Source organism: Lactuca saligna, chromosome 2 (assembly GCF_052625555.1).
Source record: "Lactuca saligna cultivar CGN05327 chromosome 2, ASM5262555v1, whole genome shotgun sequence".
Lineage (NCBI taxonomy): Eukaryota > Viridiplantae > Streptophyta > Magnoliopsida > Asterales > Asteraceae > Lactuca > Lactuca saligna.
In genome coordinates, this window is record NC_136418.1 from 186295052 (window position 1) to 186367140 (window position 72089).

At 35.8% G+C, this 72089-nt stretch overlaps 3 protein-coding genes across 3 annotated transcripts; 1 reads left to right on the top strand and 2 right to left on the bottom strand.

Moving 5' to 3' along the window:
* Positions 1-26895: 26895 nt before the first annotated feature.
* Positions 26896-28709, bottom strand: HCF208 (chaperone (DUF2930)). The gene is made up of 6 exons (XM_078977228.1): positions 28383-28709; positions 28141-28212; positions 27927-28070; positions 27582-27741; positions 27322-27501; positions 26896-27051 (listed from the first exon to the last, which is right to left on the bottom strand). Exons 1-5 carry the CDS (start codon positions 28692-28694, stop codon positions 27323-27325), a joined length of 867 nt encoding a protein of 288 aa, XP_078833354.1. The 5' UTR covers positions 28695-28709; the 3' UTR covers positions 26896-27051; position 27322.
* A 12624-nt stretch (positions 28710-41333) lies between these two features.
* On the top strand, positions 41334-44955 carry LOC145028538 (putative transcriptional regulator SLK2). Its single transcript, XM_078977229.1, has 8 exons — positions 41334-41512; positions 42085-42840; positions 42924-43049; positions 43146-43194; positions 43299-43582; positions 43671-43771; positions 43872-44035; positions 44117-44955. The coding sequence occupies exons 2-8, from the start codon at positions 42085-42087 to the stop codon at positions 44635-44637; spliced, it is 2001 nt and encodes a 666-aa protein (XP_078833355.1). The 5' UTR covers positions 41334-41512; the 3' UTR covers positions 44638-44955.
* Positions 44956-45338: 383 nt separating this feature from the next.
* On the bottom strand, positions 45339-47767 carry LOC145028539 (F-box protein At4g00755-like). Its single transcript, XM_078977230.1, has 6 exons — positions 47639-47767; positions 47023-47181; positions 46503-46916; positions 46245-46423; positions 45976-46094; positions 45339-45884 (listed from the first exon to the last, which is right to left on the bottom strand). Exons 2-6 carry the CDS (start codon positions 47147-47149, stop codon positions 45584-45586), a joined length of 1140 nt encoding a protein of 379 aa, XP_078833356.1. The 5' UTR covers positions 47150-47181; positions 47639-47767; the 3' UTR covers positions 45339-45583.
* Between the last annotated feature and the right edge of the window lie 24322 nt (positions 47768-72089).

Consider the following 72089-nt stretch of genomic DNA (forward strand, 5'->3'; position numbering starts at 1 on the left):
GATTGGAATCTGAGAAGCCGATAGGTTGCTACAATGCTTCTGTTCAGGTATAGCTACAATTGTTTTTATGCTTCCTTGTGCAATTATTGGCCTTTTAACCTAGTGTCAATTTTGAAACCTAGAAACAAATTACTATAGAATATCATTTTAAAGTAATGATAAGCGAAGATTTTGTGATAATGTTTCAACACATGCAGGAACTGACTGTAATTGATGATCTTCTATCTGCTTTAGTTGGAATTGAGGGACCATATATTTCTATCAATAGAGTTAGAGGGAATGATAACTCTATTATCTTCAATGTTGACGGATCTATGGATTTGGCACTCCAGGTTAAGAATCTTCACATATACAATTATACATACATAGATGCACATATGTATGTATCTATAACTTCATGGAACTCTTTTCAATCAATTTGTGGAATCAAGATAACAGTTCAAGTCTGGATTAGTTAACCATGCCTTGGCTGCTGCACTAAGGGCCCTCCTTTTGGTAATATATTTATGTTCAATGTTGCCTATTATATGATGGTTTCTACTGCATATAGTTATAAATAATGATATAGTTTCTTACGTATTTGATATACACAACAATACAACTTTGCAAATTCTAAGTTTTGGAAGCTATAATGAGTGATAAATTTACTAATACAATAACAAGTCAAGTTATTCAATAGGAATCATGGACCATGTAAGATAAATATAACAATATAACACATTTTAGGTTATATATAGTTAGATAAAACCTCTTAATAACATTGTACAATCGGTCCCCTTTACACTTTGTTACTTCTTATTTATGATTATATTGGATTTAAAATTAGTTTTCATGCTTTATCAGGGTGCTGCAAATATAAAAGTGGCAGGAATAAATATGAACAACAAGAGCAGCCGGTCACATAGTGTTTTCACCTGTTGGTTCTCAAAGGTAATTTGGTAGCTTAAACCATTGAGGTAAGGATGATGTGATCCTTTGTTTATTTGTTCTCAGAGGTCAAGTATTGCTATCAACCAATTAAAATTTCGTTCACCAAATGTTAACCTTGGTCTTTGCGTTTTTTGTTCATAGATTACAAACACCAATTTCCTTCAAACAACAGAAGATCTAGAGTTTAAATGGGTGATTGAAGGTGATGGATGTAAACTTGATTCTGGAACTCTCAGTCTACCAACATTAGAGTTTAATTGGGTGATTGAAGGTGATTTTGGTTCTTGAAACGAGACTCAAGATATCATATTTTCACATGGCTAGAAGCTTTGGAGGAAACGAGATTCAAGAAAAAGTAAACACATAGAGAGTTGTTGGCACATAATAAGCTAGATGATGCAATTGTATATAAATGAGTTCATTTTTTTATAACATTTATTCACTTTTGGAATAATTATTTGTATTTGACATATTAGTGAAATGAATTATCTTTGTTATTTATGGTATTTTATTTTGTATTATGAGATTTTTAATGTATTATTTAATTTGAAAATTAGTAAATCTATAAATAATATTTTTTTAAAACATTTAAAATTATGATATGCAAAAATGTCTGTCGTCTTCATTTATGACATGGCCTTTCTTGACAGGGACTTTCTTGATACGTATTGCGTGTCATTAACATGCATGTCGTAAGGTTACGACACACGAATGTGTGTCGTCTTCCTTTATGACATGGCCTTCCTTGATACGCATTGCGTGTCTTAAAGGCGCGTCGTCATTGCGCGTCGTAAATGCGCGTCGTCTATAGACGACGCTCAAAAGCGCGTCGTCTCTCTTTATGACAGGGCCTTCCTTGACGCGCATTTCCGCGTCGTCTAAGCCTTTTATGACGCGCAATGAGCGTCGTAAAAGGCTGTTTTTCTAGTAGTGATAAGTATTAACATTTAATATTATAATAGTATAAGGGTAGAATTTTAATCTTTTAAAAGTCTAGGGCTTTGGATTCAAATGTCTCATTAGTGTGACTTTACAAATTCCAAAACTTGAGTGCAAGTTTTGAAACTTTTCAAGACTTCTCATATCCATAACTTATGGATATTTATGAGTTTTAAAGTTCATGAATGAGACTTTTCATATAACTTGAGGACAAGTTACAAAACTCATATCAAGAACATTCTTAGATCAATTATGATTAATAACAATTATCATACAATTTCCTATTGATCTAAACTAACTCATAGCAAGACAATTCATATTGAATACTACAAATAATTACTTTATTATCTAAACATTTGTCAATTGCCTTTAAATGGATGAAGACTATCATTACCAATTCAGAAAATACAATTTTTATGATTACAAAATAGTTTGTGGTAATGATCTTATCCATTTCTGGCCAAAAACTCAAAATTCTGCACACAGGGGCACCAACTCGTCTAGTGCACGAACTGGACTCGCCGAGTTGATGTTTTACTTAGTGGACTTAGTGAGTCTGTTCATGGACTCGTCGAGTTCATCTGTCAGAGTGCATAAAATCGATTTTCCAGCTTTAATAACAACTGAGCATCACATATAACAGAAAACAAACCTAGCTCTGATACTACTATTGGGTTTTAAGCACTATAACACTCCTATGGTGCACATGCAACGCTAGATTCTTTGGAACGACATTTCTCTAATTATACATGCATTTTTTCAAATTTCCAAAGCATATAACTTAACTAGCATACTATTGAACATAACAACTAGTTAGATGGCTTACCTCTTGTGTAGTTCTTGGCCTTGGAAGCTTTAGCACGTCAAATTTAATTCCTCTAATGTGTCACAAATACCAAATACAAAGGAGGCTTTTAGACAAAAGATTTACTAAGCTTAAAATCGGCTCACAATCTTAGTATGACATGGTTAACCGAATTTTGGCTCAATGGGCTTCTTTATATAGTGTTTCAAACTCTAGGGTTTCATCCATGTAACCCTAATGCACCATGACCTTCCATATCCCTTAGGCTCAATGGATTAAAGCTCCATGGACTATTTACTCCATCCTAATAGATCATTGGCCCATATTATAAGAATGATTGATTCACACTATCAACCCATATATTTAATTAGTCTCTTTTGACCACTAAATTAATTCCAAATTAATCTTGACCAATACTAATTAAATAATATGATTTCTCAATTAATATATTATACTTATAATATATTAATAAATCATCAATAACCATATTCTCTGTAATGCCCGCAGATCTGGGCTAGTCAATTTAGACACGATAAACATCAAAAATGACTTTTTGATGGAAGATTATTTAGAAGGATTAATCTTAACTAAGTTATAGTATATGTTACAAGGATTCTGTACATATAAAGAACACTGAAATCTGAGTTATAACGAAGAAGTTATGACCTATCGAAGTTGCGCCAAAGAACCGGCACGACACAACGCGACGTAAATAGTGAATTTAAGATAGAATGGTATCCAGCCTTAGTAATCTAAACAAAAGTTGAAGATTTCGTTAAACTGAGAGCATGCATAAAAAGAACGCCCAAATCTGACTTCGTATGAGAAAGTTATGATTTTCTGAAGTTTCGACTTAGCAGTATGCAGCCTGAATACTCGATTTGAGATCGAGCGGTTTTTAGCCTAAACAATCTAAACGAGAATCGAAGATCTCGTTAATATTAGTGAAACGATAAAAATATAGGCGAAAATGGACATTGGATGAAGAAGTTATGAATTTATAACGGAGTTTTCCTGTCCCGGCCTACTAAATATAATATATAAGTAATATATTTATAATATATTACAAATAAAGTCAAAATTAGCCAATGGAGTCTAAATGAGAGTTGTAGATCATAATCTCACCTACGTGTTGATATAAAGAACGTCGAAAACGGAGTTTGTATGCGAAAGTTATGAATTTCTGAAGTTCGGGGTGCGAAACCCCAAAACTGTCAGATACCACGACGTGGCAAGTCTTCTGACACCTCCTGGAGTCCCCCAGACGCAACTTGCGATGACGCATGCAGTGACGACCAAGCCCACGGCGTGGAAAAGGTGCCACGACGTGGCAAGGACAAATTTTGCCCTATAAATAGATTTGAAGGGCCAGCCGATTATGGTTGCTCCATCCCTTCTCTCCCACTCCCAATACACCCTCTAAGCCCTATTTTAACCTCCAGAAGCCCGGATAACATCCCGATACCCGAAGCGATTCCCGAAGATCCCGAGAAGAAAAGAGTTTTCGAGCCGAAGCTCTGTCTACGAGAAACCCGGTGTGTGAAGATATCCCGGTTTCACCGAAGAGTTCTACTTGAAGAGTCGTAGTGCTGTCTGAGCATCGTCTACTCAAGTGAGTGTGTGGCCACTTTCTTCTAAAACATAAATATAAAGTATTAGCTATGAAATACGTGCTATGTGTTATGTATTATTTGTCTATTTGAGATGGGCTTCAAATTGATGTTTTTATACGAGTGTTAAATGATTCAAACTATATATGTATTTTATATCTACAAAATATGTTGGGTAGAACACGGGTAGATGAAATAGTGGAAACTATGAGACGTAGTGCCTATTGTATAAACCTTGGTGACTATAGAGTTAGCGTCTATTGTATAAACCTTGGTAACTATAGAGTTAGCGCTTATTGTATAAACCTTGGTGACTATGGCGTTAGAGCCTATTGTATAAACCTTGGTGACTATGGAGTTAGCGCCTGTTAAAGTAAAGCTTGGTGACTATGGAGTTAGCGCCTATTGTATAAACCTTAGTGACTATGGAGTTAGTGCCTGTTAAAGTAAACCTTGGCGACTATGGAGTTAGCGCTTGTTGAGTGAACCTTGGTGACTACGGAGTTAACGCCTGATAACTATGGATTTAGTACCTGATAGATAAACTTTGGCAGCAATGGAATATAATAAATGTATTATTGTGGGTTGAAAACCCTATATGCTCACCAGGCTCTCAAGCCTGACCCACTTAGTTTTCTTTGCATTACAGGTAATGGCACAAGGGTATAAGTTGATGGATTTGACGAGAGATTTTGGATTATAGATCAGTAGTTATAAATAATTGTTGTAAGGTCTATTTTATATTGTTTATGCTTTTGGTATGTATTTGATCATGACATCCCAAGGTTTTATTATTAAATAAAATACATTCTCTATGAGAAATGTTTTGATAAGTCATTATCATATCTTGTTTTGGGAACAAATTCTGCAACCGTTTTCTTTAAATGATTACTCTGATTTATGAAACAAAGCATAAACAAATCGGTCTTTTCTGGCCGTGAAATTAGGGATGTCACATTCTCAAAAGTTCATCCTATCAAATTGCACTGGTGAAGGCAACCCAAAAGGACCATGTTACAATTGGGTCAAGTACATACCATATATACTTATGGGCTTAGATACCAAATCCAATATAGACAACTCCTACATCTCGGGAGGAGCCAACCGATATGGTGCCTTGGCTATCGGAACCGCACCTGGGACTAGGTCAATCATGAACTCAACCTGTCTCTCCGGAGGTATCCCAGGTAAATCCTCCGGGAATACTGTTGGATTAATGTCTAAGTCCATAACTATAATTGGTAAGACTTGACCCGACCCGGCATGGTCCATTTGGGTTGCATACCATCATGCACTTGGATAGACTATAATGAGAGAAATAAGACACTTACGGTTATTAATATATTATAAGTTCTAGTATATTAATAATAAGAATAATGAGATTATTTAATTAGTATTGATCAAGAATTAATCTATGATTAATTGAGTGATCAAAAGAAGACTAATTAAATATATGGGTTGATTGTGTAAATCATCCATACTTGTATAGTGGGCTAATGCTCCATGGATTATCTAGTTGGGCCAAAACCCATATGATGCTCCATGGATGCTCCATGGTGTATTTGAACCCATGGATCCAAGGAAATGGAAAGTCATGACAATTAGAGTTTACCCTAATTGTATAACTATATAAGCATCTTATTCTTGAGGAAAAATCGGCCACTAGTGAGAATAAGAAAGGGCTAGCCGATTTCATGAAGTGTAGAATTCTCTCAAGCTATTCTAAGTGTTTTGATGATTGTGAACCATTTGAGGTGTCACACTTGGGGCACTAGGCACTCAAGCTTCATGAAGACAAGCACCATCAAAAAGGTATGTATTCTATCTTGTTATATTGATAGTTTTGTATGCTAGATTAGGATAATACCTTGGATGTTCATATTTGCATGTATAATAGAGAAAAACATAGATCCAAGGTATTTAGGGTTGCATGTACACTTAGGAGTGTTAGAATGCTCATAACCCAACAGTGGTATCAGAGCCTAGGCTTGTTTTCTTGTTATACTTGCAATAGAAGCTGAAAAATCGAAATTGATGCTGTCAGCCCAGCAGACTCGCCGAGTCCATGAAGGGACTCGATGAGTCCAAGGCAAAATGCATCCAACTCGCCGAGTTGTGTTCATGCATTCGACGAGTTGGACCCCAGACAGCATATTTTCGAGTTTTTTGGCTAGAAATGGACTAGGAACATTACCCTAAGTTGTTTTTGAACTTATAAACTTGTTTTTTAATGTGGTAATGTTCATGCTAATCCATTTTCAAAGATAATTGTCAATAGATTCATGTTTTGTATTAGTTTAAAGGTTAGACTAATTACATGAAAAAGTTTGATTTGAATTATCTTGTTCTTATGAGTTTCTTAGATTAATAGAAAAGTTGAATGAAATAGTTGTTTTCAATCCATTTTAATCTAAGAGTTGAGTATAAAATGTGTTTGTGTAACTTATCCTCAAGTTACATGAAGAGTCACATTAAAGACTCATAAAACTCATAAAGTTGGCAAAGGTTACAAAAATGAAGAGTCTAGTTCTAATTAATTGGAGTTATGACTCCATAATTTGTCCTCAAGTTATGGACGACCAAGAGTCTCTTCATTAAATAAATATAAAAAAAATTAAAAAAAAATAATGTAACCTTAATTAATTTCATAAGTTATAAAATAAAGAAAAAGTTAATTCTTTATTAGTTTAAAGTCTTCCATAATTTGTCCTCAAGTTATGGAACTTGAAGAGTTTTTGGATTAAAACTACTTTAAACACATAAGTTATGGAATTAATTAGTTTTGAATAGTTTCAAAACTTGCCCTCAAGTTTTGGAATTTGTAAAGTTTTCTCTTATGAATACTTTAATTCCAAGTTAGCCCTTAGAATTTTAAAAGTTAAAATTCAACCCTTATACTTTATAATATTAAAAGTTAATAATATATATATGTATAAGAGTAAAGTCAGTCTTACCGCTAGTACGCCTCATTCACGAAGCCGGTCTATAAGGTGGGTATAAGGTTGTTGCCTATAAAATGGCAACTTAATGGGTGTCCACTCTCACCCACCGCTTGCTTGACTGGTGGAGGGTCGTTAGCCGAACGGGTTTGACAAAACTATAATTCTCCCTTCATTAAAAGTATTAATGATAAATACTAAGTAACTAAACTCTTAATAATACCCAATCTTAGTTACTTAGGAAAATGTGAATAAGGTGCTAATCCATGAAATTACACTTTACACTTTGTCTAAGTCGTTAGTGGAGCGTGTGTGGTTAACCAGCACACTAACTTGGACTTAACAAGGTAGGTAAAGGGTGACTTAATGCTTATCATAGTATCGATGGAGCGTGTGTGGTTAACCGGCACATCGATTGAGGGGTAAACACTTAAGGGTACCAAGTAATTTGCATGGTTACTTCACACCTTGTTTTGTGATCCTCGACATCCCAGTCACAAAACCTGAAGGGCACACTCGAGATTGAAACATGCCATTGAACAGTTCAATGAATCTCAAAAGATCTAGGAGTTTCCAAAACCAATTAAAACCTAATAATACATTTCGTTTATCTTGGTGGAAATTGGTGAATCGTCATTCACCTACCTTCAAATTGTTTTATAGCTTGGATTACGGCATACCTCTTCTAAGTTATAAAAATAATTTGTTGGGTCCTAGCCTTAATATTTCATATTGGGTGTCATATTAAGGACTTTAAATCAACTATCTTGAATATCTCCCAAAAACATGTCTGGTTTAGACATTTATGATCTTCCCAAATCTCTTGAAACACGCTTTCCTAAATGAAGACGATGTCCCATGGATATCATACTTCTTTCTCCTCCTCCAATTATTCTCCCTAACCCACAAGTTCTTGAAAAGTTTAAGGTCACTCAAGCCCTATTGGCAAGGCAAGGTCTAGGTGTGATCACATCTTGGAGATGTAGTCACATATTGACAAGCCGGGAGAGTTGGGTGTCAAAGTCTTGAGAAAGATGGTGGTTTAACTACTTTCTAAGTCACATAGTGAGTTCTTTTTGGAACACCTATGAAACAGACTATGACAAGACCCTTAATGATCTTATTTATTTGTTAAGATCAACTTCCTCAAAAACTTGATGGACATTGACAATAGTGACACAGGAAATCCAGAAAAGCATTCTCTTCCCAATGGAAAGGGATCGGCCATAGTCAACTCGGTTGAACAAATGGTAAAGAGAAAAGCTAAGTCTGTGATAGTCCCATGTACCATTATAAAAGGTTCCATATGTTTATATTGCCAAAGAAAGGGTCATTAGTTGCGAAGCTGCCAAATTTACCTAAGGATGTTAAAGTCAATAAGTTTGACTCTACTTCAGGTAAAGTCCACTAATCTAACTCTGTAAAGTTTCTATTCTAAGATTCCTGATACATGATGTGACTGGGTCACATGGTAATGTTTTAAGAATCAAAGAAAAGTAAAGGAACTTAAAGAAAGAATATGCTGAATCTGATCGCATAGATGGATTTCTATCGCGTAGTTTGAAAATCGGATTCTTGAGCTACTTCTTAGGAGTTATGAGATATTGCTAAGGAATAGATAACAACAGGTTTTCATATGGATTGTAAGGATAAGTTTTTCCGCATAGTTTTAAAATAAAAGAAAATTTTTTATTTTAGTTATTTTAAAATATCCTTACAATGGAATTTGAGGAAAAATTGTTGCTTATATGATTCCATTAATAGCAAGAGTGGAAGTATGAAATTGATTCTTTCATTTGTGGTAATGTCTAAATTTATCAAATAAAGGAAACATTCTCATCACCCAAGTCTCAATTGGACCGGGACTTGGAATCATGCAAGTTGTATAGCATGATGAATGAGAACTTTCAAGTATTGGAAAAATTAAGACTAATTACTTGTTCACATGGATGTGTGAGTCAAGTAGTGGACTAAGGGATCGAGTACATAATCATGTGCACTGATTAAGTCCACCACAAAAGATGTAAGGCTATTCGTCATAGTTTACTAAAGCTCAGTAAATATGATTATACCTACAAGCTTAAGTGTAACTCTGAGACATTGGAAAAGGTTTCAATGCATAGCAGAGCGGATAAGAAGAATCAAATTAAGCAGAAGGATAAAAGTTTCTCAAATCTGAAAAGATGGGAGAGTACTTTAGTATCAGTTTTGTGATCATCTTAATGATTAAGAAACCATATCAAAATTAGTTCTCTAAGGAAGTCTTAGTGCATTCTTATGACTAAGAAGAAGGGATCTTGAAATGTTGAAATGGTTAAATCAAGAAGATGAGTCATACTTCGTTCGAATACAAGTCTTAGAGTCATACTCCAAGATTGTAAATTGAGTGACATGTCTTAAAGAAGGTTTAAAAAACACTTATCAAATGTAAGAGTAAAAGTTTTCTACTCTTGTACATTTGAAATTGGTAAGTTGTGATGTTTTGGATAAAACAAAGACCAACTAAGGCCAATTGTGTGAAGTGTTTGTCTTGGTTAGAATCCACACTATCTCTTGGATGTTTGACAAGGGAGTCTTATAGGTCAAGAGGACAGTGGGAGTCTTAAAGTTCTTGAAAGTCTCAAGAACTAATCAAGAATGAAACCTAAAGTTCTTCACTAGCACACGACTTAAGGTTTATAACCTATCGTGTTGACATATTCTGTGCCCATTCCAGTTAAAGTTGGCTTTGCATATGAGTTCTTAGAGTTCTCAATGTGTTGCACAACAACTTGGAAGCAATGGTAGGCCCTTGAGCTACCAGGTGGCAAGAAATTAAGATTGAGTTCAGTCCATATGAGTTTGGATTTGTCATTATCCTTGTCTTGTGACTATGGTTTTGACAATTCACATGGATAAGAACACATACACCATTAAATCTAAGTGTCATAAAGTTTCTCTCCGATTCATGAAAATGATGGTGAGGAAACACTTTCACTAAGTAGATTTTAGTTAGATAGCAATTGTGATATTTGCATTCTCAAAGTCGTTAGTGGAGCGTGTGTGGTTTACCGGCACACTAACCTGGACTTGTGAGAAGTGGCAAAAAGGTCTAACCATTATGATTACGGCATCCCTCTTCATAATTGTTTAGACACACAAGTGTGCTATCTAAGGGAAGGTGTATGATTTTGATAAAGTTCTATCAAAACAATCTAGTATCAGAAATCTGAACTTTGGTAAGAAAGTCAATAAAGTATTGATTTCTAGAAGTCCAGCTGATTTCTGAGTACATGTCAAAGCTAGTGGGAGCATAAGTGTTATGCTAATAATCATCATGTTAGTGGGAGCATGATAATTATGATAAGTATTGCAAGTTAGCAATGTTAATTATAGAAAACAAAAGGTTTCAATTGGGAAAAAGTTGTTTTGCTATAATTAAGGGAGAGGAAATTATACTTCATCTCAAATCTATAAGCTTAGATCGTGAGGTTTTAATCATTTAGTCAAGAATATATATGAATTTCATGTTGGAATGGCTCAACATAAGGAAATTCTGTATATGGATCCATTATTTGCGTTCTAAAATTCAATTATGATTACGGCATCCCTTTTCATAATCTGAATTATGAGAACTTGGCAAATAGAAATGGAAATGTTATAGCAAAAGATTGGTTTAGTCTTTATGTGAGACATCATGAATTGTGTCCCATATGCTTCGGATATAGGATCGATTACATGTGCTATATTTATCCTTTCTAAAAGTTTCCAAATGCCTGGGGCATTAAGAAGGGAAAAGGTTTAGAACTGGATATGACTAAAAGGATTAAACAATTGTCGAGGACAATCTAAGGTTTACCAAAGATTGGTTGCTCAAGGACAGTTGGAAGTATAGTGATAATTCTGGAAGGACCATATTGACATAATCTGTAAGGAGGCAACTCTTGTTCAGAAGTGATAGTCGAAATGGAATCTGGAAATGTTTCAAAGTTAGAATTTTCAATCTGTGTAAGATTAAGGAAACTTAATGCAAGAAGGATGGTTCCAAGGAGTTGATCTCCTTTGGAATGCTCTGTAATGATTGTTGCCAAGTCTTTGTGAATTTGTGCATAATCGTTACAAGAGGATCAATGCATATAAGTTTAGAATCTAACAGATTTCAGTAAATGGTATGAATTTGGAATTCTTGCATTTGCAGTAAGGATTTGGGAGTGTGAAAAGAGAATCATTGAAGATTATGTTCAATTGAGCTAGTTCACAAAGTAAAGATCATAGACAAACATAGTATGCATACTTGGTGTATGGAATGACTAGTGTTTAGAAAAACATAGTGTACATGCTTGGAGCATGGGACAACTATTGTTTTAAATTCAAGAATAATGTTGATAGCTGAAACAGTATACAATGAATAATGTGTAATCATATGGTGATAAATAAAAGGTGTTTTATTTATATTCATAAGTTCTGAGACCATATTGGATTCAATTATTATTGTGTTGCACTTTGCATGTTTTGACTTCCCGAATAAACTAGGTTATTCTTCCGGAATGACTAAGTTATTCAAACCATCCACAGTCGGTCATATGTTGGAAGTAGATATGAATTAAGACTGTCATGGGTTGGCTTGTAGAGGTCTAAGGTGTTGGACAAATGGCTACAACACTCATGAGTGCTCATAAGTTCTGAGTATTGGATTCAACCCGCGCTCATTGGAATCACTTCATGGATTTTATCACGAGTGATCATGAGACGATAATATCTTATATTCTTCAAACCTAGAGATATGAGTTGTTACTATGAGTTGGTTGTACATTGATTGCACGAAACTGCATTTGGTAACTCGGTGCTATAAAACGTGCCTTTGTGTATGATTCAACAAGTAGTAGAACAAGCCATATGAGTCGAAGTTTATCCATTCCTTTTACCTTCGGGATAAAAGCGATATCTGTGGGCCCCTCGATGATTTGATGATGACAAATGGAAGTGCTCGGCCGGGCCAGGACTGATTTGATTTGTTCAATTAGTCAGTTGTCATAAATCAGAAATCAGGAAACAACAAATGGACAGAGAGAATGATTATAATCCATGTCTCAGTCCATATGATATCTAGAATGGAGGAATATATGATCCCTTATCTAATGGATAAGTCATTGACAAGATCAGAGTTCATCTACAAGGTCAGAGTTCGACAGAAGCTTTTGAGAGCTACGATTGCTAGTTGGTTCCTGAAGTCATACGCAATAATAGTTTTAGACTTATCCAAGTGGGAGACTGTTAGATTAATGTCTAAGTCCATAACTATAATTGGTAAGACTTGACCCGACCCGGCATGGTCCATTTGGGTTGCATACCATCATGCACTTGGATAGACTATAATGAGAGAAATAAGACACTTACGGTTATTAATATATTATAAGTTCTAGTATATTAATAATAAGAATAATGAGATTATTTAATTAGTATTGATCAAGAATTAATCTATGATTAATTGAGTGATCAAAAGAAGACTAATTAAATATATGGGTTGATTGTGTAAATCATCCATACTTGTATAGTGGGCTAATGCTCCATGGATTATCTAGTTGGGCCAAAACCCATATGATGCTCCATGGATGCTCCATGGTGTATTTGAACCCATGGATCCAAGGAAATGGAAAGTCATGACAATTAGAGTTTACCCTAATTGTATAACTATATAAGCATCTTATTCTTGAGGAAAAATCGGCCACTAGTGAGAATAAGAAAGGGCTAGCCGATTTCATGAAGTGTAGAATTCTCTCAAGCTATTCTAAGTGTTTTGATGATTGTGAACCATTTGAGGTGTCACACTTGGGGCACTAGGCACTCAAGCTTCATGAAGACAAGCACCATCAAAAAGGTATGTAGTCTATCTTGTTATATTGATAGTTTTGTATGCTAGATTAGGATAATACCTTGGATGTTCATATTTGCATGTATAATAGAGAAAAACATAGATCCAAGGTATTTAGGGTTGCATGTACACTTAGGAGTGTTAGAATGCTCATAACCCAACAAATACGTCCGGTAACTCTCTCACAATCGATACATCATCCACTGTCACCTTACCCTTATCCCGGGTATCCATGATATAGGAGACATAACCTGTGCAACCCTGCTGAAGGTAGCACCTCGCTCTCACTGCTAAACATAGGTTCAGTCCACCCTGCGGCCTCTCGCCCTGAATCACTAACCCTCCCCCACTAGGAGCCTGAACTCTCACTAGTTGTCGCTTGCAGGCGATCACTGCTCCATTGGGGCTTAACCAGTCCATACCAACTATAACCTTATTCCCTCATAGGGGAATAGGGACTAGATCCACATAAAACTGCTCATCAAACAATTGCAGTGTACATCCTCGGTGAACCCTCACGACCCGAACAGTCCTATCATCTGCTATCTCTACATCAAGTAGGTAATCTAGCTCCCCTAGAGCCCCTACGAATCGCTTGCTGAGTGTGAGCGACACAAACGATCGGGTAGCACCCGAATCAAATAGTACCATAGCTGATATACCGTTCACTAAGAATGATCCTATAACAAAACACATAAACATAAGCACTAATTAATATAAATAAAGAGATAAGGGGAAGATACACACCCGTCACCACATCGGGCGTTGCACGTGCCTCCTTTGCTGTCAACTGAAAGGCCCTACTCTTTGCCACAGGTGCCTCTGCCCGACCCTAACGGACGTCTGTAATCCTCAATGTAGCAATAGAGGGTGTTGCCACATGCTCTACTACTGCTAGACTTAGACACTGGGATGGCTTATGTCCCCTCTAATTGCACTGAAAGCAAATCAAATCTGATACTGTGGTGGTGGTGGTAGTAGTTGTACAATCTTTGCTCACATGACCATTTCGGCCGCACTCAAACAGCATGAACTCCCTGCCTTGTACGTCCCCTCGTGCAACTTGCCTCATTTTCCATAACGGCTGCGGCCTTGCTAGCTCCCAGGTCTGTGATCTGACACCTTTGGCTTCTTGCACGCACTCCTTGACTGAACCCCCTATGGTTTCCTCTTCCTCTCCATCTCTAAATCCAACTCTCCCTCTCTCTCTCTCTCTCTCTCTCGCCCTTGCAATCATATCTTCCAGCGTCTTGCAGCTGGATCGCTCACAAAATGGAGGATATCACTCTATAACATCTCATGATTTCGGGCCTTCTTCATCTCCTCGCCCTCCACATACCGCGGAACGAGAATGGCCCTCTCTCTAAACATAACTGTGATCTCCGTCACCGTCTCAGTCGTCTGCTGGAGATCCTGGAACTCCCAAGCAAGCTGCTGCACCTCTATCACATGTGCAAACTCGGCTCTGAACCTATCCAAGAAGTCACTACAGGTCATAGTGTCAAGGGAAACATTACCCACCGCATGCCCAACCTCCTCCTACTAGTCGCGTGCCCTGCCCTTCAGGAGACAGGAAGCAAGTTGGACCTTGTCCCCCTTCGGGACATCTGCTGGTACAGAAAGCGTTAGTGACATCAGCCAACCATCTAGTGCTACCAATGGAGTCCCGAGCCCCATGATAGTCAGGAGCTCCACAAGCTCTGAACTCCCTGAATGTCAGTGTGCTCGACCCCATCATGGTCGCCACCTCGGTGCAAAATGCACTCAGTCTCTCATCTAAAAGATCCAAGATACCCTCCTTGATCGTGACGAAGATCACAGGAGTCTGGTCCAGAATATTGCACGTGATCTCATAGGAGATGAACTCCCTTATCTAGTTATCTAGCTGGCCGACTCCATAGCCCGAACCTGATCCCTCACCAGCGCCTGAACTGCCGATTGGTCTAGTGTGTAGTACCACCATACTAAAAACACATCATAACAAACATCAGAAAACTACTCATATCTCGAGGGATCACATCCCTGGATTCATCTCTGCCTTTCTTGATTCGATTACGGATCCTCTTCTTTTAGTAGTACGGGGCCATACTACCTTCCACATCTATCTGTACATTCCTTAAGAACTGCCTTGACTTCACCAAGTCCCTTCTACTACTACTGCTTCACACGCTAATCTCATCCTAGGCTTGCCTTAGGGTAATCACCATCTCACTCTCCGCCATCAGCTGTATAAGAAGTCCCTACTATCTCCCCTTAACTAGCTCGCGAATACCATTACATATCACTAAGACTAGATAATTCTTCGAATGAGAGATCCTACCCTACAATTGTTGGACTCAAACAAGAGCTGCGAAATAGAGCTAGACCTAACCTTCTAGAATTATTTAGTCCTTGCAATATGTAATTTAGCATATTCGTTTCCTATTTAGTAAAATATAACTAGAACTCATAAAAGCGCAAAGCAAGCAGCATTCGAGCAATGAGTAAACATAATCAAGCATATCCTAATCAGGTCATCATATCACTGACTAATCTGTACTAGCATGCAGATCATAAGCTCATACATAAATAACATGCACATAAGGCATCCTTCATAGATCCTTAGCCCTAATATAGAATGCAGTTCTCATAACATATCATAATATAAACCTGTATGGGTAATTTGGTAGTACTTACTTGAGATCGGTTTATAGCATGCACTGCACCCTTTTCTCTTTTCAAAGTTTTTTCACTTTTCAAAATTATTTTCCTTTTTCAAAGTTCTTTTTATAAAAATGATTTTTCTTTTGAAAATTTTCATACTAAGTCCTCAGTTTCAGTCCAGACACGCCCGAGCGTGCACCTAAATCCCTCAAGCCAAGGCTCTGATACCAACTTGAAACATCCCAAAAATACGGTCCAAAAATTTCGTTTTAATTCTTAAATAAAAACCATAAGTATCATTCATCATATAAAAATCATAAATCGTGTATCTCACAAATGTTATAAACAATTGTCAATATATCAAAATCATATGTCAAAACATCAGAGTAAATCATCCCAGACTAAAAGTGGTGGGGTATACCATGTAGTCATCCCGAGTTCTTCCCCTTGCTAGCAGAAGTACCTGAAACTAAAATTAAAAACTTTAAGCGTGAAGCTTAGTGAGTCTCCACAAACTACCACATACCATACACATAATCACATAATAGCATACATTGGGCCTTGCCCACTACATCGGGCCTTGCCCAACATCGGGCATCACACGGCATCGGACCGAAGTCCGGCATACATATAACATATCAACAAGCATATAAACTAAACACATAACATAAACATATAAACATTCCTCTGGCTTGCCCCGACATCGGACCGAAGCCCGGAACATATAACACATAACATATAAGCTAAACATTCCCCGGGCTTTCCCCGACATCGGACCGAAGCCCGAAACATATAAACTTACACATGAAAGAATCACAAAGACATCAAGCATACAAACATTCATCGGGTTTGCCCCGACATTAGACTGAAGTCCAGAAACATATAATCTACATCGGGCTAACCCCGGCATAGGACCTAAGTCCAACATATGCTAACATACATAAACGGGCCGGCATTGGTGCCTTCGACCCGTTCATACTAGAGAAAAACTCACCTTACAAAGTTGGCTGCTAAATCTCTCGGTAAGGAATATCTATTAGCTGCTTCCACAACTCCCCAGCTAACATCATCACAATAACACTTAATCAATATCCAAAATCTTTCTTAGGGTAAAATAAGTACTTTACCCCTGGTCAAACTCAGCGTTCTGGTCTAAGTCAACATTCTGGGTTGACTCAACTCGCCGAGTAGACCCATCAACTCGTCGAGTTCTATAAATCAGGAATCCTTAAATCACGATCCAACTCATCGAGTCGTCCCCTAACTCGCCGAGTTTCCATGCTACTCGTAGACTTGATAAAGTGAGTCAACCCATCGAGCCCCTCCCCAGACTCCTCGAGTTCTACCTGGTACAAAATCGGGACAAAAACAACTTAACTCGTCGAGTTCCTTTATAGAATCAACGAGTTCCTCTATGGACTCGATGAGTTCCTCTGCCTATTTAGGCCTTCTTAATAGATTAAGCCTTTATTCTTCATATCTAAGCTTCTTATCTCTTATGCACATTGAAAACGTCCTTTTAAGGGTAAAGTTTCCAACTTTACCCGTTAACACCTCTATTTCATAGGTTTAGCTCAAACCCTAACCCTTTAGGACCTAGATCTTGTTCTACAAGCCATCCATACACCCAACTAACGCATACAAACATAAATCTATAACCTAAATACCTCATGAACACGTAAAGCTTCCACCTTTCACTCCATGCATGACCTTTTGGAGCTAAAAAGGCCAACAAGACACCCTATGGCTTGCATGGGGCTTTAATGGTCATAAAGTTTGCACCTTTATGCGATGAAAACCCTCCATGATTCCAGATCTGAAAGTATACTCACTTGGGACGTCCATGTCCAAAGGATCAAAATTCTTGGACCAAAAACTCCATAAAATGGTGATAAAGAGATCTAAGATGCTACTAGGCAAGTTTGAGACTTGCTTACCATAAAATGATAAGGGAGAAATGAAGCCTCTGGATCTACTATCTTCTTCTTGAATCCTCAAGCGTCTCCTTCCTTCACAAGCTTCAAAACACACTAAGTTTCACTCACAAAAGGCTCACAAGATCACAATTGCATTAGGGTTTCTGAATCTAGGGTTTGGGACTTGGAGGCTGGAAATGAGGCCAACAAGTGGGGATTTAAATGCTTAAATATGGTACAAAACCCTGAAATTAGGGTTTCATTCTGGCAGACCTACTCACCGAGTTTATGGCTCTCAACTCGTCGAGTAGATTGCGTAAAACCTGTGTCCCTTTCTAGTATCTACTCAACGAGTTTTGGGGTACCAACTCGTCGACTTGCTTTATAAAAATGAATATTTATGATTTAAATGTGTACCAGGAACTAGGCGTTACACCGAATGCCCACCCATTACTGACAAAAGATCTTTTCAGTGTACTTTCTTCCCTTGTACCAACGAGTATCGATGCAAAGTAGGTTTATAAAATGAATGTATGTATGAAATAAAAGGTATGTAACTCTCTCCTAGAAACTATGTAATCAATCTAAATCATTTGTCGTCTTTAAGCTAACCTATTCATCTCCCAAACACTTACTCTTTCACCGGAGAGGTTTTAGCGGAAACCCGAGACCACTTTGACCCTTGTTTATCGTTGCAGACCATTCCAGAGGCGTGACTATCCTCTACTCGTCGAGACCAGAAAATTCGGGGTGCAACATTACCCTTGAACGATCCCAAATGCCCGAATTTTTTTTTAATTTAAAAGTAAGAAAATACTGTTCTGAACCTTTAAAGGATCTTAAATAAACGAAAAACACGGTACGTCATGGCAAAAATATGCATTTTTATTTAGGGAAAATTTGTGAAATGACCAAAAAAGGGGGTGTTTGAAAAAAAAAATAACCAAGAAAATGGAACTTTCAGAAAATGACCACCATTCCCGCAGTGAGTCTCTATGAAACTCGTTAGCCTATGAAGAAGAGAAAAATCTCTAAGGAAATGACATGGCAAGGGTAAATTTGTAAAAATTGAAATTTCCACCGAAGGTCGTACCATTTCCACAGAGAGTTGTATCATTTCCGCAGAGATCTCATCTACGGAAATGTCGAACGTAATTTAGTGCTTTCAGCTACCAGTTCGCAGAGCATTCAATATTTATGCAGAGACCTTCTCTATGGAACCATTTTTTAGACTAGATTTTCTGTCTTTTTTCCCACGTGTCAAATTCCACAAAACTTAACGACTTCCGCAAAGACCTAGGTGGAAATCATAGTCATATTTTGAAAATTCCATTTTTTAGGTCATTTTTTTTCTCAAACTACCAAATTTTTTTATCATTTTACAAATTTTCTCGTTTATTTATTGTATATTTAAGAAAACCATGAAAAAGTGGTTAAATTCTAACACTAAAATCAAGTCCACCAAAACACGACAAAAGTGAGTACGAATATTTTTGATTTTGTATGATCTTAAAGAACCATACAAACATAATCAAAATACGATCCGATTTTCAAAAGCGATCCTCTAATCTAAAACATGTTTTGATTTTCCATGATCTTAAAGAACTATACAAACATAATCAAATACCAAAATCAGTAAATCACATGTTTTGATATTGCATGATCTTAAAGAACTATACAAACATAATCAAATACCAAAATCACATTTTAATATGGAAAAAAATATATAAACGTGACGAATTTGAATTTTGTCAAGATTGCACTTATTTTGAATTTTCTATTTTTCCTGGCACCGACAGTATTGCGTAGTGGTAGTGGCATATGTTTGAAGGCAGGAGTGATTAACAAACCGACCGACCTTTTCATGTTTTGTATTGTATAAAAGGGACGATGTACCAACACTTCAAACTTAGCGACCACCGAGGAAGGAATACCAAATTTTAATCTATAAATTATTCCTCGAAATTCTGCACATCCACTAATCGCCTCTAATTTTTTATTTTTATATAATTGAATAATATATTATAGTTAAATAAGAATATTGATATTGACAAAATAAACTTTAACAACGATGGTTAAGAATGGTATAAACTACATTACCGGATGTGTATTTTTTTACATTTTTATTTACAAGAAAAAAGAAGATAATTATTATGTTACATTATAATGTTTTTTTTTATAAAACTGTTTACACTTGAACTCAAACGAGTCTCTTTATACAACACATTATAAATCAAAGGTAACTTATTTGGTGAAGTTACTTATATATTTCAAAGGGCAAATACATTCATAGTGTTTATTAATTTAATTTCGATAAAACATACCCATCATGTTAAAAAAAGCAAGACTTCCTGATAACATTTTTTATTTTAAAGAACATATGTTATAGCAACAGTGATGGACTGATGGTTAAAAGGTACCTATTGGATTGTTCAATCGTAGAGATACGTAATTATATGAATAAAATAATACTATTGTTCAGAAGTTGCTTGTTTTTGTCAAAATTGGTGAGAAGTCGTATAAGCAATGGAATTTGTCTTAGAAGTCGAACCAATTAGATGCCTCAATTTTACCTGCCCTTCCTCTTCTCCCAATCCTCTTTCGACCCCACAATTATTATTATTATTATTGTTATTATTATGTATATAAAATTTCCAATAACAATAATTTTCTTTTATTGTATCTAACTTGCAAAGACTTTGCTTTATGAATTCAGGTGTCCTTTTAAAAAAAAAAAAAAAATCTAATTTGATTTGGTTTCTCAACCACAACTTTTGCGATTGTCAGTGTGCCAGAAAAACCATGTTACGATGTTTTGTGGTAATTCAGAACCGATATAATATCTCTAGTTCAAACTATGTTAAAAATCTATATAATATTTCTAATTTCATAATCATAATTTTATTTGATTAACTGGGAATTTTTATATGAATTTCCTTTGTTATTTTGATTGACAGATTGAGACATTTTCACGATTTTTCATTACGTCGAATTACTTAACTTTCTAGTTTCCTAAATTTTAAAAAGACGTTTACATATTACATATTGGTGAAATATTTAACTACCAATAAAATGGATTTTAAACATAAAATATATATAGAGATTCGTCACAATCCAATACATAATAAAATTAAAAAAAAAAATGATTTGTTTTGTTCTGTATTGAATGATTCTAAGAAGAAAACACACACAGACTTACAACTGAAACATCAACTGAGTTGCCTAAAACCAACCAAAACAATACTAATACCACCCATGTGGCATGTTCACTCTCTCTCTCTATTATTAAAAAAAACAAAAATAACACAAACCCGAAACATCTTACATATGAAAATGCAACTGCTGTTGTTGTCCTTAGCTACACTAAATCTTGCAAACCCAAATAGCTGTATGTATCGAACTTACCAAAAACCGCATAATCATATCATTTCAACTTTCGTTTATGCATAGATTTGTACCAATAGAAATCATTAGAAAAATAGGTTTTTTCCCTCTTCTCTTCTCTTTGCATTGTATATATGACCCAGTCAAATCAAGTTTTATCAAGTTCATTAACAATTAAATCCACTCCAACTTTCTTTCTTTCTTTCTTTATCATTATTAAATAATAATAATAAATATACCGATATTCCTTTTGATTTATAGAGAAAAAAAATATTATAATTTAAAACCTCATATATATGTTTATATATTTTGTTTTAAAATGGGAGAGGCAACCAATGGCATTGTGCCACATCTATGATGCATGGAAACGCCCAAAGAGGAGCCGTTCCCGTATCTGAAACGGTTGGGAAACGGAAACGCCGGTGAAACACCGGGAAACGTTTCCGGCAAAGTATCCGCTATTCTAGAAACGTTTCATGTAAGTTTCCTCCACGTTTCCTTTTTTTTTTTTTTTTTTGCATGGGCTTTTAATGTGCTAATGGGTAATGGGCTATAGTCCTATATCGCACGCTAACTTGCTATTACTCTACAGTTAGCCGATTACAATTTACAAGCCTAATTTCTAAAGTCTAAAACGATTGCTTCGCTGCTGCTTGGTGCCTAGTGTGTCGGTGTCTCCTTGGTGATTGGTGAACGACTTTTATTGCCTTGCGCCCTTGCCTCTCTGTGTCGTCGATCAAGAAGACAAGAACAAGAAAATAATTTAGAAATCATTCACACATTCACCACTCACCAATTCAGATTTTATATCCATTATTTTGGAATTTCTTTAATATATATATATATATATATATATGTTTTTTTCGTATTTTTATATTGTCGTATCTGTGCCGTATCCGTATCTTGAATTTTTGAGTTTTGCCGTTTCCCGTTTCCGTTCCGTATCCGTTTCCCGTTGCCGTATCCGTTTCCGTGCAACTTAGTGCCACATGCCACATGCCACAGCCATTTAACTTAGTTATCACTCTTAAATGAAGATATACATATATTGTTATTATTATTATTAAAGTTATTGCATATTTAATGGTTTCCCATAACTTACAAGATTCATGTCTAACGAAGGTGAAGGCCAAGGAACAAAACCTGTCACACGGTTTAAAATAGGGACCAAAACTGCAATAAATGAATCATGTGGAATAAATGTGATATTTTGGAGAAACCAAACCTAATGGAGAAAACATGTAATTTACTTTTATTATTATATATGTAGATGTAGACTAGTTATAATGATATAGAGAGATGAAGCAAATCAAATTTCTAATTGGGCCCATTTCAAACCTGTATACAGTCTGGAAGACTTGCTTCTTGGACCGTTCATTCTTCAAGGAGTCTCCTATCAATTAAATGCTAAACCCTTCCCGATTTGTCCTTTTCACATAACCTACTTCTGCTTATGATTATTTGATTATTTAGGGGTCAACTAATGAACAGTTTAAATGGATAGTAACAGAACTAATTATCAAAAGCTAGTGCAAGTTTACTTGTATACTCTTTTATCTACTATTTCATTCGATCTAAAATAAATATATACAAATACTAGTATATCTTAATATACATTGTTTTTACGTTTTACAGATGATTATCCACTAATCACTTTCAAAATACATATCCAAACATTCCCCAGGTATAAAAAGCCTGTCTTCTCAATCTCTGCAGCACAAGGAATCTTGATGAATCACGGTTCACAATATTCATCAATTTGAATTAACAGGAGTTTGGAGAAAAAAAAGAAAATAGGTAGACAGGTAAATGATTGGTGTCTTGATACATTAAGCCAAGGTTCTTTTGACTTAATAATTAAGTCATTATGTCCAAATTAAGTCAAAAAGTAACAACCATATGCATTAAGTGCTTAACCCATTAACTCAAAAAGAAACAGCCCCTTAGTAGTATTTTATTTTATCTTATTATTTACTTAGCAAGAAGATATGTATGTATGTATGTATTAAGTATTTTATAAACGTATATGTAAAGATTTTGAACCAGGACCTCTATGCTTCAAAGAGGATATATAACTTCTATGCTGAATAAAGAAACCGGGCATTACGCTGGGCGTAATCCCAGTACGCGCCGCGTAGGGGGTCGCATACCCCGTTTCTGGAGCGCAAGAGTATGCCCCGCGTACAGGAGCTGGTACGCCCCGCGTACTGCTTACTGTTGATTTTTGTTAACTATTAGGGTTTTAATCAACATGTGGACTTTTAGGTCAGGGAGGGTTAAAATGGTCTTTTACCCTTCCGTGGAATTTTAGAAAGGAATATAGTATAGCCTTGAGAGCCGTTAATGATTTAGAATGATTATTTGATGTGATTAGGCGAGGCTAGGTCGAGGTTACGGGATTCAGAGATATCAAGCACGTAAGACTTTAGACATCATACGAGGTGTGTCTTCTCACTATACTGTATCTGGAAGGGTACCTATGTGTCACCGGAAGGTCTGGTATGCTATAAGATATATGCACTGTATGCTAAGTTGCCTATTTTGTATGCGTTATGTATGTTATGCTTGATATGGGTCGGAAGGCATTATGTTAGGGGCTGGAAGGCATTATGATGTAGACCAGAAGGTCAGAGAGTTATGGACCAAAAGGTCGACACGGGTAGGACCAGAAGGTTTACCGGGTCGGGACGGAAGTCCCCTGAGACACATGGACAGGAAGGTCATGGCCTGGAAGGGCGTATGTGTGTAAGTGGTATTTTTGGGAACTCACTAAGCATTTATGCTTACAGTTGTTGTGTTATGTGTTTCAGGTACTAGCGAGGACCGTGGGAAGGCGCCGACATGACTCGTACACACACACACACGCATGCATATTAGGATATATTTGATCTTGCGATTTGACACGTTTTGTATTATGACTACGTTACATTGGATTTTTATGGTTTGTTTTGAATGAAATTATGTTTTAAAGAAATGAAAAAAAATTGTTTTGAAAAATTATGTTGTTACAGTCAGACTTAGCGATTGGAGGAATGTTATTACAAAATAACCATCTAGTAGCCTACGAAATCTGGAAACTAAATGACACAGAATGGAGATACCCAGTACACGACAAGGAAATGACAGCAATCATACATTGCCTTCGAGTATGGATATACTATTTGTTTCCATTTCCCAGCTATTAAACTCTCTGCAATGTTCATGTTCTTACCAGCAACAATTGATCAACCAAGATGTATTGGTTCATTCTTCATAACGTCCTTGAGTAACATGAGCAGTGCATGCTTATCTGGGTTATTTTGTAACAGAAAACCCACAACTGGATGATCATCTTGCCAAAGTGATCAATCAAAACCTGCTTCCATGGAGTTTTGAGGCATGACATTGGAGGCCTGGAGTCACACATGTTCAGGTCGACTAAAACCAAATCAACTTTGTAGGGATTTTCATTCGGTCTACTAACGTACAAATCAATTTTTTCATCTTGCAACACCAAAAGATTCAAAATCTATTTTTGTTTGATCATGGGGAGAGGCATCAGGGTGTTTCTTTGCGGAGTTGCATCACTCTTGCAAAGTTCTTTCTCGATCAGTAATCTGGGGTAAACTCCATGAATCACTCTCATGAAATCTTCGACAATAGGTGGGGTTTCTTGTTCAACATGAGCTCACGTTTTTGGAAGTCTTCGACCACATCAATCAGCGAAACACAATATTTAAAGGGTAGACCTAGGCAACGACGTATTGTAACTTCTGCATCTCAACTTGTACAACGGTTTCCACATTGGTTACTACAAATAAAAAACATATTTAGACGAAATACCCCAATATATATATATATATATATATATATATATATATATATATATATATATATATATATATATATATATATATATTAAAGTTCCATTTTTCAACCTTTAACTTTTTAATAGACTGTTTTTTGTCAAAATAATGATCCCAAAATTTTTGGTATATGTTGTAAAAACTTGGTACCTGTAAATAAATGTTATTACATTTCTTCATATTGGTGCAACATATTACTTTAGAGTTCAGATATACAGATGTTTGTCTCCTAGATGAAAGAAGCACAATTTATAAAACCGTTAATCTTCTCAAAACACAATCAAATTATATCTTTCTCATTGTTTAACGTTATATTTCTACAAAAATATTTAACAACTATATATATTTGTAGCTTTGTACTGCATATCTGAATATTTGGTTACATTAAAAGAAACTCATAATTTACATACATACGATCTAAATATACCAATTAAGCATACCCTAGTTCATTTTGAGCATTTTGAGATTTTTGGAGTGATTGTGTGCTTCCTTGGTTGTGAAGAATGGCCTTCAAGGAGTAAGCTTTACTCTCAAGACTTTGGATCAATCATCTCCTCTTTATTGTGCACCATTTGGAGTTAGCACGGGGATTTCTTCAGTCCAACAGCCTGAGCGTTTATCTGGGTTTTTCAACAATTGAGGTGAGTTTCCTAACTAGACCCATAGATCGAAGGCATCAATGTCGGCTCATTGTTTGTTGTGTAGAATTTTGGATGCTTTGTGATGATTATATGGAATACCAGGATCTGGCCCTAGCATTTGTATGAAATACCAGGATCTGACCCCTAACATTTGTATGCAAGACCAAGATTTGGCTCTCAGCACTGAACGAAAAGACCATGGTTTGGCCCATGGCAGGAAACTACTATATGACTATGATTTGGCTCATAGTATTTATCTTTTTTCATGTATGGTATGTGGTACTTGGGGAACCCACTAAGCGTTATGCTTACAGTTTGTATTTATGGTTTCAGGTACTTCTAATTTCAAATGGAAGGACGTGACGTGATGGCACAACATCATCCCCTCATTGATTCCACATTTGAAATAATTTGTACTCTAATAATTTCATATTATGATTTGTATGAGTTCTGAACAATTAATGAATGAGTTGAATGAATTTTACATTACACACGAGATAAACTTCTTTGGCATTAGATAGAGAAACAGTAGGACATGTTTTTGTTTTTAATTTTCTTTTTTTGGTGAATTTTTTACAGTATTCATAATTTAACGAAGTAAATTCACAACTTAATATAAGTCGGGGTTTTAAAAAAATAATTCTATAATTTTTTAAATTTATATAATTCACAAGTTAATTAACAAAATAAAATTCACATTATAATGAATACAATTCACGAACTTAACATATATTACTCACAAGTTAATATAAACTAATTAAAAAAAAAATGCTAAATTGATTTCCTGTCATCGAAATTCACAACTTAAAGGAGTAAATTCACAAAATAATATATACAATTCACACATTAACCGGAGTAGTTCACAATTTAATAGGTTGAACTGGAAAAAAAAATTAATGAATACGTTTTAATATATCAACCGTAGTTCCACTTATTTACGAAAATCCCATTGCACCGGATTTTCTCAAGGTTATTTAGAAAAATAGCAGCACCGATTTTAGCTTTCTACCCGTGCAATGCGGTGGAACATAAATTAGAGGCGACCATGTCATGATTCATTACGATGTTTAGTTGTTTACTGTGGCATATTAAATTAAAGTGAATAATTGTGATCAATTGTAACAAGCCGGTAAATCCGACCGGTGACTAGATGTCATTGACATCGACATTAGATTTGAAAGATACAATGTTTGATTTAAACGTTGGCTTTTATCTAAACAAATTATAACAGTCGTTTATCTCTTAATTCTATTATAAAATTTGTCAATGGAATTTACATTTCATATGTATTGATATTGATTCAAACCCTTCCCATCGTTTTCAGTAATTTAATGCCAAACCCTTCCCATTTTGTCATTTTCACACATACACATACATCCATAACCTACTTCATTACTTGTATACTCTTTTATTTATTATTTCATTCAATCTTAACATAAGTATAATATCCTACTATACACTGTTTTTACAGCTGATTATCCGCTAATCACTTTCAAAACACACATCCAAACACTCCCCAGATACAAAAAAAACTTCTCTTCTTAATCCCTGTAACACAAGGAATCTTGATAAATCAGAGTAGGTTCACAACATTCATCGATTTTAATTAACATGACTTTGGAGGGAAAAAGAAAAAAGGAAAATAGGTAGACAGGTAAATGATTGGTGTCTTGATACATTCAACCAATGTCTTTTTGGCTTAACCTATTAAGTCATTTTGTGATTTTGTCCAAATTAAGTCAAAAGGTAACAACCATATGCATTAAGTGCTTAACCCATTAACTCAAAAAGTAACAGGGGCTATTAAGTAAGTATTACCTCAAAACTTTTTAGCAATGGCTGCTATCCAGGCTCTATCTTTATCATTATATGCATAACTAATGCTCGATGCCAACAACACAAACCCTGTAATCTTGTCTTTAGAGTTGTTCCCTTTAAGCACAGGCAAAACCAATACAGAACGTGTCTCTTCAGGAAGCATGTCCCAGAGCTCAGAATCTGAATTTTTTTTTTTTACCACATTTCATTAATTTTAATTTTTATCAGCTAGAAATCTTTTGAACCATATGATAATTCACCTGATCTTTGAGGAAAATAAAGGGTATCTGTCAGATTAAAGAGGCCGATACGTTGTATTTGTTCCTTAAACCATTCAACAGCTTGTTCTTTTGATAAGCTCATGGTTTTGGGTGTGTTCCAATAGCCACGTACGCATATCACATCTTGGATAGATATAAGCTATATACCAGTTAAACAAACAAAAAAAATAGCATATTCAATAAAAAAAAATTGGACTTAATGCAAGAAACAACATCCTTCCATTTATATGTGTATTGCTGTTTCTTGCATATAACCCTTAAAAGACAAACTAATCCATTGATTAAGATGGTAGAATGCAAGTTTTGGACATGGTGATGACATACCACAGAAATGGTGTTTGTGTTACGTAATAGTGTGTAGGATCCCCAGGCTAAATCCTCCTTCATGGTTTCAGATATATGCGGTGACATTGCAAAGATTTGCTCAGCGCCTTCAGGGATGTTTGCTTGAATCACCGGAGTAGCACCCTGAATTTGTGTTTCTTTCTAAGTATCAGGATGACAACGAAGAACCAGAAGAAAATAATAAAAGTTTCACCTTCAGCAACTGCCCAATGTAGGGAAGCATGACGGAGAATGCTGCCAAAGAAAGACCAAGTATCTCCGTTCTCTGAAAAGCCATAAAAATTAAACAAAATCAATTGGAAAGGTTCAGCGTTTTATAAACGTATATGGAAAGATTTTGAAGCAGGACCTCTATGTTTCAAAGAGGATATATAACTTCTTTCGGATTGCACATAACCTGTTCGTTCAAAATCCTGACTCAAATAAATTACTCACAAGCTGGGCCGGCGTCACGGTGGTTGAATTCGAACCCAGGAAGTGATTCAAAATCAGAAGAGATCCAAATGTATAGCCAATCCATCTGGGTAAATACGATTCATCCAATCCAGGAATTCCTAACGTGAAGCGAAGAACAGATAGATTGAGTTGTTGCTGTTGATTTTGAGAATTGTCGGCGCCAGAGCAGCTTATTTTGGATGATTTCCTTGTGTTGGTGAGAATCTTGAAAGTGTTGAGGCCATTGAATTTGGGTGCGAAATTGGAGCAAATAGTGGAGGGAGTAAGGAACAGGGTACAGCTATGGTTCATTTTGAGGGTTGAGGACTGATGACTGCGTGCGGGTGCGCAAACTGTTGTAGACGATGTACACGGGTCTAGACCCGACCCAAATAGATCCGAAAATCTGGAACCCAAAATTTGATTATTTGTGGAATCGGTCATCGGATCCATAACAAATTGGTTCCGGTTCAGTTACTGTACGGTATCACGTACGGGTGAGCAAAAACCGAACCGACTAAAGAAAAACCGATAAACCGCAATAAACCGCAACCGAAAAACCGAAACCGATGCAAAAACCAATGGTGCGGATTTAATTTTTGCAAAAACCGAAGGTCAACGGTGTGGTGCAGTTTCTATCCTAAAAACCGATCCACCAAAACTGAACCGCACCGTAAGCGTGTATAATAATAAATCAATCAATGTATATTATATATACTATTTAAAATAATTATAAACGATAATATATTTATTATATGTTTATTTTGTGTTTGTATAAGACTATATGAGGTGCAAAAGAAATGTTTTATTGTTAGCCAAACGTACTAATCGATTACATGTAATAAGCTTGTAACAAATTAAGTCAAAATCAACCAACCTTCAATTATTAATTAGTTTTGTGAGAGTTGTCACAAATTGTATTTTAAGCAACTAACAATTTTTGATTATGTAATTTTGTTTTGAGCTGAAAATGAATGTATTAAAAAAAACAGCACAATACAAGCTTATATACACATGGTTTTCAGTTCTTACAGTTTTAAAAAACCGCACCAAAAAACATAAAAATAACTGCACCAAATTCTTAACACGGTTTAAAAACCGAAACCGCACCGATACAAACCGAAACCGCATTTAAAAACCGAAAACCCGAACCATTGCAAAACCGCACCCAACGGTTTTAAGAATGCAAAAACCGCACCATGCGGTTTGCGGTTCGGTTTGGTCTGAAAACCGTACCAAACCGCACCATGTTCACCCTTAGTATCACGTAAACTTATTTATATACCATTTTGAATCAGGTTGGGGATTGGAACCAAGTTGGAGCCGGATATGGATTTTGAAACCGGTTTAGAATTGGAATTTCAGAGTTAGATGCGGATTTCATATCTTGAATTGTTAAGAAATAATTACTGAAATTGTCCATGTTGTTTGCTTAAAATTATACGTCTGGTTCCTAAGTTTTTTGCATCTGGATCGTCCTTACATGTTTATTCAACTACAAATAACACTCGGGATTTTTTTCTTGTGGTAATTTCGAGCAATAATACGCAAGAGGTTTTTTCGAGTCAATTGATTCAAGCCCAGTCAAATTTTCGGTTTCGGGTCTTGGACGTGCTTAGCCCTAAACCCAAAGGATCCATACCTAGCATACCCGATTTGTTGTGGGTAGAAACTTTGACTTACTACTTTGATATCTTGAACTTGTACTAACATATTGGCAAAGCCAAGATATTCGATTTAATTAATATATTGGATTGTCATTGTGTTTTTCGTGAAATCTTATATAGGAACTTGAGGCTTGATGAAAAATGAATAGGCCAAGTCAAACCACATGTGGTTAATGCCTCATTAGCGTTGAAGACTCTCATAAAAGTCGGGTCAATCGAAGATCACAAAAAATCCCAAGCATATCAAAAATATAGTTATCATTGTTATGTATATAAAGACCAGTGGCATAGCTAGTCATTCACAAGGTAGATCCTAGGACCTACCTTTTTTTCTCTTAATACAACAAATATATATAGAAAAAAAATAAAGAACTAACTTATTTTTCTCAAAAGACCTACTTTTTCACATTTTTTCAATTTTATTTACATAAGGAACCACATGTTTTTTGTTCTAGATTCGTCACTGATAAAAACTCGCCGATTGATGCACACATATACACTTCCATAGCTACTTCTCTGATTCTCTCGACAATTGAGCATACTCACACCATTTCTAAGATCATCTAACACTTCTAATTTTATTTCAATTTAATATAAGTTCTAAAGCAAGTGATGTCATTACCTCTCGAGGTTTTATGTCGGAGATCCAAAAGGATTAAGTGTTTTCCTTGTAATTTACTATGTTATTGCATTTACTTTCATTCACTTGTTGCTTCATCAATAACATGTTACCCTGCCATTCACTAAATTGTTAATTTGTTTTATCTATTAAAATTACTATGATATCTTTTGGTATCTTGGTATCCTTTTTAGTATCTTAAAGCATCATTACGTATATTCACTTATCACTCACTTTAACACTATTTTTGTACCAAATAAACTCATTTACATCTCAAAAATACTACACTTTAACTTAATAGCTCTTCGAGCACTATTATTTTCCACCTAGATCTTGGGCACAACCAAGATCTTCGACATATTTCAAAATCTTAAGCACTCCAGTATTTAACATCTTATTTTAAACATTACACCACACTTACTAATTTGGTTACAAAGTTAGTTTGTTAATTTTTTGCCAAAACAATTTGGCGCCATCTGTGGCCCAAGTGGTGGTATCATATTTTTCTATTTAAAGTATCTCAAATTTTTTTTTTTTCAGATTTTAATCACTTACACATTTTTGTATCAAAGATGTCTTCTTTACCAAAACTCACTTCTAAAACTACTCCATCCATCTCACTAGTCAGAACCTACCCACACCTCATGTTGTCACCTCACAAAGAAGGAATGTTGAGATCCCTAGAAGGACCGTTCCAACACCATCATCAGTTTAATATTTGGGAAGTACAACCCAATAAATACCAATTATGGTCTTGAACAATGAGATCATATCTATACTAACCATAATGGAGCAACATATCACTGAGTAAAGCGAAACCAATAAGATGTGACATCCCCATTTTCACGGCCAGAAAAGACCGATTTTGTTTATGCTTTATAAAAATTAGAGTACTTCTTTTCATAAAAATGTTGCGGAATTTGTTCCCAGAAAAATACGATAAATACGTTATCAAAATATTTTCGAAGAAACGTATTTTATTCATTTTAAAACGTTTGGGATATCATTGTCAATACGAATACATAAGCATAAACAGAACTTACATTTATTTACACTAGTGATCTACATCTCTGTAATCTCTCAGTGTAATGTGACTTCATATCAACACCTGTGATATAAATAAACTGAGTGGGTCAAGTTGGGAAACCTGGTGAGTACATAGGGTTTTCAACCCACAATAATATAATTATTATGGTTAAACAATCAAACAATCAACCCAATTACCCATCCCCATTATCTTCTTTAATCTTAAGGATCTACCCTAACAATCAGCTATTCCTCGTTCATTCATTCCTAAGGATCATCCTAAGGAATCGGCACAAAGTTCATCATTGCCACGGTTTACACAACAAACACTAAGTCTGCATAGTCGCCATGGTTTAGGCATCAAGTTTGCATGATCACCAAGGTTTAGGCATCAAGTCTGCATGATCACCAGGGTTTAGGCATCAAGTCTGCATGATCACCAGAGTTTAGGCATCAAGTCTGCATGATCACCAGGGTTTAGAGTACACCGGGTGAACACATCGTTCACAACACCTACAGGTTACGAGCCTGCTAGTGTTCCACTGGACAGTCTAGAATAATCCGTGGTTGTCATCCATACTCTGCTGAATGACAGGGTCATCATTTGGGAAAAAGGCTTCTCACATCGTCCACCTCTCACCCTCACCTCGTGGTCTATAACACCTCTAAACTGATCATTCAACTCATATTCCATCTATTATATCTACCCATGTTTACCCCAACATTATCGTAGATATAAAATACATATATAGTTTAAATCATTTAAAACATGTATAAAATCGTTCATTTAGCATAGACAACAAGTACTCAGATAATATGCACACATAACACGTAATTTATATAAAATACTTCATATTTATGTGTAAGATGAAAGTAACTATGCACTCACTTGAAAAGGTGGTGATTCCGAACTCAGACAACGCTTTACTTCTTGAAAAAAATAATTTCCTTCGACGAAACCAAGTATTACTACCACTAGAGTTTAGTCTATTATTCACCGAGACTAATTAATAGTCTAGCTATTATTACTATTATATAACCGTTAAATAATACTTATACAACCCATAATAATAGCCCAATTACTTATTATATGTTCTTAATAACGTTAATATAATTAAATAAAAGCTATATTAAAAATAGCGTAGGCGTAGCTCACTTACAACGGGTTTTATAGAAAACCAGGCTTTATCATGAGCATGTAACTACATCCCGGAACCAAGGAGAAGAATACTCTGTAGTAGCAGCAGCAGTGGCCGAGCATCAGTCATCAAGTGAATCAGTAGATGCCCGTGCACGTGAGCAGCAATCACTCCATTGCAGCAAGACAAAAGTAGCATATGTCACGACGCGAATCTATTTCTATGCTTCAATCGGATACCAATTGCTTGGATGCGTTTGAAGCCTCGAAATGACTTGCAGAAAAAAAGCTTTCTAGGTTTGTCTTCTGTCTTCGTAACAAATGGTCCATTTATTGATGGGCGAACGACGGGGATTGAACCCGCGCGTGGTGGATTCACAATCCACTGCCTTGATCCACTTGGCTACATCCGCCCCTACCCCCGCACAGGTTTCAGTCTCTATCTACGATCAGATCCTTTCTGAACTCCCCTATGACCGCTATCAAAGAGAAGCTTTTTCCTAGACTATAGTTGCAAGTCTATTGTTCTCTTTCCGAATTAGGTGTTTGTGGAAGAAGGATGGGAATGAATGGGAAGACTGGAGTAGTCTCTTCATTAGCCGGAAGGAATTAGTCCCCACTAGCCTCATTCGAAGAACGAACAAGAAAAGGCTTACTGTTTAGGTAGGATAGATCGATGTGGTCCAATGGCTAAAGCTCTGCCAGCTTCTTGTAGACTTACTTTAGGCTCCGAGTTCTTTTTTTTTATGGTGAAATTATTCTTCGCCACTAGTGTGATGCAAGTCAGCCTATAAGATGAAACCGAAGATACTAAGCCTGGAATCAGTCGCTCTCTATGTAAATTTCTCTTTAGCAAGAAGCCCTGTGAAAGCTATCAGATAATGACTTGATAGAGGTCCCTCGCTGACGCCTTCATTTTTCTTTTTTTCATCTCTTTATGATATGCTATCTTCCTTTAGCCAGACTTCCCGCATTACTGTGATCAAGAGGAAGCGCTAAGGTCTATCCTTTCCTTAAGTTAAGAGTGAAGGACGGATACTGGCTCTTTAGGACTGATAGTAGCTGCTCTTCTGGTAGTATTGGAGCAGCATTCCCGTGCGGAAAAGCTCTTCTTCTCAGAGCCGTTGAGCACTCAGGGGCTTCCGCCTCGTGCTAGGGAGGTTCCCTAGGCTTTCGGGGGGTATCGGGGCTAGAGAGAGGTTCTAGAGAGAGAGAGAGTAAAGAGAAGAAAGAATGAGAAAGGTGTGAAGAAAATGAGGGTGGGAGAGGTTCTATTTATAGGGTGAAAATGGTTGAACTTGGTGCCTCATGTCACCATCTAGTTGCAAGACTTGGGGAGAAAGCAATGACCAAGATTGTGTCACATCACCCATTTTCGCACAGCACACTTCCGACTTCTAAAATCCGTAACTTTTACATACGACCTCCGTTTTTGACGTTCTTTATATCGATGCGTAGGTAAAAATAATATCTACAACTTTCATTTTGACTCCGTCGGCTAACTCTCGACCGATCTTAAATTTAACAGTACGAGGCGTTTAGACTGTTAAATGACCGCGAAGAATTTGTAACTCCTTCATACGGACTCTGTTTTTGTCTGTCTTTTTACTGTTAAGTTCCTATTAATGAGACCCTTAAATCTCATTTAAGTCACGTAAGCCAAAAACCGCTCGAACTAAAATTCGAGTTTCGGGTCGTGCACTGCTAAGTTGAATCTTAGAAAAATCATAACTTCTTCATATGAAGTCAGATTTGGGCGTTCTTTTTATGGATTTTCTCGGTTAACATATTTTACGAATTTTGTTTAGATCACTAAGGCTAAAAAGTCCTCCATCATAAAATCACTATTTACGCTTCCCGGTGTCGTGTCGGTTCCGTCGCAAAACTTCGACGGGTCATAACTTCTTCGTTATATCTCGGATTTCGACACTCTTTATATGTACGGAAACCTTGCAAAATATTCTAAAACTTGGTTAATATTATTTATTCTAAATAATATTTTGTCGAAAAGTCATTTTCGACCCCTATTACCTCTAAATTGACTAGCCCGGATCTACGGACGTTATATAAGATGTTAGTTGAAAGAATGAAGACACTAGTCTCAAGCCTAAGAAGACCTATGTAAACTACGCCAACTCCATCTTTGATGTTACAGCCCAAGATCCTGAATTTTGAGACTGGTGCATGCAACATCCTATTTCCATGTATTTATGGGTTTTAGCTATTTACTTGTAACATTTTTTCTTGAATAAATCGAATTAGGGTTTCAGAGTGTTAAAATGTTGGATTTTGGTGAAAAATGGCTCCTCACAACATGAGGGATGGAGGCTCACGACGTGGGGAGGGCCGCATGAGGATTCTATATGGGACCGAGCTCACGACAGAGTAATAAGAGCTCGCGATGTAAGGATCGTTGCAGCCCAAGCCCATGAAGTTTTAGGGTTTCCCATGTATTTAAGACCCCTTATCTCGGTTTTAGAGTTCATTTCTCAACCTCCACATTCTCCTAACTCAAAAAACCCTAACCCTAATTCACTTTGGTGATTTTGGATCCATTTTAGTGTATTGGTGGCTAGAAGAAGAAAAATAAGAAGAGGTTCTAGAGTGTTGGTTCAGCAAGGAGGCTTCATCATCATCATCTTGTGCACATTTTGGGCCATTATAAGTGTCTAAGATCCAATCTTTATGAGCTCAAATTGCTAGATCTAAATTCTAAGCTCCTTTTTGCATGTTTATGTTGGATTGCATGCTTGGGATCCATAAAGTTGGCAACTTTATGGATCAATGAGTTATTCTATATGATTTAGTCTTATGGATCTGGAGTGTGGTTATAATTTACGAATCTTATTTGAGTTTGGGACAATTTCTTTTCATTTAGACCTAAGGTGGGTTTAGGACATTCTTGGGGCATGTATGTCCATCAAGTAATCATTTTTATAGGCCTTTGGAGTTCTTGTTAGCTTTTGAAAGAAGTAGGATTGAAGACTTAATGGATTAAGGACTTAAAATTAGGTTTTAGCCTCAGATTGTTCTCACGACATGAGATACAAGGTCTCACGACGTGAGAAGCATTTGATCTCATTTCTGGTCATCTGCTTGGGGCTCACGACGTGAGAAAGGCTTCTCACGACATAATAGCAGCCTCGTTGACTTTCCCTTGATTGAGTTGACTATGTTGAGTCATGATGAGTTGGGATCGAATTAATTGAGTTGGGCCCTAGTTTTATGTATGTGGGCCTTTTTTATGCTTAGGCCCATTTGGAACTTTAGGTACCTTTTAGGAGTTTGGGCCTCCTTGGATTAGGCCCAAGATGGGTTTTGGGCCAATTAGGAAGTTGGGCCATAATGGGATTTTGATGCTATTGGTGGGCCTTGGATTTTGGGCCAAGTGAGGAAAGAGTAAAATGGACTTTTACCTTGAGTGTTGTAACGCCCGTAGATCAGCGCTAGTTAATTTAGATACGATAAGCGTCAAAAATGGCTTTTTTATAGAAGATTATTTATAATGAATAATCTTAACTAAGTTGTAGCATATGTTACAAGGATTTCGTACACATAAAGAACGCCGAAATTCGAGTTATAACGAAGAAGTTATGACTTGTCGAAGTTTCGCGACAGAACCGGCATGGCACTGAATGACGTAAAAAGTGAATTTACGTTAGAGCAATATTTAGCCTTAGTGATCTAAATGAATGTCGTAGAATATGTTAAACCGAGAGCGTGCATAAAAAGAACACCCAAATCTGACTTCGTATGAGGAAGTTATCATTTTCCGAAGTTTTGACTTAGCGGTATGCAACCCGAATACTCGAATATGAGATCGAGTGATTTTTAGCTGAAACAATCTAAACGAGAGTCGAAGATCTCTTCGATAGTAGTCCAACGATAAAAAGACAGACGAAAACGGAGTTCAGATGAAGGAGTTATGAATTTCAAACGGAGTTTTCTTGTCCCAGCCTACTAAAAATAATATATAAGTAATATATTTATAATATATTAAAAATAAAGTCAAAATTAGCCAACAGAGTCTAAACAAGAGTTGTAGATCATAATCTCACGTACGCGTCGATATAAAGAACGTCGAAAACGGAGTTCGTATGCGAAAGTTATGAATTTCTGAAGTTCGGGGCGCGAAACCCCAAAACTGTCAGATACCACGACGTGCCAAGAAGTGCCACGATGTGGCAAGTCTTCTGACACCTCCGGGAGTCCCCCAGACGCAACTTGCGATGACGCATGAAGGGACGACCAAGCCCAGGACGTGGAAAAAGGTGTCACGACGTGGCAATGGCAAATTTTGCCCTATAAATAGATTTGAAGGGCCAATCGATTATGGTTGCTCCATCCCTTCTCTCCCACACCCGATACACCCTCTAAGCCCTATTTTAACCCCACCCCACCCCTTGAAGCCCCGATAACATCCCGAGACCCGAAGCGAGTCCCGAAGCCCGAAGATCCTGAGAAGAAAAGAGTTTCCGAGCCGAAGCTCTGTCCGCGAGAAACCCGGTGTGTGAAGATATCCCGGTTTCACCGAAAAGTTCTACTTGAAGAGCCGTAGTGTTGTCCGAGCATCGTCTAATCAAGTGAGTGTGTGGTTACTTTATTCTAAGACATAAATATAAAATATTAGCTATGAAATACGTGCTATGTGTTATGTATTATTTGTGTATTTGAGATGGGCTTGGAATTGATGTTTTTTTACGGGTGTTAAATGATTCAAACTATATATGTATTTTATATCTACAAAATATGTTGGGTAGAACATGGGTAGATGACATAGTGGCAACTATGAGACGTAGTGCCTATTGTATAAACCTTAGTGACTATGGAGTTAGTGCATATTGTATAAACATTGATGACTATGGAGTTAGTGTATATTGTATAAACCTTGGTGACTATGGAGTTAGCGCCTGTTAAAGTAAACCTTGGCGACTATGGAGTTAGCGCATGTTAAAGTAAACCTTGGCGACTATAGAGTTAGCGCTTGTTGAGTGAACATTGGTGACTATGGAGTTAGCGCCTGATAGCTATGGATTTAGTACCTGATAGATAAACTTTGGCAGCAATGGACTTCGTGCCGATTCCTTAGGTAAATCCTTAGGAACGAATGGATAAATGATAGTTAATTCTTAGGGTAAAACCTTAAGAAATAAAGAGGATAATGGGGATGGGTATTTGGGTTGATTGTTTGATAATTGAATATAATAAATGTATTATTGTGGGTTGAAAACCATATATGCTCACCAGGCTCCCAAGCCTGACCCACTCAGTTTTCTTTGTATCACAGGTATCGATACGAAGACATATTTCACGGAGAGATTAAAGGAGATGTAAAATCTTTAGTGTAAATAATGTGAGTTCTGTTTATGCTTATGTGTTTGTATCGGAACATGACATCCCGAGATTTTGTTATATAATGAAAATACATTTCTTTAAAGAAATGCTTTGATAAATTCTTATCATATTTTGTTTTGGGAACAGATTCCGCAACCGTTTTCTTTAAAACATTACTCTGATTTTAAAAACAAATCATAAACAAATCGGTCTTTTCTGGCCGTGAAATTGGGGATGTCACAAGTGTTGAACAATCGGACTTGGATCCTAGCTATGGGTTGTGGACCAATTATTAATAGGGTATTATTTGTTGGTGCTACTGCGAGAGAATTTTCCGGATCGGTGGTCCGATACTTTATCTGAGATATTCGGCAGTTTGAGGTGAGTCTTCCTCACTAGGTTTAGTGGGTCGAAGGTACCAATGTTGACCTAGGGTTTATTATGTTAGGGTGCTAGATGTTTGCGTAACTCTTACATGTGTATGTGTTCGTATGCTTAACGGGCAGGGCCTAAAGGTTATTTTGTATGCTATTACTTGTTATACTTACATGTTTGTATGTTGCGAGTTAGGGTGTGCCCTGTTATACTCTGTGGGCGGGCCCATTATGTAAGTTAGGGCGAGGCTCGTCACACTTATTGGGATGGGGCATGTTGATTAGCAGATGGGCGGACCCCAATGACTGGCGGAGCCCATTATGTGATTGATATGTATGGTATGTGGTATTTTGGGTAATTCAGTAAGCTTTGTGCTTACGGTTTTCATGGTTATGGTTTCAGGTACTTCTGGTTCAAAAGGGAATGACCCAGCTTGATCGCAGCGTATCCACCCATGTTTCTATATTATGTTGATTTTCGGATTGTAGTGTGATAACTATTTTCTTATAATGTACTTTTGAATATTTAGATGACATATATGGAATGTTTTCTTAAGGATACTTAATGTTTTGGTTGAATTAAAATGAAATTTTTACCTCATAATTTTAGGATGTTACAAGTTGGTGTTGGGGCCTTGGTTTGAGGGATTCAGACATACTCTCAGGTATGTTTGAACTAAAACCGAGGAACTGATAATCTTTTGAAAGAAAACAAGCTCCTAAAAAGATTTTGTAAAAGGTTTCCTATCATTCAAAGTACAACGAAACCATTTTACTCTTGTGAAACACAATCTGCCATATTTTTGGCATGTTGTATTCTACATAAGTTTCTACTAGATAAAGACCGCAACATAGATCTTAAACATGAGGTGACGTAGGAGATCTTAAATGGACTATAAGAGCAAGATCGTCGTAACTCAACATAAATAGATAAGGCTAGTAGTAGGATAGAGCAATTAAGGAATTTAATTGCAAATGAAATGTGGGCAAACTATTTGACACATTCAAACAATTAAATTAATATGTGAATTTGGTTTCCTAATAGCACATTCAGTTTTTCAATTTCATATTGTATTGAAGATTGGTTTTTTAAATTATTTTTGTTATTTACCCTTCATATTTTTCATAAGTACCATGTTAAGAGTTTCCAAGAATTTATGTAGTCTAACAATGTATCCTTTTTTATTTATTCTTATGTGCAAAATCATTATGACCAAACAGGAAGCCACTAGTATGAGTAAAAAGGAACACGTTAAGTAGATGGAGAAAATGGATTCTGGATACATTCAAGTGATGATTAAACAACAAGAAATGGGCAATAGGATAAATGGTACTTTCACATCGTATGCATATGCTAAAATGGTTGAGGATTTGAATACAAATCATCAGATGAGTATTAACAAAAACCATTTTAAGAACCGCTTCAAAACCTTAAAAACACATTTTTCTCAATGGTACGATTTGTTTAAAGGAACTTCATTTAGTTGGTTTTCTTGGAATTTGTCTGCTTAACTAATAGAAGCGGAACACGAAGTAGGGGATAAGTTAATAGAGGTAAGTGTTCCTTTTATGTCTAGGTTACCGCACTAAATAGTTTATGTTATCGTTTGCAATATTAATTATGCTTGTGTTGTTAAACAGACGCTGAGGGTGCATTGTTAAAGATAAAAAAAGGTGGCAAACTATGATGAGACACTGATATTATTTGCAAGGGATATGACATATGGTGCACATGTTAAAACAACGAAAGAAATAAATGCTCGGTTAAATATGAATGAAAATGTTCAAATAGAAACAGTTATTGAAGTTGATGAGTTGTTGACTGCCAATGAAGTTCGTTTGGAGAACCAATATAATGACATTGATGATAACATTTGGGAGGTTTCCCCTACTCCCTTTTTACCAAAGCAGTTATCAAGTGCAAAGAAATGTAAGAATAAAAAGAAAAAATTAGAATAAGAAGAAGATGTTAATGTAAAGATCATGGAATTTGTTGATAATGCGACTGCTACTATTAAAGAGGGTAATATAATATTTCATAGAGCTTATCCTCAAGAATATATATGGGAAGTAATTTATACGGAGTTAGAGTTGGTGGGTTCGGAACCCCATAAACTGCTGAGGACTTTAAATTTTTTGATAATAAATCAAGTAAATGCTAGGATACTATTTAGTTGTCTCCTTCAGATACGGATAAATGTATTCAAAGATATGATGAGTGCATGTGATTGAATTAACTAAGGTGATTGTTATTAGATTGATCTTATGTGTTTATTTACTTGAAACTTATTTAATTTGGTAGTTTTGGACGAGCATGTGATTTTTTTTTTTTTTTTGAAATTGTTCGTGTTTTTCGTTTTGTGTGTTGAATACGATTGACAATTATTGGTTTGAGCGTATGTCTTTACTCCTTTCATGATCTTTCATGCTGTTTTGCTTATTGTTCTTGACTTTATTATTATTATTTTTTTAGGGTTTTGGATAAGGGGAGAGAGAGAGAGGAGGAGGGGGGGTTGTTGAGTGGGGATAGGAGTTGTAAACATCTGATATTCCCTTAATCATAACGGAGGATATAATTGTTCTTTTTTTTTTTTTTTTTTTTTTTTTTTTTTTTTTTAATTTAATTTAATTTTCTTTTCCTTTCTGTTCCTAAAATGTATATTTTCTTTTTCTTTCGAACTCGTTAACAGGGAATAATTTATTCCTTTCTCTCGTTGTTCTTTTTTAACAAATATATATAAATAAATAATAAATTTATTTTGATGCTTGAACCCATAGAATGACAGAACAACCGTTGTAACCCGTTTGATTACAAGATGACCTGCTGTAGGCAATCTGGTAGGGTTTACACACTGCCACCCGCCGGTCACTCATGGCGCTCCAATTTCCGCTAGGTATATAAACTGCTGCTGAACCTTGCAACATTTTTCGGTTCCGACTCGACGCGACAATCTTTGTTAATCATTTCAGAGGTTAGCTGTTTTTTTTATTCCTCAGTGATCAATGAGTGTTTCTTTGCTCTCTTTGTATTCGTTAAAATTGTGAACTATTTTAATTATCTGATCAACACTTGAACTGGACAAAAAACGAATCTGTATCTGTTTCGTTTGTTATTATCAATTATCAGTTATCAATTCGATTTTGTTGTTTAAGTTCTCGCTAAGTATCGTGTTCTAGAGAATTTTAATTTTCTCGCATTTTACGCGATTTTACGGATGGAATACAATAATTCTACTTTGATCTTCTTTTATCGATTTTCAATGGAATGCGATGATGAATTTCCTTCCTGTAATTGTAGTTATTTTCGTGTTTCTCTGCTGTAATGCCTTCTTAGGCTGTCATTTTGTGGAGATTCACTGCGTAGGCTTTCGTTGCTCTTACTTCTTAGTTGGCTATACAATAACTTAGGGTTTTTTACTTTTATCCAATTCAAATTAGGGTTTTTTCAGTTTTTATTCTTCCGAGATAAAGAGATGCTCTTATTTTGCTTTTCTATTCTCGATTTGGTATCCATACATGTGTTGACAAGGGTTCTTGATTCCAGATGGTACATTCTTCATCGAGTTCTGGCATCTTCTTTGAAGAAGATGAACAGTCTCAAGGTCTACCGAATTCACATTTGAGCCCCTACAGCTACAGGAACTCAAATTTAGTTCCACAAAGCATGTACTCAAACATGCTTCCCGTTTCTGGTGATGTAAGCATGGGTGCTAGTTCAGGGCTAACCATGGGAGCAAGTTCATTGGTGACAGATGCCAATTCAGGGCTTTCAGGAGGTAGTAGTAACCCATGTATCCAAAGAAGTGCAAGTATCAACAATGAATCTTACATGCGGTTACCTGCATCACCATTATCATTCTCTTCCAATAATGTTACCAATAATGCTTCTACTGCCACCTCATTGCCTAATCCAAGACTCGGACAAGTTCCTTTCACTGAAACTTCAATGTTTCCTGGATCACTTTATTCAGATCATGTGGCGAAGAAACCTCGACTTGATATCAAACATGATGATATCTTACAACAGCAGTATTTAAGACAGCTATTGCAAAAACAAGAGTTGGTTCAGTCACAAAATTCTAATGCACAGTTACAAGCTTTATATTTACAGTCTCTGCCACCTGGACAGCGGGCCCACTTGCTTCAACAGCAGCAACAACAACAACAACAGCAGCAACAACAGCTCCATCTGAGGCAAGCTCTTCAACAACCTGCATCTGCTGTAAACCGATCATATGATGGTGGTGTATGCTCAAGGAGACTGATGCAATACCTTTATCATCAACGCCAACGTCCAGCTGTCAGTTTATTTTTCAAGAACTTAGTCTTTCTGTTTAATTTATGTTTTATACATCTAATTTTCTTCTTCATTATAATTTATAGGACATTTCTTACTGGAGAAAGTTTGTGGGAGAGTACTATTCTCCACGTGCAAAAAAAAGATGGTGTCTTGCTTTGCATAATAACATGGGACATCACCCATCAGGTGTATTTTCCCCTGCAAATCTGGTACGTTTTTTTTTTCAAAGATTTCAAGAACTTAATCTTTCTGTTTAATTTTTGTTTTATACATCCCATCTTTTTGAAACCCTTTTTGTGCTTTAGGATGCATGGCAGTGTGGTATCTGTGGGTCAAAATCTGGAAGAGGATTTGGTATGTAGTTCTTAATCAATGTAGTATTATTATATATTTACAATTTTGCTACTTGAGTTGAATCATGGTTTTTTGTACCTTTGTTTTATTTTTTTTTATAACAGAAGCGACATTTGAAGTACTGGCTAGGCTTAATGAAATAAAATTCAGTAGTGGTGTTATTGATGAGCTTTGGTTTCTTGACTTGCCTCGGGAATGCCGATTCCCCTCTGGAATCATGATGTTGGAATACGGGAAAGCAGTTCAAGAAAGTGTGTATGAGCAAAGCCGTGTTGTTCGTGAGGGGAGGCTTAAAGTCATTTTTACCCCTGACTTAAAGATATTCACTTGGGAATTCTGTTCACGTCGCCATGACGAGCTTCTTCCTCGTCGACTCATTGCTAATCAGGTAAAAACTATATATATATTTTTTGTTTTTTTTTTTTTTTTTTTTTATAGATTAAAAAGTATTCTTTTTTGTTTTTGTGTTTTTGCAGGTGAATCAGTTGTTAGAAGTTGCACAGAAATGGCAATCCACAATTGCCGAAAGTGGATCTGGTGGTGTATTGCAGCAAGATTTGCAGGCTAACAGCAATATGTGAGTATTAACTTGTATTTTCAGATAATAATAATACTATTGTTTTCATTTTATTATAAATGAAATGAAAATTGATGGTTGACTTTTTGGTTGTGGTCAGGATTGTGGCGGCAGGGCGGCAGCTGGCAAGGAGCTTGGAGTTGCCATCTGTAAATGATTTAGGTTTTACGAAAACATATGTGAGGTGTTTACAGACAGCTGAAGTTGTCAACAGCATGATGGACTTGGTGGATATTACCCGTGACACCAAAATTGGCCCTATTGGTATATAACCTTTTATCAAGTCCTTGAGGGTATTTATGTCTTTTGCACATACATCATATACAGACTGTTTGTTTGTTTCAGAGGCGTTGAAAAGCTTCCCACGGATGCAAAAAGTACAGGGCATGGGAATGGGACAGGTGTCAAGCATTCAGGGACTCCAGGCTGACCGGAGGATGAACAGCAATAATTTTCAGATGGGAGGAGGATCAACTCCACCACCCTTGGAGTACCAGAACATGTTAATGAAACAACGTTTGATTAATTCAAACTCCCAACATGAGATTGATGCCTCAACCTGTTTCAACAACTCTATCCACAACCGAATTCATGTTGGCTATCAACAGTTTCCAGGTCTCCAAGCTCAACAGAATGAGCACCACCCACAAGGTGTTGGTGGTGGTGGAGGGTCAAAGCCGTCGGTGTCTGGTCAAAGTGCGGGTGAGGCGAGTAGGAGCAATAGTTTTAAAGCTGGTTCACACAGTGACTCGTGTGCAGATGGTGAGAAAATAGCAGCAGCAGCAGATATGCCTGAGTTTGTGGACAGTATGTTTATTAATACCAATGAATGTGAGGATGGCGGGAGTTATGGCTGGAAGGCATGACACCCTGGAATATATATATATCATTGTACAGTGGCCCCCCCCTTTGCTTTTTTTTTTTTTCATCTATGGAGTTGATGCAATCTGAATCTATGGGTGCAAAGATTTAACAGTGGTTTTTAGGTTTTTGCCAAGTACATTTAGTCACCGGATCTTTACTTTATCATGCAGTAATCATAGTAGGGGAATGGAATAAAACGTTATATGATGGAATGGAAAAGTCATGTTTGTTTGGATTGGGCCATTTCTTATGGAATGTGATTCCCTCTACCTTTCATTTCATTTATTCTTTTGATGAAATGAAGTTATAAATTATTTTTATTTATACAATTTTCAGCAACACCACTTTTTTTTAAAAAGAAAATTATTTTTTACTTTGTTAATTTTAAAATTTTCATGGTATTTAACTGTTTAATGTTTATAATAATTTTTTTGTAGAATAAATAACTTTCTGGCAAATTATTTAACGATCTACTTTTTTTAATTAAAGTTTAATTGACAAAATACCAAATTTTCGACTCATTTCATCGATTCAAACCAACCAAACATCACTATTCATAGAATGCAATTATCTAGTCCGCTACCTTGTTGATTCTGTTACAGTGTATATTCCATTCATTACCTTATCATTTTCCGCGTTTTTATTAAACCAAGATTTATTATCCCAATTTATGGCTTTTTAGACGAAATATACAACAAGATAATTGAAAACCATAACATAAACGGTATATAAGCAATTCATACCAAAAAAACAGCCTTCTACAGTAACTTATAAATCCCTATACAACTAACATGCTTCTTATAAAACGATCCATAAAAAGATGTCACAAATTTAGGCAACAAGTAGGCAATTAACAAAGAAAAAAAAAGAGGACAATTTACTCTTTGATTGCTGCTCCGACATCAGTCGTTTATCCGCTAATCTAATTACCATCTTTTTCCATTTGCATTACTCGATGACCTCATCATCATCATCCTCATCATCATCAACATCGGAATCATCGTTTCCGACCATTATTCCACCACCAAGCAACGTGTTGAAAATCATTTGTTCCCAACCTCTTATGCTTGCAGTGAAGGAACGGAATCGGGAAGGACTATTACTTGCCTCGGCTTCACAATTTTTTATAGGGGAGCAACAATAATCAGCATCTGAATAGTATTTCAGAGTACACTTTCCACTCGGATCCATTATATCCGCATCAAACGCAGGGGACAGAGGCCGTCCCACCACTTGGACATGGGACACACTGCAATGAATGCATCATTGTAAGTAAACAAAATTAAGGGCATTTACGTCTTTTCCTATCACCAAAATTTGCATAATTTAAATACGTTTACCATATGTAGTATTTCTCATCCATTTCTTGTTTTTGAACCCTACCCAATAACTCTATCTGCAAGATCCCTCCGATGCATAGAGCCGGTTCTGGTAGCTTAAACCTTTGCAGCCGGCTCTCCTGTCACATCAACATAAAAACAGGAAATATTTATATTTTTGATAAATTAATATAAGATATGATATAATGAAAATCTTATTAAGAAGAAGGGATAAAATGTAATACCACAATAGATAAATAAGCAACCGACAAAATTATCATACAACTCACCTGTGCCATGGGAAATGATGGAGATGTATATGTCCACACAACATTATCACGAATAAACCTCAGAGCAGCTGTAGACTCATCTTTCATGTCATTTTCAATCTCATAAGCTGGCTTCAAATGCCCCAATCGAAATCTCACAGCTTTTGCAGAATAAATTGGAAAACCAAATTGAAAATATGCTGGTAGACCAACAAAATTTCATCAGTACAAAAAAAAAAAAAAAAAAACTCAAATATTTTGACAAATTACAAGAATAACCTTGAAACGGGTGTATGTGGATCTCAGTTATCACACAAAGATTCGCAACAAGTTTATATACTAATGTTTCAGGAACTGCAGGGTCAACTGCCCCTTCACTTGACCAATATGAAGCCCTTTGATCAACCCTGTCACCTGGTTCTAATGTGTGATGGATGCTTTCTTGAGGATAGTTATCGGTGCTTGATGCAACAATGGCTTCCAATATGCAATCTTTTCTCATAAAAGTGGTTAAACCCCTTGCTAAAAATGCATATACTCTGTGTTCCCTTTCCAAGCGTGACCATTCCATTGAAGTTTCATGCCTGATTTGTAGAGGTTCTATCCTATCATTCACTTCTATAACATGAGCGACACTTGATACTTCAGGAAACATTCTTATGCAAAGCTGCTTAGCAAGGCCATTCATGACAACTGCATCACAAAGATTAGCATGTAAGGATATTTTCTATGTTTCAATCAGTTATAAAATGACACCAATTCTGTGAATCTTATAAGATACAATGAGTGATGAACTCACTAAATCGACGCCAGGAGCTTGAAACTGCACTAGCACGAACAAGGTCTGTTGGGTTCTCTAAACTCGCTAGTATCTTAATGGACATATCTGCTCCAAGCCATTGTAGGAAATCACAGAATTCCTCCATGAACTCCAAATCTAATGTTATCTTCACAAATTCTGCTAAGAAAACTTGATGATGTTATATATATCTAAAGCAGAATTGTGCAGAACTTAAACATACGTAAAGGAAATTGAAGAGATCAAGTATACATGATTGACAATTAAGACACTCATAATCAACTATCGGATCACTGGTAGTTGGTATCTATTAATTCATATTGGATAGCACCGCACAATGCATCAATAGTTATACTTGTAGAGATCTTACGCAATTCTGAAGAACAAATCGGGTATCTATAGCAATTCATAAATGAAATCCAACACGCGTACATGAAGATTGATAAAACATACAATTCGAATCAAGAGAACACGAAGAAAAATTAGGAGAAGGTGAAAATGATAGAATTCGTGGACAACATCCTACCGAACTTTGTGTATTTTTTAGGGAAATACAATTGGAGGGTGTGGAAAAGAGAGGAGGATGAAACCACACCATCCCGACGAGATTACGTACCGGATCGAAGGGCGAAAACCGTCCGAGGAGACGGAGGATGTGGTGGCAACACCAACGGAACCACAGCTTTTGTTGGTGATGATGATGTCGATTGGAGGGGAGTGAAGACAATTTTTTTTTTGGGGAAAATCAATTATTTGGTTGTCATCTAAACTAACACTACCATTTATTCAGAAAAAAATTTCTTTTTTTATTTTTTTTTCTTTTTTTATTTTTTATTTTCTCATATCAATGTATAAAATTAATAAATATAAACATATCATTATCAATGTATATCAGTTTTGATATTTACCAAACATCAAATATAACACCAACTTTAGTATTAGAATACTGTAATATCAAATTTGTTGGGTAAAATGTATTATCAGCCTATATAATATTAAAGTTTTAATATAAACTTTGATGTTATGATAAATTTAAGGATCAATTGACATGTAACGTTTGGAAGCTTCTATCTTTTAACGTTTGGCAAAATATTCCGTTTTGAAAAAAAAAATCTCGTTTGACGTTACAATCTTTTAACGTTTAGTTTAAACAAAATGTTCCAAATCTAAAAGTTATCTCACATACTAGCTACCCGCTAATGTTGTTAGCTAGTTTTGTTGAACAACACTCATATTAATAAGAACTTATTAATAATTGGTTTATTATTTTATAAAAGCTTATATTTAATATTGTTAGTTGTGATGTTATATTATAAATTAAGTTAGAAACACTTGACATGTATTACAATGATAATCTAATAAAATTATATATATATATATATATATATATATATATATATATATATATATATATATATATATATATATAAAACATATTAGTCATATCTTAAATTTTAAAAAGTATAAGATACAAAGTTTTTTATACAAATCAATTATGCATAACAAACCATTAATAATTACCAAATTTTGAAGACTTGAATTAATCAAGGTTATTAAAAAATAAATTTGGAGCAAAATAACAATTTTAAAATATTAAATTAATCAATATAAATTAAGTTACATTTCTTAAACTAGATACAAATAATAATTAATTTAATCAAATGTATAAACAGACAATATAAATATAAGTTGTAAACATAAATATTTTAATTAAAAATGGTAATTTTTCTTATTATATAATAAATAACAAAATATAATAATTATTTTCTCGTAAGAAAAGTATTCGCCAAAAAAATTATTTATCGCCGCTGCTTTACGCGGACACACATCTAATGTGTGTGTGTCTATATATATATATATATATATATATATATATATATATATATATATATATATATATATATATATATATATATATATATATATATATGCTTTAGGTTAGAGAGAGTGGTGGTGTCAACAAAAAAACATAACCTTTAGCGATGACAAAAACGTTGCCATTGATGCCTCGTGTTGTCGCTACTACCTTTAGCGACCACATCATCTCTAATACTCGTAGCTGATACTCGTTTATCGTCGCAAATGATGTGGTCTCTAATATTTGTCGTCGTTAAATGTCTCTGTCATCGCTATTGTCTTCGTCTCTATTGATATTCCGACCACCGGTTCGATTTTTTCCGGCAACTCTTCTCGGAATCAGGAGTCGTCGCAATTAGTCAATGTCGTCCCAAAAGGTGTAGCTGCTAATGCTTTTTTTTTTTTTTTTTTTTTTTTTTTGAAAATAGCAATTTTTTATGATTTTAGTTTATATATATATATATATATATATATATATATATATATATATATATATATATATATATATATATATAAAATAAAATGCAGATTTTATAAAAATATAGAAATAAAGACATACCACATTACATAAACTATCTAATAAATCCAAAATAAACATCAAATATATCATCTATACACTATCTAATAAATCAAAACTAACATCATCCATAACATAAAACAAGAAATACTATTCGTTTTCCCCATCATTGCTTTCTTTGTTGTTGATTTGGTGTTTAAACGAGCAGATAATATCTCAAATTGCTGTCACAAACGTTGGGTTTTGAAGAAAAACGTTCACATCAATATCCTACAATTAAGTCACAAACACATTAAGTCATTAAAAATTTAACAAATTATCAAACTATCAAACCACCAAATGAATTAAGTCGTTAACAATTTAACAAACTATTAAACCACCAAATCAATTAAGTCTTTAACAATTTAACAAACTACCAAACTACCAAATTACAAAAAATTACTATAAATGCATCAAGTTCTTTACAATATAGCAAAACTATCAAATTTTTTAAGAATTTAACAAGTACATGTGTTGTTTGTGGTGCTTGTGAGTGTGATTGTCATTGGGATGAGACACTTGTACCTGTTGCAAAAGGAGGTTTAGGCTCATTGCCTCTCACATGCCCCTTTCGAGCACCTAACACCTTCTCAAATATTTCGATCTAATCAATGGAGTCTGGATCACCACCGAAAAGTCGGCTATGTGCTGAGTTTGTAATGCAACCTTAGCAACTAAGGCATTATGTATTTCACAAAGATTGTCAATATACGTTAAAACTAACACACAAAAAAAAACAACAATCTAATTTTATTATTAAATAATAATAACTTACATATTGGTATTCAACTAAAAGATCAACAAATTCCTTTTTTTTATTCACATACCCATGATGAAATGTTTCAAGTCTATTCAAATTATGTTTAACATTACACAATATGTTATACTTGACTAAAAATTAAAAATATGTTATAACTTAATAAACATTATTGTAACTTACGTTCTTAAAAAAAGCATTACCATAGCTGCACGTCCCTCCATGATTCTTAACTACTTGCTTCTTCTAGCAATCTTTGTTTTTAGCGGATCGTTTTTGATGATTTTCTGTTAAGAAGTGGCCAATAACATTACTCCAATGCTGCGGATCCATACCCCGAGGGGGTTGATCCCTTGCTGCCTCGACATCCCCTTCAAAACCAGTAAAACGAGTTTTTGCAATATGTTTGCGGCCTCTATATCACGCAAATATCCGATTGTTCAGTGACGCCCAATAAACTGAAGCCATGGGATCATTTGAAATCGCTCCAAAATCAAACCATGTCTACAAAAAAAATAGAGAAATTAAAAATAAATCAAAATTAAACATTAAATATAACTTTATGAATAATTTACTGAAAGATACTGGAGCATGCCAACCCTTTCGGCTTCAGAAACTTCTTTCCATATGTTCTTATTGAAAGCGATGCCGCACCACATATAGCTCCTAATACTTCCTCAATCGGCATGTGAGTATTTATGTCCAATATCTTCAGAGGCCATTTGTCGTTAGCTGCAAATAACTTGTATATATATTTGTTTACTGACATGCATCTTCGTTTTAGAGCCACCGCTGCATAAAAAATATTAGTCAAAATAATTTTTTATATACATACAATATGAAATACAATGAATTAGAATAAATCTTAATTACCATCGATCTGGTGATCACTAAAACCTCCATGGAACGGATGTGGCGACTCGTCACCACCCTCACTTCCATGCGCCCATCAGAACAACTATGGGATGGAGCAATGCAATCCAAAAAAATGACATCCTGAAAAATTATAATACAATATATATATATATATATATATATATATATATATATACACACACACACACACACACACACAATATGATATGATTACAACAAATACAAACCTTATTTTACTAGTCAAACGTAAAGATTTTTTAATCATTCTCGCCCGCAGACACTTCAGTTTTTGTTGACACATCATTATCATAATAAGAATCCTCCTCATCATAATCAGTCTCGTAGTCAGACACATTATTGATGATACCTGTTGGCGGACCAACGTCAGTATCATCTTCAACCGATTGGGAATTTTGAAAGTACTAGCTAAAGTCGATTAAACGAGTGAAAATAGAAGAAGCATTACTAAAAACGACATCGGTTGAATCATTGTCGAAATTTTCAATGGGATCATGGTCGACATCGTTCATCGGTAGATCCTAAATTCTTCTATGATTAACATTTTCAACAACCCACCGTTGGTTGTCATTTTCGTCACTTCGAGAAGGTTCTTGGATGTAAAATATTTTCTTTGCTTGCATAGCAAATATGAGTTGATCTTCGCCGCTTAATTCGCGTTGTGGATCGATACTGGTGAAATTATTATCATATTTAACTCCTGCAGTATCGAACCACTTGCAACAAAAAGTACAGTGGAATAATTATGAGGATAATGTAACTCAATAATATCTTCTAGCTGACCATAATATTTATATTTATTCTCTCCCTCAGTTAGAACCTCCGAGTTTTGTGTTAAACATTAGGTGTTACGCATAAGTACCATAAACGTAAGATCATTCACTATGCAAGCGACATAAGTAAAGGCATTTGCATGCGCACCAATTGAAAGAGCGATAATTCTTTGTTAAACTCTGGAGATTTTTGTTTTTGCATATCATAGACCTTGTAAAGGAACCATTTCTTATGCTATATACTTTTTGACTTATTCACAATTATCAAGCACAAACCAATGTAGAAGTTTTCTCTCCTTTAGACTGAGATTTTTCATTTTCTTTGTGCTAGCCGGTTAACACTTAGATTGAAACACCCATAACTTTGTTTCTTCTATGACAACATCCTCGTTTTGTAACGCCCCGATTCTCAGGTATTGATTAAATACGAATTCTTTTGTTTCCAAGGTCTACTCGACGAGTTGGTTGCCCTACTCGTCGAGTAGCAACGGGTTGGTTTGCGAATTTAGTGGCCTACTCGCCAAGTCCAAGAAGGTACTTGACGAGTAGGAGCTGGCAGATGAAACCCTAAATCCCGGGGTTTTGCACCCTATTTAAAGAATCATATGCCCCCTTTGGTCTCTTTACAACCCCTTGAGAGTACATAGAACCCTAATCCGTGTGATGATTCATTCTAGTGTGTTTTAAGCTTGGAAAGAGAATTCTTGGAAAGAAGAGCTTGGAGGGCAAGATGCTAGAAGCAAGGAAAGTGTGGAGAATCAGAAATCTACCTCAGTTAGCATCATTTAAAGGTATCAAGTCGCCACCTTTACCTCATTTCTTTCTAGACCTCTTTTAGGTGATATTTAGGGTTATTTTGGCTTGGTTATGATGATATTGTGGTGTATGAGCTAGATCTGAAGTTGTAACTTCAAATCTGGACCCTTCTTGGGTTTTAGATTCAGAAAGTTTGAGCTTTGGTCATGAATGAAGCCTCCTTTGAGTGTAAAGCCCCTTTGTTAGCTTGGATTTGTCATTTAGAGCCTTTTTAGCCATGCATGCACGTAAAGTTTGCAACTTTACGTGATAAGCAAGCCTAGGGAAGTTGAATATGCAATTTGGGGCCTTGGCATGGCTTAAAAGGTGTCTGCATGGTTAAAGGACTGAAGGGACTCGGCGAGTCATATGAAGATAAGCATAGAACTCGACGAGTTAAATGAACAACTCGGCGAGTCCGAAGAAGATTTTCGTAGACTCGACGAGTTGGATGAACAACTCGATGAGTCGGTTAATGTTTCCCCTAATTGATGAATGTGTGTGAACCTGTCGAGTTCCAAGAAGGAGAACCCGACGAGTGGCCTTAGGGCTTCGATCGCGAACCATAGGAGCTCGACGAGTATCTCGACAAACTCGGCGAGTAGCCGAGGGTACTCGATGAGTAAGGGTTTACATGGACTGTTAACCTTGACTGTTGACTTTGACTTTGACCAGGGGGTTGAATAGTTGACTTATGGGGTTTGAAAGGTTGAGAACTTACGAGTATGGTTCTATTATGATAATAGGTGGTGGAGTTGCGGTCGTGATTTGAGAGTTGGAGTTTAGTTGCCGAGCCGACATTTGCAAGGTGAGTTATCCTCACTATATTAAGGGGTCTAAGGCACCAAGGCCGGCCCACTGGATTTGATATACTAGCAGTTATTGATATGTTGAGTTGAGTTAGTGATGTATGCCAGTTGATATGCTAGTCGGGTGGATCTGTAGGACTACCTGTGATATTGTATGATTATCTATATGTGCATTACTTATGATACATGTTGATATGTTATGTGAGATGGGTTGAAGTGAGACTGCTTCATGTGGTAATCCAAAAAACCCAGGAGCATTCCAGTTACGGGCTAAGGGAGAATCGTACTATGGGCTCGATGGCAAGCCGGATGTGAGCTGTGGTCCGAAAGCAATCCAGACTCACACTATGGGCCCAGAGGGGTATTCTAGTCTGTAAACCTGTGTACCCATTCTATGCTGTTTCGGTTTGCTATGTTATGATGTTGCTGACATGATTATGTGGACCGTATGTGTATCGGTATTTTGGGGGAACTCACTAAGCTTTCGGGCTTACAGTTTCAGTTTATTGTTTTAGGTACTTCAGGAGATCGGGGCAAGGCTAAGGCGTGATCGTACAGCTCCTTACTTTTTATGAATTTGTTTCTGGAATACTCTGATATGATACATTTTGAAAACAAGTTGTAATGTTTAATGGATTTGAAACGTTTTAAAAGTTTAAATTGGCTTGAATTTTTATGAGTGTTACACGTTTCTTTTGAGGTGATTGAAATGAGTCTCGACATCTTCAAGGTATATCGAACAAAATAATAATGCCTCTTCAGGGACATATCCCTCAGCAATAGAACCTTCCCGCCTCGCCTTGTTTTTGACATATTTTCATAGATTTTTCATGTACCTTTCTAAGGTATACATCAATATTATAAATACTAGGCCTCTACAAATATCTTCATCAGGTAAATGCAAAACTAAATGAACCAAAATGTCAAAAACGCAGGAGGATAGATCATTTCTAATTTGCATAATATTTTAATAATGGCTGCTTTCACTTCTTTCATATCCTTCACCGATAGTGTTCTCAAGAAAAGTTGCTTAAAAAACATAAAAAGCTCTACTATTGGTGTATAAATACCTTTGCCCAAAATCCCTTTAACTCCAATGGATATCAAACATTGCATAAGAATGTGATAATCATGAGATTTCAGCGCAATAATGTTAGAATTGTTTTCATTCATTTTCTTACTGATCTTAGATCCAAACCCATCCGACAGTTTCACATCCCTTATAAACTTACAACAGGGCCGTTCCAAACATATTTTGGGCCCAGGGCGAGAGAAAAAAATAGGCCCCTAAAATACATAAATGTCATCAAGTTTTTTATAATAACTCAATAATTGAAAGAAAATTACCTGTGTTATCTTCTAAATATAACCATTTCCATAAAAAAATTTGGGCCCTTTTGAAAGATGGGCCCTGGACGGTCGCCCCTATCGCCCACCCTCTGGGACGGGCCTGACTTACAATAAAGAATACGGTCAGGTTTCATGAACGAATGAGGTAGATGGGGCTTAAGGAACTTGTTGCCACTCTTTTTCAACCATTGAATTTTATGAATGTTAAGTTTTGTCAATTCCGCCGAGTATTTGATATGTTCTTAGACTTATCATTCATCAGAGAAGTACCCAAAAGACTCTTACCCACATTTTTTTTTTCAATATGCATAAGATCAAAGTTGTGCTTAAGTTCCAGAGAAGACCAATACTCAAGTTCAAAGAATATGCTCTTTTTAGACCAATTCAACTCGAAATCCTCACTATCTCTCTTAATACCAGCTCGTTGAGCCGCTACTTTACTTGGTGGACTAAATAATATACAACCCTGTTGTGCTTGTATTTCTTCCTTACTAAACTATCTTGGCGGGTCTCTTGTCTCATGTTTGCCATTATAGTCCAAACTTTTTCTCCTTGGATGGTCAGCATCTAAGAATCGGCGATGACCAACATATACGACTTTATTTGATACTCAGTCTAAGGGAGTGTCTTCATTTCAAGTTGGACAAGCTTTGTACCCTTGTCCGCTCCAACCGGATAAACTACTATGAGTTGGAAAGTCGTTTATTGTCCACACCAACATTGTTTTCATATTGAAGAATGTATTTGTGACTGCATCTTTAGTACGTACACGAAAACTCCATAACTGCTTCAACTCATCCACCAACGGCCTAAGGAACACATCCAAGTCCTTCACGGGTGCTTTGGGGTCGGGAATAAAAAAGGTCAACATGAAGGAGGACTCTTTCATGCATAGCCATGGTGGAAGATTGTAAGTGGTGAGTATGACGGTCCACGTGTATGAGGATTATACATGTTGCCAAACGGATTAAAACCATCAGTAGCAAGCCCTAAGCGTACGTTTCAGGGTTCCCTCAAAAAGTCAAGATACTTCATATCAAATTTTTTCCATGAAGTTCCATCAACGGGATGAATCATAGTACCATCTTTGGATCGTCTGGTATTGTGCCAAATCATATCTTTACATGTGTGTCTAGAACAGTACAAACGTTGTAGTCTGGGGGTCACGAGAAAGTATTGTAACACCTTATGAGCTACCTTCTTACCCTTTGTATTTTCATCAACCCACCGACTCTCATTACAAACTAGACACTTTTGCAACAACTTGTGTTCTTTCCAAAAAAGAAAGTCGTCGTTTTTTCATAAATCTATTGACTTATAACCCAAGCCGATCTTTTTAAGTGTCTTTTTTGCTTCATAATGTGACCCGGGGGGGGGGGGGGGTTGTTTCCTTGAGGAAATGCAGTTTGAAAACCTCAAGAAGCTAATCGAATGAACTATCAGTCCATTTGTTGATCACCTTGATATGCATCAACTTTGCTAAAAAGTCAAGGGATGAAAACTAACACCCATGATATAATTTTAATTGGACTTCCTTTAATAGCTTTTGAAATCCATCATCGACATCACTACCCTCTTATCCAAGTTTCCTTTGTTGCGGTTGCCATCATTTTCAATCACACCCCCAATAACATCGACAATAACATCGATAATTTCGTTACTATGCGTTATATGTTCTACAACCGGATGAACTGTATTTTCGCCGTGATACTTCCATATAATATAATGTGGACTAAAACCATGTTGAAGTATATGGAATATCATTATGGCTAGCAATATAAATTTATTGACATTAGATTTGTTACAAGTGCATCTGATTTGACCTTTATAATTGACGTGCGGTTTTGACCTCTCGAGAAAAGATTCGAGTCCTTGTTGGAACATGGTAGAGTTACGATTTTCAATAGTAGTCCATGTTTTATCAATAGACATGTTGCAACTGAAACATACGTTAGGTTTTAGTATTTACTCTACAAGAACTAAAATTAGGATTGGATATTTATAAGGATAGAGTAATCGCTCAATCAGATGGAATAGAAAACCGGACAACGGAAGAGTATTCACAAGGGTAGACTTCTAAACCCACTTTTTGAATACCTTACCTCATATGAAAATGTTTATTACATAATTGACCGTTTAAGAAAAATTCAACAACATTTCCCATCAACTCCTAAGTATGTATAAAATTATATACCCGACGAGCAAAAAAAAAAAAAAAAAAAATAACAACCGAATCTTTCTTAAACAATCAATCATGTAATACACATTCACATCCTAAATGAAGTATGGTATTCAAAAAGCACTCCCAAAATAGGGACAACCCGAAATTAATTTCTACATCAATTTCGAGCGGATATTTTTAGGATTTTGACGACTTAAACGGAAGAGACTTAAACTAACAAAAACTTACTTTTTTATTAAAGCATTGTATTTTAAATAATCCAGTTATTAAATTATAACTTAGTAGATTTAGCGTCTTAATTTTTTATTATACATTGTATTTTAAACGATAGTATATATTTGTTATTTATATCATTTTTTTCAATATTTTGATTTTAATAGGGATATATACAGTAAAGTTCCGATATTTTCATCAAATTGACACGAAAGTCCCAAACTATTTTTTTTGACACAAAAGCCTTAATATCGGCCTTTATTGACACGATTGACCTTTTATGCCGGTAACTCATTCAATACCCGGTAATCGAGCTGATGTGGCTACTATCGTTTACCTGGAGGGTGATGAGGACATCATTAAATGAATAAGGGTGAATCGAGCAGGAAAAACCTCTCTTTCTACTGCGACGATTTTAGGGTTTTTACAGTGAAGGAGATACGAGTTGGAGCCTTGAAGATGGAAGGTGTGTTGGACTTTGACACAATCGCCGTGGAACTAGATGAAGACCTTCTAAAGAAACAGAGTACGAGATGTAGAGATAATGGAATTGAGTTAAGGAACCTATTCTGGAAGGCTGCCAAATCAACTATAGAGGGGGAATTCAAGAATAACATGGATAAGATTAGACAGATTAGCCCAGGTGCTTATGAACATCTAATGGCAAGGGAGCCAAATACATGGTGTAGGGCTTTCTTTTTTACTGGATTAGCCTGTAAGGCTGTAGAAAATGGCATAGTAGAATGCTTCAATGCAATTATACTTGATGCTAAGAAGAAGCCACTGCTCACCATGCTTGAAGAGATAAGGCTATATATGATGGACAAGTTTTACAACCTCAGGGAGTTAGCTGAAAAATGGGAAGGTGATGTGTGTCCATCTACAATTAAGAAAATAGAGGAATTTGGTGAGGACTTGAAGTAAGTTCTTCTTGTTTTGTATACATTTATGCTAAGTTATTAATAACTTGTATGCTAACTTAGTAATAAATTTTATTTGCAGGTTTTGGAGGGTACACCCTAGTGGACAAAATGAATTTGAAGTTAGAAATGGTTTTGAATCATATGGAGTCAACATAGAGAAAATGAGTTGTGCATGTAGACTTTGGGATGTATCAGGGATACCATGTGTCCATGCCCAAGCATCTATCATGTTAACTCACCAGGATCCAAAGACATTTATCAACAGGTGGTTTTGTAAGGCGATGTATATTTCAAGTTATAGTTCTAACATTATACCTTTCAATGGAAACAATTTACGGGAAGAAGCTCCTTATATTAAGCCCTTACCCCCTGGTGAGGAGGATGCCAGAAAGGCATGTCTCAGAGAGGGGTGACAAGTTCTCCCAAGTGTCCTCAAAGGGCAGAACTGTCCAAAGTCTAAACTGTAAACAAAAGGGGCACAACCAGAAAAGATGTAAAAATCCACATGTTGAACCAGATCCTAAACCCAAAAAGAAAATAGGTAGGCCAATATTGGACCCTAGTCTAATCCAATGGACAAGACGTGGTTGAGAGGGGAGGGAGGAGGGGAAATAGAGGAGGTGGTAGGGTACCCAGAGGTGGGGGAGGGGTACCCATAGGTGGGGGTGGCTTTCATAGCTGGTTTGAAAGAGGCGAAACCTCAAATACAGTACCATCCCAAAAAAGGGTCAATAAGCAATATAACTCTAATGAGATGGTGGATGTAGATGTAGTGAGTGATGGAGATGGACTGGATATGGCAGATATGGACTACATTATACAACAAATTACACAGTTGAGGGAATCATGTTACACTGATGTAGACATTATGACATGCTTTGGAATTACAAAAGCTCATTTACAAGAGTTTGGATATGTGGTAAGGTTTCACTTAGTGTTTATGTATATAATTCAATGTTTTTTTACTAATTTTATTATTATTATTTTATTTTTTTAGGCTGCCAATGTTGAATGTGGACTGGAATGAGATGGAAAAGGTAATGAAGAAGAAGAAGGACATGGACAAGGAGATGGAGTGGAAGGAGGTGGAGAGGGACAATGTAATGAAGAAGAATAAGGATATGGATAAGGAGATGGAATGGAAGGAGGTGGAGATGGACCAGGTAATGAAGAAGAAGAAGGAGATGGAGATGCGAATGAAGAAGAAGGTGGACAAGGAGAAGGAGATGGAGAAGAAGAATATGGAGAAGGAGATGAAGGAGAAGGAGAAGGGGATGAAGTGGAAGGAGTTGAAGATGAAGATGTTCAAGGAAATGAAGAAGGTGGAGAAGGAGTTGATGCTGTTCCAGTTAATGATCCAGTACAACAAGGCATTTTCGGAATAATATGCAACAAAGAACAAGGAGACCCTCATAGAGGATCATTCTTTAGAAGCTAAAAGAGAAGGTGGTTGACCCTCTTGGTATAGGAATGTGTCAAGCTAAGGCATTTATTTTAGATTAAGGATAGGGGTTATATCAATTTGGTGCATATTATCTTTTGGTTAGTATTTTGTAAACATTGTTGCATATCATCTTTTAGTTCATATTTTGTAAAAGGTGGTACTATGTAAACTGTTGCATAGCATCTTTTGGTTCATATTTTGTAAATGGTGGTACATATCCACCTATATTGGATCATATTTTGTAAACAATAACTAGTAGTAAGCAATGGTCGGAATTGGTTAATGTCATATTTTAGTTCAAATTTGGTTGTGCAGGTTAGCCTTGGTTAATGACAGTGTTATTATTCATATTTGGTTCATTGCAGGTTGTACTTTGATTTCACCATAATTTAATACAACATTAGTAAAATGTTGATTACATTGCAAAAGAAACAACATTGTACATATGGACTACATTATCTTAAAATACAAACCAATACATAAACCCAAAATAAACCACATCATTGACTACCCTGGAACAACATCACATGCACTTTGCACTTGAGCTGGAACAACTTCTATTACTGCTTCTTCCATTTGTTCTACAACATCTCCATTCTACCCATTGTGCAATTGTAAGAGCAAGTCCTTGTACTACTGATTAGGGAGTGGAGGATCCACCCAATCAAAGAATTTGCAATCCTTACTCGAATCTTGGATAATCCAAGATTAAAGAAAGAAAAAAACCTAAAAGATGAAGAATTTCAACATTAACAACTAACCCTATAATTTGGGCATCCAATGAATCTTCTTCCAGGATTTTCTGTCATCCATGAAGTCCACCTTCCAACCAAGTCACCATAATCGCAATGTGTCCTTTGAGGGGGATTGAACCTTCTCATAGTCTTACTTCCAACAGATGAAGAAGACGACATTCTCGTCTTTTCCTTTGAAAAATACGAAGCTAGGGTTCATGGGGATTGAAGATCTGGAGCTTAAGTAAGGTCGAAAACTCCACATAAGCCTCTCATTTAATGAATCAGTGGTCAACGTAAACATTTGGTGCCACTTCACCAAGCAAACCGGCTGCACCAGAAAAAAGGTCAGAAGTATCGATAAATACCGGTAATTAGGGCTTTTGTGTCAAAAAAAAATTAGTTTGGGACTTTCGTGTCAACTTGATGAAAATATCGGGACTTTACTGTGTGTGTGTATATATATATATATATATATATATATATATATATATATATATATATATATATATATATATATCCCTTTTCAATTATAAAATCTTATCATAACATACATTATACACACATATACATACAATATACACATATTCTATCATAACATACAATATACACACATACAAATACACTTATACACACACTTTTGCACATATATTTTTTCATACATACAAATACATTTCATATACAAACACATATATTTCATAACAAACACCTACATTTCATATACATACATTTTTTCATATATATATATATATATATATATATATATATATATATATATATATATATATATATATATATATATATATACACACACACACACACCTACATTTCACATAGAAATACACTTATACACACATTTTCACATACACTTTTTCATTCATACACATAGATATACAATTTTTCATACACATTCATACATACACATTTGAATATACATTTTTACATATGTATTCATACATTTCACATACATAGATTTAAAAAAAAAAAAAAAAAAAAAACCTGTCAAATTAACTGTTGCCGGAAAACATAAGCTGTTGCTGGATATTGAAGTCGGTGGTGACGACGGTGGTGTTGTGGTGGTGGAATTCACCGGATATTCAAAGCACCAAAATAATGTAATTAGGGTGAAATATTGGCAAGAAAACAAAAGAAAGAGAAAACGCACGTTGTCGAAGGTTATTGTTGTCGCCGGAAAAAGTCAGAAAACACCGGAAAACGAAGGCCTAAAAGCAATCTCTGGTTAGTGGTGGTTTGTGTTGGTGTACTACACTGGAAAATCGAACCACAAAACGGTAGTGATCATCGTCGTCGGAGTTTTGGGAGAGGGAGGAAAATGCGTAGGAAATGGGGTGTTTGGGACGAAGGGGGATCAAAAGGAGCTTGCATTTAGCGATGACACCAGAGCAATAGTGACGGCATGTTGGAGGAAAAATCACGCGCCTTTCTACCGTGATTATTAAATGTCCAATCCAAAAATAATCGAACGACCAAGATTACATTTACGCGGATCACCATCAATAGCGGAGACATGTCATCGCAATTGGTATCGCCTCTAATACCTCCTATGAGATTAAACCCTAACCGATGAGTCAGTATAACGGCGTACAGTATGGATCAACTTTCGTGTGGTACGAGAGGATTGCCGGTGGAAGGTCATTAGCAACATCGTCTATAGCGATGATGGTAACCTTTAGCAGCGACATTTTCTAATGTCGCCGCTAAAGGTTACCGTCGTCGCTATAGACGATGTCGCTAATTTGCTTATGTCGCCGCTAAAGGTTACCGTCGTCGCTATAGACGATGTCGCTAATTTGCTTATTTCTTGTTATGGGTGTATGCTAAGGCATGGTAAGACATGTCACATAAGCATAACATAATGCTAAGACATGCTAAGGAGTGGTGGTGTGTTATTTGATTTTGAAAAAAAAAAAAACACCATTAAACAGCTAATCATAAAAAAACCATACACATTCTCCTCTCTATCTCTCTCCTCATGCTTGAACCAACGAGCTCATATTGATGCAAACCCTTAGCATGTGCTAAGGGATGGTGTTGGCGCATGCCAAGCATGCTGACGACTCCTCAGAGCCTTAGTGTTATGATTGTAAAAATAGGGATGACATCAAGTCATGTTTCACAAAGAAAAAAAAAAGGTCACAAATAAAAATCTTTTGTGCAATTATAAATAATCTCCACGAACTCTACGTGTATGTCAATTTACATCTCAGGACTTTAATTGTTTGTATAAAAATAAAGCAGGGTTCATGATATAGAAACGGAAAGTAGTACATACATATTGGAAAGGTATTAGAACAAACAAAAGAAGAATGTTTTGTGAACAAGTTAGAAACTTAAAATAATCAAAATCTTGAACTTTGATGATGATAAAATTTGACGGTTTTGACTTTTTGTCAAAGTCAGACATCTAGCATAAAAATGTAACTACTTGGAATATCTTCTATATATGTTAAAAAATTGAGTTTGGACTATAAACAAAAAAAAAATGGATCCACTCAGCTTGATAATAATCATTTAGCCATAACATAACCGCTTTTTGGTAAAAATCTAACTTTAGACGAGAATTTGAAAAATTATATTTATGATTAAGAATCTAATTGAAGTTTGCTATTTGGGAAAAAACAAATATTGTTACATCATAATGATACTTTAAACCACAAACAAGGTGATTAAGAAAGGCATGGAATGAAATTGTGAATTCCATCACTAATAATAAAAAAATGCAATGGGTAAAATGGTTATTAGTGTGTGCTTATGCAAAGGATCTTAAAAACATGGACAAAGTCAAATTTTTTGAAGCTATTAGATGGTAACATTAAGTTTGAAAATACATGTGTTTGGTTAAACATCATATAATACATCATTTAGATATAAAAGACTAAAATATAGCAATTTTAGTTAAGCTTGTGTTTTGCGTGCCACAGCTAGCTGATAAGCTAGCTTATTTTTCGAGTTTTTTTTATGTTGTTGTGTTTGGTAAGTCAAAAAGTAGCTGATAAGCTAGCTTTTTGAAAATCTACTTATACTAGTTTTTTAGGAGTTTTTTTTTTAAATTTCCAAATACACCCCTTAATTAATTATATAAACGCATGCTCTTACATGTCCTTTTATGTAATTTTTTATATTTCAACTGACTTTTCAGCTAGTTTTACCAAACGTCATTTTTTATCAGTTAACTTTTCAGCTATCAGCTAAGATTTTAAGAACTAGTTTTTCAGCTATCAACTACTTTTTCAGCTAACAGTTAACTTTTCAGGTAGTATGTCAAACATACTCTAAGTTGTTGTTATAAATATAAAACTTGAAAATTTTGGAAATGACTTAAAACTTGAATATATTATTATTTGGCATGTAGAAGGAAAGATATTAAAAGGTTTGGATGAATAAAATAGTCATTTTTCTTAAAATTTAAAAATATTAAAACTTGAATGGTTAAAGTAGATAAATATACTAAACATATATTGTTTAATTATATGATATGGAAGTAACCCACATCTTAATAAAATCCGATGCTTGGTTTGTTATGAAAAAAATGAATACGATCGTTGCAAAACTGGAACACAACAATTTACAACTTAACAGTAATAATTTAGATCGTTTAGAAACTAATTGTAATATAAATGATCTACTAAAAGTCAATTAAGTAATACAACTCTGTACATTGTTTCAGTTAAAACTATGAAGTCATTGCATGTAGCACTTTCTTGTTACGAGTTAATAATCATATTTGTTATTTGTTATGATATAATATCAGATACTGTAATATAAAAACATGCTAATTGTTTTTTTTTTATTGTAAAAACGCAGACAAAAAAAAACAATATTGATAATAAAACAATAAATTAATCGTTTTCACATGTTGGTAGTAATGTTTACCATCGTTTTCGATTCTATAATATTCCAGACATCTGCCCTCTTTATTCTAACTTCAATCATGTCCTTTTTTAAATAATGTGTCGCATCACAATTCACTTTTTTCCGAAAATAGTTAACTTTTTATATTTATCCCGTTGTTTATAATTAACACTTGTTCTAGTATATTATGGTATATATATGTTTTCTTCAAATTTATTAATTAAATAGTAGTAAGTTACGTATGAGAAGAATAACCAAATTTTGTATAAAGTCAAATGTTGCATTTTCAGTATGTTAGAGAATCTTATCCGACTTTTAGTGTGAATACAAACAATCTAAATAATGATTATGAACCGTCTCTTGTAAGTTACAATACAACTTTTAGTTTATGTTTCTTCTCTAAATGTTGTGTATTCTCTTGACTTTTAGTGTGAATACTAAACACAATCAGATATCATTACCATTTCTCTAATTTTGGAAAGGCGAAATTCTATTAAAGATTAACAACAGTGTTAGAAAAAGGAACTTTGTTACAAAATGACGATGTCTCATCTACTTTGATATATTTGTTGTATTTTGCTGGTTGTTTTGTTTTATTAGTTGTTCACTATCTAAAAGAAATGGAAGAGCGTCCTCGGAGAAAACATGAAAAGTACGAAGAAATCTGTCGAATAGAACATAAGAGTTTGAACATATACCTTGAAAAGAATGTGAATCGCATGAGGCCCATCTCCAAGAAAATCCGAGTGCTATTCTATAAAATCATTGCAAGGCACTGCGGAAATCAACACATTCAGCCCTAACCGAGTTCATGAATTGTGGTCAACAAACCCAATGAGCCGCAAGGTATGCTGGTCAAGGTTTCATAATTACTTTATCAGAAGCGTTGCGTTTACATGTAACTATCAATACATCTACGAAAAATTGACCACATCCTATGATTGCGACTCATTGGAGTAGTTGTGTGTTTTATATATTTTATTATTAAATTTTAATTTTATATTTGTGTTTATTGTTGTGTAGATACTAAAATTAAGGTTTTTTTTTTTTTTTTTTTTTTTTTTTTTTTTTTTTTTTTTTTTTTTTCCGAAAATAACGACGACCAACCGTTGCAAATATGTCGGTAGATCCCTATAACTACTATGCACATGTAGCTAAACTGTCACAATGGTGTTCGTCGTTAATCAGTCACTATATTATACGTTACTAAAGCATTCGTCACTTTTTATTGTCAATCTGTGACACATCTATCGCAATTTGGATGCTTTAACTTTGGTTTCATAGTTTTTGGAAATTAAAAATTTTTGTGGTTAGATTATACTTCCGTCCCTATTGTAAATCACATATAGATTAGCAGAGTAACGACAAAGTTTGTCGTATGAGAAAGACTATCACTACTAAAAATACGAGCTTCAACGATAGAAGTATCCAGAAATCCGTCGCTATAGACCTTCGGTGACAGAATGAGCCAACAATTGTAACGTCTGTGTTTCTGAGCTTGTCATTAATAGCAATGTATTAGTCTACGTTAACCTTTGTAACCCATTTTGAAATAATAAGAATGTATTATTTGAGTATTATATGTTTTGTGTTTAGTTGTGTGGCTTAAATGAATTAAGAATAACAGAGTTTTTTTGTCTCGGCCTACTAAAAATAATATATAAGTAATATATTTATAATATATTAAAAATAAAGTCAAAATTAGCCAATGGAGTCTAAACGAGAGTTGTAGATCATAATCCCACCTACACGTCAATATAAATAACGTCGAAAACGGAGTTCGTATGCGAAAGTTATGAATTTCTGAAGTTCGGGGCGTGAAACCCAAAACTGTCAGATACCACGACGTGGCAAGTCTTCTGACACCTCCTGGAGTCCCCCAGACGCAACTTGCGATGACGCATGCAGTGACGACCAAGCCCACGATGTGGAAAAAGGTGCCACGATGTGGCAATGACAAATTTTGCCCTATAAATAGATTTGAAGGGCCAACCGTTTAGGGTTGCTATTTTCTCTCATCTCTCTCCCGTTTTACCTCGATTTACATGCAAGAAATATCCCGAAGCCCCGGTATCATCGCGAGTCCCGAAGCCCGAAGATCCCAAGAAGAAAAGAGTTTCTGAGCCGAAGCTCTGCCCGCGAGGAGCCCAGTTTGTGTGAAGATCTTCCAGATCTACCAAAGAATACTACTTCTACAAGTCGTAGTGATGTCCGATCATCTTCTGATCAAGTGCGTGTGTAGTTATTTTCTTCTAACGCATAATTATGAAGTATTTTATACAAAATATGTGTTATGTGTATAATTTGTTGTTATATGTGTGAATGTATATTCACTATCTTCAATCTCATAGATATGATTTATTCTCTATGAAATACGTGTTATGTGTATGTGTCTCATCTGTTGTTTGGAATATGTATTGAATGAGATTGCTATACATGTTTTAACCTATGTATAAATATATATATATATATATATATATATATATATATATATATATATATATCTACTAATATGTTGGGTAGAACATGGGTATATAGTTGATGTGTGATATATACAGATGAGATACCTTGATGTTGTTTTTGATTCAGTCATCTAGCGGAGTTTAGATGACGACCACAAACTTTTTCTAGATAGTCTTGTGGAACGCTAGCAGGCTCGCCACCTGTAGGTGTTAATGAACTTGGGTGTTCATTCGTTGTACTCCATCCCCCTCATGGTTGCCTTATTTGACATATATTGCTGGAAAACCCCCGAATGTATGTGTTGTCGCCCCGATGAAATATTCTAAGACTAGGTCCCTTGTGTTAGTTGTTTTAGGGACGTAAAGTGAGAATAACGGGAATGAGTAATTGGATTATTGTTGGTTGGTGGAATTAAATATAATTATTTACTGTGGGTTGAAAACCCTATATGCTCACCAGGCTCCCAAGCCTGACCCACTCAGTTTATTTGTATTACAGGAAGTGGCGCAAGGGCATAAGATGAATGAATCATCAAGTTGTTTTGTTTACAAGTTTGTATATATATATATATATATATATATATATATATATATATATATATATATATATATATATATATATATATATATATGTTGAATGACTTGTAATGTTATCGTTTATGCTTTATGGTCTGTATCGGAACATGACATCTTGCTCCCCACGGTCTTTGCCTCATATGCTGACACGTGGTCTTCGCATGCCCAACATAAAACTCCAGATGCCCTGCGTATTGAGTATGCATCGCATACATCGAAGTACGCCCTACGGTCTCCCATAGCACGGTTCTGAAGCAATCCACGGTGCCCCGTCCGAAGAATGACATGTACCCCCTTACGTGCAGTATATCACCGAGGGTACGCCCAACGTAGTCCGAGGATCAGTAGCTATAAATAGAGGTGTGAGGCTGCTTCAATTCTCACACCTTAAACCTCATTCTTTCTCTCTCTACTCTCTCGCTAGCCCTCCTAAACACCCCAAGCCCTAGGAAACTTCCCTAGCGCTAGAATAAATCCTCGGAGCACCCGAAGGATCCAAGAAAAAGTGTTTTTTGGCTCAGAAGGTTCCGCCCCCGCAGATCTCGGTTTCTAGCAAACCTCCCGGTAAGTAAGTAATGTTTACCCTACTTTAAGTATAACTTATGTTTAAGTTCATTATCGTTATTATGAACCTATAAACAAGATTTATCAGTGATTCCAAGTCGTTATGCTGATTGATCTACCTACGAGGATGATGTCTAGACTATGATTTAGTGAGGTGTTTAAAGTAGGATTTACAAATACTATACTTCTTATACCAAACGGATGCTACCTTCGATATGATCCTACATGGTTGTTCCTTACTTGATAAATCATGAAAGTAGACTTTGATTTAATGATAAATCTAGACTAATAATTAGTCATGGTAAATTTTAGAGTAAAATCTAGTGGTACTGATACTAGGTTTTGTCGAAGGAAAATAGAATTGCTAGAAGCAAAGCGCTGCTCGAATTTTGAGTCGTCACTTTAACAAGTGAGTGCATAGTTATTTTCATCTTACACATAGATATGAAGTATTTAATATAAATTGCGTGATATGTGTGCATATTATTTGTGTTCCTGATATCTATGCTGGATGAACGATTTATATATGTTTTTAATGATTTAACTGTATATGTATTTTATATCTACGAATATGTTGGGTAGAACATGGGTAGATAAACGATGAGGGGTGAAAGATGATATAGATGAATACTGGCAGCTGAGCCACGATGTAAAAATGTGAGAGATGAAAGATGATATAGACAATGATAGTGTAAGATGACGAGAAGCCTTGAAGCAAACAATGGCCCAATCATCTATCAGAGTATAGATGACAACCACAGACTATTCTAGACAGTCAGTAGAACACTAGCAGACTCGCAAATTGTAGGTGTTGTGAACGACATGTTCACCAGATGTACTCTAAATATCCTAGCAACTACTCCTAATGGATAATATTGGCAGATGTGCCTAACTTTTGAACTACGTTTTCACCGGATGCATTCTAAAAACCTTGGCAACTATGGAATTAGTGTCTCATGAAAGAACATTGGCAGTTATGCCTAACATCTGTAGCTATGGACTTAGTACCTATTATATAAACCCTGGTAGCGCTGGACTTCCTGCCTATTCCTTAGTATAATCCTTCGGAATGAATAGTTAACCTTGATCTCCTTCTAGCTAGATCTTTCTATATTTGAGTTTTGGGGCCATTTTAGCATGTTGGTGTTTCATTTCGGGTGTTTAACCAAGATCCGAAGTTGCAACTTCAGATCTAGGCTCATCTTGGTCCTTATAATCATAAAGTTTCAGCCTTTAGCATGATAGTGCCTTTCCCTTATCTAGAACCTCTTCTTTAGCTTGATTTGGGCAATTATCACCTTGCATGTACGTAAAGTTTGCAAGTTTACGTTGGAAGTATGCCTTAGGAGCTTAGATTTGCATTATGCAACTTTAGGGTGGCTTAAAATCATCTGAATGGAGAAAGGACTGAAGGGACTCGACAAGTTACATGGCTAACTGGGTGAGTCCGATGAAGATTAACCTTGAGGGTTTCTGCATGAACTTGGTGAGTCAGCAAGATGACTCGACGAATCAATTAGGGTTTTGTCGACTTTTGGACACGCAGTGACTTGGCGATTTGTTTGGAAACCCGACGAGTCAACTGGGGATTTTACGACTTTTCGAGTTCTGGAAAGACTCGACGAGTTGGATCAACATGGACTGTTGACTTTGACCAAGGGTTGACCAGTTCGACTTATGGGGGTATTTTGGTAAATTGGAAATTTATGGAATGATTTCATGGTGACTATAGGTGGTGGAGTCCATGGTTGTGATTCGAGAGTTTGAGCTTATTACTTCAGTTCGATGTTTGCAAGTTGAGTTTTCCTCACTATACTCAAGGGTCGAAGGCACCAAGGTCGGCCCTTTGGATTGTTATCCTGATATGTTATGCTAGTATGATTTGTTAGATCAGTATCCTGGTAGATAGGATGATAAATACTATTATGATCTATTAGATCAATATCCTGGTAGATAAGATGTTATTATGTTGATATGATCCGTTAGATCGGTTTATCTGTCTATAGACTGTTATGTGATTATTTGTTATATGTGCACATGTTTTATTGGTGGTTGAGGCTTATCTGCTTTGTGAGAAAGCCAATAGACCTGGGCATTCCAACTCAATGGTTGTGGTCCGTGAGTATTCCATCCCAAGGATGATTCGACTCGTAATATGTGGGCATACCAACCTGTTGGTTGTGGGCCTGGGATATTCCATCCCGAGGATGATTGGACCCATAGTATGCTGGCATTCCAATTGGATGGTTGAGGGCCTGGGGTATTCCAACCCGATGGTTGATTGGACCCATAGTATGTTGATTGTGATTATATTATATCATTGTATGTATGGGTATTTTGGGGGAACTCACTAAGCTTTGGGCTTACAGTTTCAGTTTTGTTTCAGGTGCATCACATGACCGCGGGAAGGCAAAGGCATAATCGTACAACTCCTCACATTTATAAATTTTTTTCTAGGATACTTGGATATTATACTATTTTTGAAAACAAGTTTATAATATTAGATGGTTTTGAAATGTCTTAAAAAGTTTAAATCTGACATGATTTTTTATGGATGTTACAAACAACCCGGACATAAGGGTTGACAGGGATAGGTATATGTATAAGAACTTCTTTGGTGCCAAACCACCAAGTCTTTTGGAAGCCCAAAGCCAGTGGAAATTATGGACTGAATCTCAGAGGTGGAGATGGTATTTAAAAGCTGCAATTGCAACGATAAGCAAAAGACCGCCTTTGCAGTCAGACAACTAAAGACTAGATTTTTAAGTTAGACTAGATTTTTAAGTTAGTGGAAGTTGTTGGCAAATGCAATGCCATGGGGAGAAGCCATGCAGATGTCTTGGGAAGTATTCATGAAGCAGTTGAAAATGCAATACTACTCAGAGATTGATCTGATAGACCTAAACAAAAAGTTTCAGAACCTGAAGAAAGGGAAGATGAATGTTGATGAGTATGCCACCAAATTCACCAAGAGGGTGAAGCTGTTTCCCTACTTGGTGCCTACTGAGGTCTCCAAGATAGATATGTTTGCTAACGGACTGCAAACAAACTTTAGCCCAACGGTCAAAATGACAACTACTTTGAAGACAACCGTTAGAGCAGCTAAAAATGTAGAGACCCAGATAAGAGAAAAGAGTCTAGAAAAAATAAGGCAGAAGAAAAGAGAAAGTTTGAAAGATCTTCAAGGTCCAACGAGAAGAGAAAATTCTCGAAGTCTGGTTCGAAGAAGTGCGAAGGAGGAGGAGGTGAAACAAGATGATGCGATTAGTGCAAGAAGAAACACTTTGGAAAATGTGGCGAGGAGGTAACATGTTTAAAGTTTGGAAAGAACATTGGAAGCTGCGCCTAATGTATAATATTGGCAGCTATGCCTAACTTTTGAACTATGTGTTCACCGGATGCATTCTAAAAACCCTGGCAGCTATGGACTTAGTGTCTCATGAAAGAACATTGGTAGCTATGCCTAACATCGGTAGTTATGGACTTAGTACCTGTTATATAAACTATCACAACTAGCAAATTAGGGTTGAGATTGTGACTCTTGTTCAAACAATCCCTCTATCTAACCTTTTTTCATTAAGCTATTGAAGTCCAAAACAACAATGTTATATGAATACATGTGCATACACAAAGAGTCAAGTAGTAATAACCTCATGCAAGCCCAAAACTTGATCCAATAGCTAAGCCCAATCAACTTTTGGGCCTTGACCCAAGAGTTCTTGGCCCAAACACTATAGGCCAAAAACCCATTTCCTATGGGCCTTATTGGACCAAAAACTCTCTTATTGGGACCAATTAAGTCCAAAAGCGCATACACACTCCAAACTGAAAACCCAACTAAGAACATAGGTTGTTTTTGGCCACCCTGAAACCGAAAACCCCCTTGAGAAGCCCCTAAGGCCGAAAAACTCCAAGGGTTTTCGGTTGGGAGTCAAGAAAAAAAAAATAGAAAAGGAAATATCAAAAAGGGTGACACCTCACTATTACCCCACAAAACATCAACAAAATTAACCATCATATATCCATGCATGTGTACTAATGACCAAAATACTTCTATGCTAATTATTCAACATGTTTCTAAGATAATTATCCATCAAATAACAAGAAATCAATCCTACCACCCCCATAAATTCCGTTCATACCTCCCCCCCTCTCTATTCATCTTCATCTCTCACTTCATCTTCTTCATTCCTCCACAACCCTCTCAATAACAAGTTCAAGTCTTCCAAAGATCCATCCCTCCAAGTTGGTTCTTAGGATTTTTGTTAAGAATCCTTGTTAATATAGTATTTTTATGTACATTCA

What these genes read in the sequence shown, in the direction of transcription:
- LOC145028539 (XM_078977230.1), bottom strand. Translation starts at nt 47,149, where the DNA reads ATGGAGGAATTCTGTGATTTCCTACAATGGCTTGGAGCAGATATGTCC. An exon ending in CCACATACACCCGTTTCAAG is followed by an intron (nt 46,424 to 46,502) that starts GTTATTCTTGTA and finishes TTGGTCTACCAG; the next exon opens with CATATTTTCAATTTGGTTTT. An exon ending in GATGAGAAATACTACATATG is followed by an intron (nt 45,885 to 45,975) that starts GTAAACGTATTT and finishes CATTCATTGCAG; the next exon opens with TGTGTCCCATGTCCAAGTGG.
- LOC145028538 (XM_078977229.1), top strand. Translation starts at nt 42,085, where the DNA reads ATGGTACATTCTTCATCGAGTTCTGGCATCTTCTTTGAAGAAGATGAA. An exon ending in TATTTTCCCCTGCAAATCTG is followed by an intron (nt 43,050 to 43,145) that starts GTACGTTTTTTT and finishes TTTGTGCTTTAG; the next exon opens with GATGCATGGCAGTGTGGTAT. An exon ending in GTCGACTCATTGCTAATCAG is followed by an intron (nt 43,583 to 43,670) that starts GTAAAAACTATA and finishes GTGTTTTTGCAG; the next exon opens with GTGAATCAGTTGTTAGAAGT.
- HCF208 (XM_078977228.1), bottom strand. Translation starts at nt 28,694, where the DNA reads ATGAACCATAGCTGTACCCTGTTCCTTACTCCCTCCACTATTTGCTCC. An exon ending in ACATTGGGCAGTTGCTGAAG is followed by an intron (nt 28,071 to 28,140) that starts GTGAAACTTTTA and finishes ACACAAATTCAG; the next exon opens with GGTGCTACTCCGGTGATTCA. An exon ending in ACACAAACACCATTTCTGTG is followed by an intron (nt 27,742 to 27,926) that starts GTATGTCATCAC and finishes ACTGGTATATAG; the next exon opens with CTTATATCTATCCAAGATGT.